This window comes from Rhinolophus sinicus, chromosome 5 (assembly GCF_057876585.1).
Source record: "Rhinolophus sinicus isolate RSI-liver-muscle chromosome 5, RSI-T2T, whole genome shotgun sequence".
In the NCBI taxonomy this organism is placed as follows: domain Eukaryota; kingdom Metazoa; phylum Chordata; class Mammalia; order Chiroptera; family Rhinolophidae; genus Rhinolophus; species Rhinolophus sinicus.
In genome coordinates this window covers 76,508,530-76,580,618 of record NC_142505.1, presented here as the reverse complement: position 1 = coordinate 76,580,618, position 72,089 = coordinate 76,508,530, and the positions used below count along the sequence as shown (strand labels likewise).

The 72,089-nt window shown below is 43.0% G+C and overlaps 1 protein-coding gene across 1 annotated transcript; it reads right to left on the bottom strand.

Moving 5' to 3' along the window:
* Positions 1 to 32,955: 32,955 nt before the first annotated feature.
* HSPA4 (heat shock protein family A (Hsp70) member 4) lies at positions 32,956 to 70,907 on the bottom strand. The gene is made up of 19 exons (XM_019756079.3): positions 69,892 to 70,907; positions 60,494 to 60,551; positions 58,497 to 58,637; positions 56,023 to 56,145; positions 52,741 to 52,840; positions 51,936 to 52,069; positions 49,676 to 49,920; positions 46,509 to 46,585; positions 45,134 to 45,285; positions 44,533 to 44,639; positions 44,003 to 44,136; positions 42,680 to 42,861; positions 41,183 to 41,272; positions 39,927 to 40,079; positions 39,257 to 39,382; positions 38,622 to 38,729; positions 36,530 to 36,649; positions 35,334 to 35,495; positions 32,956 to 35,126 (listed from the first exon to the last, which is right to left on the bottom strand). Exons 1-19 carry the CDS (start codon positions 69,996 to 69,998, stop codon positions 34,923 to 34,925), a joined length of 2,523 nt encoding a protein of 840 aa, XP_019611638.1. The 5' UTR covers positions 69,999 to 70,907; the 3' UTR covers positions 32,956 to 34,922.
* Positions 70,908 to 72,089: the final 1,182 nt, after the last annotated feature.

The following is a 72,089-nucleotide window of genomic DNA, read 5'->3' as shown; positions in this document are numbered from 1 at the left end:
CTTCAAAACTTTTTCTACTTCAGTTCATTTTGATTATCTTTCTTTTTCTCACTTATTTTAAGAAAACTAGCTACTGAGACTTTTGAGAGGAAACACTATTCCAGATGCACAATGGACGAAAGAAAAAGAATTCCATGACTAACCAGCAAATCAGTTTCAATTGTCCTGAGGAGGGGAAATATTTGTGGAAAATGATGGACATTCCAGCTGCAATTGCCAACCATCCTTCAGACTTCTCTAGAATCTACTGAAGATAAAACACCAGTGAGAGAGTGAGACCCCGGAAGGCAAAACATGAGGGGAGTTTAATAAACATTGCGTCTTATTTCCACCAACAATGTCCTAACCCCAGAAGAGCCAAACCTCTACGCCAGCTCTCGTACGGAATCTCACAGGATCTCTCTTTCACAGGATCTGTAACCCTGTGTCTGGATCTCCAAGTGCTTTCACCACACGCAGTTCAGAGCTGTGCAGTTCACCCATCCTCCTTCAGGAAGCCAGAACTGCTCCACAACCAGCGGGGCAGTGAGGGAACTTGCGATAGCACAGTGAGAGGCAGTAGCATGGGGATGAGACCAGGAAAGGAGTCAAGTGAGCAAACAAATGGCAGAGCCTAACTTCCAGGCCCAGCTCTTCCCCTCTATCTCTTCTCACCTGGGATTTTGCTTGTGTGCTATCAAAACCAGCAGGACTGAGACAGAGCGGAGGGGGAATGGTGCCAGCAGACACTTTAAAAAACAACTGCTGATGGATCCTTGGAGCTCAGAGAGCAACTTCAGACCTCACAGGGCTGCCATCCAGCCCATCCTCACACCACTATCTGAAGAAGCGTGTTCAACTGCTGCCAGATGACTATCTCCAGGCCTCTGGGTTATCTGCCGTTAAATCCAATTGCTAATAAAGAGGCTTTAATGTAGAGTATGAATCTTTGAGCAGTAACTGTTTACCTCAGGTTTTTGTACTAAGTACCCCAAAATGAATCTCTAAACAAAAGAACATCTGTCACAGCAGCAGTTTAGTCAACATTAGACAGCTGGGCCAATCCCAGGCCAATCCCAAGCATAGAGAAGACTTCTTGGAGAGAGAGAGACAGAGAGACAGAGAGACAGAGAGACAGAGAGACAGAGAGACAGAGAGACAGAGACAGAGAGAGACACATGCACGCACAGCACAAGCAACCTTCTCCTGCTGAGGAATCCACAAGCTGAATACTTGATCTGTGACCTTACAGCCTCACCAAGGACTTTCCCAAGATAGCTGGCATTCTCTTGGTGCTTTGCATGGATTTCCTTATGCAAGATCCAAGCCTAAAACACAGTGTTTATGTAATGATTCTCTTGACCACCATATGAAGCACATAACAAGGCAGAAATAGGATATCTGTTTCAAACTGAAACAACACAGGGTCACCCAGACTTGCCACAGGAAGGTCCCTTCTCACCTGCTCCAACCACATACAGAACCCTTAACCACACCAAACATTTCCTCTTTTTTTGTGGTCATACTGTCGAACACTTCCCCAGAGGAGGCATAGGGCTGGCTGGGATACCCTCCTAAAGTACTTTTACTGGAGAGCAGAGTAAATTACTCTCAGAATCAGAATCCTTGATGATTCTATTCTGGGAAGAAGGACTACAGAGACCAAAGTGTGAGAGACTGGCATCCAAATTCAGTACGTTAGGGATTCTAAATGATAACTGAACTAAGAGTGTACCTATTCTATATTTAACACTTGTGATATGCCGGGCCTCGTGGGAAGCCCTGGCTTTATCTCATTTCATTCTCACAACCACTCTAGGAGGCTGGGGTTGTCCCCTCCAATTTATACAGGAGAACGCTGAGGCCCAAAGAAGTAAATGACATGCTCAAGTTCACAGAGCTAGTAGGTGAATGAACCTGGATTCAAATCTAGCTCTGTCTTAATCACTAAGTCCCTTCTAACTATTAAAAATTATACATACCGTACATGCCTCTATGATGTTCTTTTGTGAGAGGACACATTAAACGAAAATAGATATGGGAGGCCATGACCTTCCTAAGTCAGATGTCATTCCTCTGTAATAACACTGGACACTGGTGGTCACGCTTCTTCCACATCAAGGCCCACAAGCTGAATACTTGACCTGTGACCTTCCAGCCTCACCAAGGACTTTCCCAAGATAGCTGGCATTCTCTTGGTGCTTTGCATGGATTTCCTTATGCAAGATCCAAGCCTAAAACACAGTGTTTATGTAATGATTCTCTTGACCACTATATGAAGCACATAACGAGGCAGAAATAGGATGTCTGTCTCAAACTGAAACAACACTTGTGGCTTTAGGAAAATTAAAATCCACTTTGCTTACAGTCTACTAATGACGGCAACAGGAAGGAAGCAGACGTGACACACACACAGCCCTCAAGTGTAGCCAGGAATTCCTGCTGAGGAGCAAAGCTCAGAACAAAACAAGGAAACTGAGTCCTGACCTTGACTTATTTGAATTTCAACAAACACCCATTTCCACACAACACATCTCCCCCTCAAGGGGTCAGGGTATGTTCTCTGAGCAGGGCACATTCACAGCTGGGCTGGGCTGGGCCTCTTGCTGTTCTAAGGTCCCAACTTTTGGTCACTTCTCCACACACCCTCCGTACAAGCCTATTTCCCAGGAGTCTGTGTATATGGGCAGCCCTTTGAGCATAGGAGCCAGAGGAAACACAAGGCCAGTGAAAGCAGGCAGCGAAGAGACTGCACACCGTAATTCTTTCCAGGTCTGGGAAGCTGTGGAGGGGATCAATACCACACTTCCCAAATATATATTACGGTGATGTTGGGGCTACAGCTGAGTGGGACCTGCCCTCACACAACCCACGAGTTAGTGGGGCAGATGGGCAAGCGAACAGACACTGACAGCCCTGTGTGATCCAAGCTGTGACACAAGACACGCAGAATCCTCTGAGAGGACAGGAGGTCATCAGACCCAGCAGAGGAGAGTCGTGGCAGAATAAGGGAAGGCTTCCTGGAGGAACTTCTAAATTGAGACTTGAAGAATTAGAAGTTAGCTTGGCAAAGCAGAGGAGACAGTGCCGGAGAAAGGTGGGGGGAGGCCCCTGAATGAAGGACCAGCATGTCTAAAGAAAAAGGAAGCTGCTCCAGCTGGCATGCAGCACGCGCTCCATCCAGAGCCCTGACAGGATGGGAGCAGGGTAGGGAGCTGGCACGGCCTTTGCAGGGGAAGCTGCCGAGATCCTGCCTTCTCTGAGCACACCCTCCTTGGGATAAGGGAGTCCAGAGGTGTCCTGGGCCAGCCTGTCTGGCTCTGCATCCCAAAAGGCGTCACCACCGTGAGAATAGCAGACCTGGTTATTTTGATCTCAGGGGTGAGATAGAGGTGACCTCAACCTTATCAAATTTGGCCAAGGCAAATTCATGGAGATAGAAAGTATTAGGTGGGTGCAAAAGTAATTGCCATTTTTGGAATGATTTTTAACCTTTTAAACAGCAATTACATTTGCACCAACTTAATAGAAAAGAGGTTATGAGGGGCTGGGGGGCAGGAGGCACAGAGAGTTAAGCTGCTCAGTGAGTACAGAGTTTCTGTGAGGGACGATGAAAAAAGGCTGGAAATAGATAATGGTGATAGGTGTACAACATTACAAATGTACTTAATGTCACAGACTTGTATATGTAAAAATGGTCTAAATGGGTCTAAAATTATGGTATGTAATTTTACCACAGTTTTTTTTTAATTAGCCAAAGCAGGGGATTGCCTAAACTGCTGGTCCTTCCTAGTCTTGGAGAATAATCAACAGTCTAGACATTAATCAGGTATATAAAGGTTCAAGTCCAGTATCTGGCACATAATGGATGCCTAATACATGATGGTTACCATTTTTACTATTATTATTGAATCTGCGTGGCTTTTCTTGCGATCCCCCAAGTTATGAATGAATGTACTTGGTAGTAATGCTCCTTAAGTACTGCGAGAGTTTCTATTACAATTAAGTATTAACTTAAGGATCACTGTGAAATCCCCATCGTAACTCCACATTATGGGTTTTCAAATTCAAGTTCAGCCTCTCTTCCCATTGCTTACTCCCATCTCCCACAATAAGTTTACCGTCTCAATTATTTCAGTTCCAACCACCGTGATCACTGTACTTAAAATTCAATCAGGCTTCTAATTTTAAGCATCTTCTTTGTGTATAGCGCCAACAATTGACAAGCGTCCTGAATTTAACATCTGTTCCCAGCAGTAAATGGTTTTAAATTTGAGAACTGAAAACACATATAAGGCAATTATGAGCAGCTCTTGCACTGTGATTCATGGCTGTGAGTCAGCAGCTTCCTCCACGACAGCGATGGTTCTGATAGATGGGGCCTGCAGCCTTCGCACAGCACAGCGGATGAGCAAACGGCTTGGACACCCTTCTGCCACCAGAATCCCTTTTGACTGGCATAAAAACAACCTACTGTGCACCAGCAAACCTGCAGGACTTTTTATAAGCGTACTGTCATGTAATCCTCAAGTAAGCGGAGTTTCCCCAGAACTCGGAGCAAAAATGGTGTCTCTGGGGAAATCTCACATGAACACAGACAGCCCTCTCTGGGTGTCTCGTTGATGTCCACAGCCAAGAAGCCATGGCAGGTGGCCCGTCAACCTTCCTTAGCTGTGAATGTCCTCTGAGACTGTTTTGATATCGGTGCCACAGCTCTGCTGCCCAGAGGATGGTGGGGCAGGGGGAATCCAGCCGGAAACTGCCCAGCTGGGCTCATGGACACAGGTGTGAGCTTATGGAAAGAGGGGATGCAATTAGAGCCACAAGTGATTTTCAGTCGGAGTTGGGAGATGACACCCCAGCTGAAACAATGGTGGAATCATTAAGTGTGTAGCTCGAGAGCAGCAATTTCTTTGGCCTCAGTCACATGCTAATTATACTGAAATTGGTAAACTGTGAAGGGAAGTAAGTATAAAATGCTAGAAATATACTATATTATTCAGGATGCTAACATTTTCAATCAGGAATTTTAGTACTTGTAGTTCTGTAGGACAGAGCTGTCTCAACACCGCAGCCTTCCACTGGCCTTCTAGAATGACAGCTCCATAATTTAATAACACTCCCATGTCATCAGCCTGTACACAGAAGCCTTCCTTCTCTAAACCCTGGCTGTCCATGGAGGAGGCCACTTATCCAGGCACTAGGGGATGTGAAGGAGAACTGTCCCTTTCCTCTCTACTGTCACATCAATACTTCCCCACCTCCAACAGCCCCCTCACTGTGTGTCCAACAATTACTAACCATTCATCTAAGACGTGGACACCTGGCACCCATCTTTCCCTCCACCCCAGTCCTTCTCCCGTCCTAGATGAGCAATGTCCACATGGATGACCCATCCTGCGCCCTGACCACCACTTCCTAGACCATCTCATTCCAGTGTCCTCCTCCTCCTCTCCATCTAAACCACCCAGAGTCACATCCTGGACCTTGTCATCTATTGATATTACTCCCCTGTCAACATCATTAATTCAAACACCCTCTGACCACACCCTTCTGTTTCCAGCTTGCTTGTTAGACTACTGCCTCTCTGAACATCCTTTGTGGGTCCAGGACCTCCAGTCCTTCATCCTTTCTTTTTCTGCCCAATCCGTCAGTGCAATGCAAGTGCATGGATAGAGAGATGAATTAAACAGATTTGTCTTTTTCCTCACATAAATTTGAATGCTTTTTATTATTTCATTAGTAGTGTAATGCTGGCTTTGACTTGGGATTTATGTACACATGATTTTTCTAAATTACCTTAAGAAATTATATGAATCTATCGGGGGTGATTGGGGAAGGCCTTTCCTATATTTGAGCACAAATCTAAAAGGGAGGAAGAGAGGGAGCCACATGGCTTTCTGGGAAGAACATTCCAAGCAGTATGAACAGGAAATCCAAAGGCTCTGAGGCATCAGTAGGCTTAGCAAGTTCAAAGAACAAGGAAGCCAGCACAGTAGGGGCAGACAAACAAGGAGGAGAGGGTGGGAGATGAAGGCAAAGAAATGGAGCAAGATGGCGAGTGGAGGAGGACCATAGAGAGCCCCCAAGGCCATGAGAGGGCTGCGGCTTTTACTGATGGGACGGTTTTGAGCAGAGAAGTGGCATGACTCAACTTGCATTTTGAAAGACACGCTCTGCCTGCTGTTCAGAATAGGCTCTAGGGCAGGGCAAGGGCAGAGGCAGGGATTGCAGGTAGGAGGCCATGATAGCACTTCGGATAAGAGATGGACAAAGAGATAGAAGTGGTGACAAGTGGTCAGTCTATTTTGAAGATTGTATTTTGAAGGTAGAACCAATTAGATAGATATAGATGATGATGATTGATGATAGATAGATAGATAGATAGATAGATAGATAGATAGATAACAGGAAGGAAGGAAGGAAAGAAGGAAGGAAGGAAGGAAGGAAGGAAGGAAGGAAGGAAGGAAGGAAGGAAGGAAACTGATGGATTGGTGACAGCTAGATTGCTGATAGAAGATAGACCACTGGAATGACATAGGTGCAGATACACATCTGAAAGCACACTTACAATTTATTGTTGAGTCAGAAGCATACCATAGAGTACATATGATCCTACTTACACTAAAAATATCACATATTTACACATAGAAAAAAGATATTTGGAATGATACACACTCAACCACTAACAGTGATTTCCTCTGAGGAATAGGATTAGAAGGGACATGGGGAACAATCATCTTTCAGGTTACATGCATTTTTGGTTTAAACAATGAGCGTATATACTCATTACTTGTGCTGAATGGGACAGGTCATTTGGTAGTGAGCACCCCTCCCTGAGATGTGTTGAACCCTGGGCTAGATGACCCAAAATGGTGAGGGTCTCCCTCAGAGGAAAAGGCAGAGCTGCTTCCCCCAGACACACTCTAGAGAAAGGCAAAGGGTAATGTAGAAATACCCCTAACTCTACTAGCAACCATGTATGGCTGGACTCCCTGAAATTCCAAGTCAAGGGCAAAAGTTCCTGGCAATTTCTGATTTTCTTCTCTTGGCTTGAGAAAAAGCCATGGGGAAAGAAAAAGAAAAGCTGAATACTATTTATCTAAAATCACTAATACTTTCTGAGAAGCTATAAAATGTGAGTGCTCTTGCCAAATGGATGTCGAAAGAGCTTTGATGTCCATTTTGGCCGGAAATGATCCGTTCCCATCCTAATTCAGATATATGATTTTCGTGCCTCAAATCTGCCCAGTCAGATGCACAGCACATTCTTAATTATTTTGAAATGATTAAAAATGGAGCCATAAATCTATGCTTTGACATGACATGGTGATTTGACCCCCCAGACATACCGTAATGGGTTATTAACAATGCTTCCCAAATCTATTGAAATTTTTTTCTGAAGCTATTCACTAATTAATAGCTGTTCACACAATGATCATTTTTGAGTAATTATGGAACTGTGCCACATTATTTTGTGATGAGAACATAATCGTGTCCATTAAAATTATTTGTATAGTTTTTAACCTTCTGCCAGAAATAAATGAGGCTAGTCTAAGGGTAACACAAACTTCATGACAATATCTAGAGGTTATCTTCTCCATGATACTTACTTCCCAAAGCTTGTTTGGTAGCCTGGAAACTTAGAATTCGCCCTTCAGCTTTCTCCGAGCCCCTGGAAGAAAATGTCACTGAGGAAGTGCCTGGGAAGGAGGGTCCTCATGGACTTACTGGCGTCACACCTCCCCTTCTGTGGCTCAGGCTGCTCCCTCTCAGCCTTTGGTCATCTCCTGTATGGCCCCTTCACCCACCTCATCCCTCCAGCTCATCCTCCTAGCTGAGTCCCTAACGCTCAGCCTGCCTGAACTCTGAATTCCTGAGCCCTGGCCGCACTTCCTTTGGCTGGAAGGCAAGTGCTTATCTCACCCATGAAGCCCATGAGACTAAACTTGCCTTGTCCAAAAGACCACTACCAAGTGAAGAAAGGTGTAGAGAGCTTGCTTAGTTCACAGTTGCCTTTGAGGAGCAAGACTGGGTGGGAGAGGAGGGGCCTTGTTTTTATCCATCTAAAGATATCACTTTGCTGGGAGTATCAGGGTGTGTTTGGGGTTAAGGGGAGGTATGTCTTATTGCCTTCCCCAGAAGTAGTCCCTACTAGATTCTAGGAGCCTCCTGCCTCAGAATTGGGTAAATCAAGAGGCCCCAAATCCATGAGATAAAGTTACACTAGAAAAGGTATTAGTTGTTTATCTGAAATTCTAATTTCACTAAGCATCCTGCATTTTGTCTGGCAACTCTAGACAGAGATGAGGTGGAGGTAGATGTCACCTGCAGGGCACCTCCGCCACCAGCCCAGATGGTCTCCCTCATTCCTAAGGCGTGGTCTGCTGCACAATCACCCCTACCCTCAGCAGCCACAGGTCAGATATTCTGGGCGGAAGCTCAGAACTCTGTAGGGCCAGAAATGAAACCTTACTTAGAGGTCTTTTTCATCAAAATAACAATGTCATCTTGCCTGAGTCCCTGCTGCTCTGTTCAGTTCCTCCATTCAGATGACTCTTCTCCTGCCTAGTGTTCACCTTCCCCACCTTCCAGGAACAGCCTTCTCTCCCCACCTTCACTCTTCTGTCAGCATCTCTAGCTGTGGCCACAGAGATGTCACCTCCTGAGGTCACGGGCCTGGAGCTCAAAAGGGGATGGCCCCTGACAATGGCTACCACACACTCCAAGAAAGAACTTCCTTTGTACTGTGCAGGGAACTGGTGGTGGGTGAGGGAGACAGGGAGAAGCAGAAGCTCACGGTCGCTGGTAGGCTTGTGACCTGTCTCCTCCCTCCTACCCATCCCCCAGGAAGTCTCCCTGGCAGAAGAGGCTTCTAGCAGCTTCCTAGTCATTCCCCAGATTCACTTTCCTCCATTGGCTAACAAATACGTACTGTACCCCTCCTATGTTCAAGGAACTGTTCTAGATGCTTGGGAGACATCAGAGAGAAACCAAACAGAGATCTCTGCTTTGTAGCACTTATTCACAGAACAATCCCAGAAATGCCAAACTCAGCAGCAAAACGTTTAGTTACAGATCAAAATGGAAGCCAAACTTTCACCAGTTGTGTAAAAAATAGGTGACACTGACTTGATTGAAAATGTTCGATTTTTTTTTTTTAAATAAAATAAAACAGAGGAACCAAATAATTCAAACATGGTAAAACAAGAACATTAATAAATACATTCAAGATTGTTCTTTGGAAAAAGCCAGACTTAAAATAGTCAAATCTTTGGCAAATAACAAAACATAATAAAGTAGATACATGGAAGAATTAAAAATTGTAAAGCACTTAGCTATTATTTTTTTGCTAATGAATTTGAAAATCTCAATATGGATAATTTTCTGAAGAAAATATAAATTGTCAAAATCAACCCTATAAGGATTTTTTAAGACCAATAACCAAGAAAAAAATTGAAAAAGTTACCAAATATTTAACTTCACGAAAGGCTCCAGGTCCACATGTTGAATTTAACTTTCAAGAAACTGCTAATTCTTGTCATGTGAATTGTTTCATCATATGAAAAAAAAAGTTGACTAGCAATCTATTTTATGAAACTATTCTAACTCTGACATCAAAATCTAACAGAAGTAAACAAACAAAACTATAGATTCTCCTTGCTTATGAAAATAGGTATAATAATCCTAACTAAAGTACCAGAAAATAGAATTCAGAATATTAAAAGAATAATTAATGCATGACAATAAAGTAGGATTGCAAAAATGATTTAGTGTTAGGAAATTAGTCCTGTCGTCTCTCAGATCAGAGCATCCATTTTTTAGTGAAAGCCTTATGCATAGACTCTTGTTACATTTAACATCTTTTCCTCACAAAAATGCTAAAACCTGGAACTAGAATGATACTTGCTGACCATAATAAAGTATATATTATAGAAAGAATGTATCTCCCAGGAGGACACCGGTTATATCAAACGATTGTATATTTAATTCTATGATGTTATCAGGGGGAAGAAAATATGGATATACTTCCCTGGGTAATTATTCTTAGGTGCATTTCTTTCACACTGTTGAAATAATACACTTCAAGAAATGTGTAAGGTTAATATTAATTCTTCCTCCTTCCCTTCCCACCAAGCTCTCATTAAGTTGGTGCATCTTAGAACCAATATTTTAAATCTGAAGAAATAAGACATCTGAAATGAATAACTCACATCATACCTACCAGCATAACACTCAAGTTTTGACATTAAAATCAGGAACAACACAGGGATACTCATTATCATCATTATTATCTAAGACTGTTCAGAAAGTCCTGATCAATACAATAAAAAACAGCATTTAAAAATATGACTATTAAAACTGAGACTATACTATCATTTTTTATGCATTTGTAAGATTGTATTCCTACAAAATTCAAGACAATTTAATCTAAAAAACTATCAGAACTAATAAGAGTTCAGCAGTATCATGATTAGTAAATATGCAAAACTCACTAGTTGGCAAGGGTGTGGTGAAACAGACATACTCACATGCTGTTCATAAAAATTTAAGTTGGTGCAACCCTTTTGGAAACAATCTGATGATATATATCAAAATCTTAAAATATTTATGTATGACTGGATTAAGAAACTGTGGTACATTTATACAATGGAGTATTACGCAGCCATAAAGAAGAAAGAAATCTTACCATTTGCAACAACATGGATGGACCTAGAGAACATTATGTTAAGTGAAATAAGTCAGACAGAGAAAGACAAATACCATATGATGTCACTTATATGCGGAATCTAAAGAAAAGAATAACTGAATGAACTAATCAGAGACAGTTTTGGAAACATGGAGGAAAAATTGAGGGTTGCTAGAGGGGCAGGGGGGTGGGGATAAGGGGAAGGTGAGAGGTTTTGAAAAATAGTCGGTAACCACAAGATGGTCATGGGGGTTTGAAAATTAATTTGGGGAACGTACAGAGGGATAGTGGATGGGGGGAGGGGGGTTCATACAGTGTGAGGGATATAAATGATAAACGTCTAAGTTTTGCTTTGTCTTGTGCACCTGAAACTAATAAAAAAAATAAATGAATAAAAAATAAAAATATATATATATATATATTTATGTAAAAATAAATAAAAGATAATAACGCTTCTGGCAGATACTATTGCTTTCCCAAAAGCTACCCCTGCTTCTTTCCTACTAACAGAACCTAAACTTTGGAGAGCAATGCCCTTGGCCCAGGTCTAAGGTAACCATGGTAGTCTGTTACCTTTGGTGAGTAATGGGTCTAGGAGTGGGCACTGGACTTAGGCTACAGAAAGGGAAGTTTGCTTGGAGACTTTAATGCCTGGAAAAAGAGAGCTCTTAAGGAGAAATCCCTTTTCCTTCCTCCCTGGGATTCTATCAAACAGTAGTGTAATGCTTGGAGCTATGGCAGCTATTTTGGGCCATGAAAGGATATATTGTGAATACACTGAAAAATAGGAAGCACCTGGCCTCTTGATGAAAACCCTAAGCCACTGCTCCAGCCTATATAATCTTTCCTTTAAATTTGAATCTGAACACATAGTGAGCATCCACCATTCATGGAAGCCTGAGATCTTTTTAATAACCCCATGATATTTTGGTAGTTTCACATGAGTCTTACCTTTCTGTCCTAGAGACTCAAAAATTCACTTATAAGACTTCCTTATTGCTAGACTGAGGACCTGTGTCCCAAATTCTGCCAATGTAACCCACACATATGAGACTTAATATTCAGAAGGAAGAGGTGAAATGACAGCCATGTACAAAGAGCTCAGTTTTCTGGTAATGTGCTGTTAGAGGCAACTGGTCATTCTAAAGAATCTGCAATAGAGCTTCTGGAGTCCAGAACCTGGGGTCATTAGAGCAAACCAACAAGTAGTGGCAGCAGTCATGTTTCACTAGAAAATTCCACAATGGGATAGAGCATTATTCCGGGCTATCATACCCAAATCTAGCTCTCTACATCACCACCTCAACCCTCAAAGCTATCTAACACCTTGTGTAATGATTCCTTTCTGTTTAAATATCTACAGTGAATTCTCTCATTTGCAAACAAGAACCCATTCCTATGATTCCACCTCTAGCAATCTATTCCAAAGAAAATTATCTAAAACCTAGAAATAGACTTGTATAAAAAGATGACTATTGCTGTATTATCTGTAATGGTGGAAAAATAGAAATAAAACAATTCAAATGTCCCACAATGAGAAAATTATTAAGTAATTTATAATAAAGCCATTTGAAGTCTATAAAATGTTTGTAATAACATGGAAAACGACTAGGACAATAATGCAATAATGCAAAATCATATGTAGTTTGATCATGGCCATATGCATAGCAATAAGAGTCCCATAAACATTTCCCCCACTTGGGTAAAGGACTCCTTTTATTTGTCCAACAAGTACCTCCTATGACAAACACCTTGGGGTGGGGGGGTGCATAGCGCCTGAGTCACCCCATCTTCCTTGAGAATTTGCCTTCCCACACCACACTGTGGGTCCTGGCAGTCCTGTTTGAGCCTCCTGGCCCCCGTCCCTGACCACAGTTGACTAGACCTGGGGAGACTACCTGACCCCAGTGGGTCAGTGAGAATCTTCTCCAGGTATTTGGACTCAGAATGTTAATTTCCTCGTGTGACTGGAACTGAGAACCAAATAAGAACTCCGGAGGTCGAGGTGGCCATCTTCCTCCTTATGTCCAAGGAAGGGGAAAAAACTGGACTTCAGAGAAAGAGGAGAGAAGGAGGGGGACAGGAGGAAAAAAGAGAGAGAGAAATAGAGGAAAGGAAGAGAAAGGGGGAGGGAGAGCGCTGACAACTTTCTAGGTTCTACTCAGCCTGCTCCTGGGTCCCAGCTTCCTCCCTGTCCTTGGGTTCTGAAAGCAATCCCTAGGTTCTTATAATAACTTTTTGCCACTAACTAGTTTCAGTAGGTTTCTGTTACTCGGAACCCAGGATGATTTTACTAGCACATTTCTAGAGGTGAAACCTCAGGATGCCTCGGGCTATCCGAGCACACTTCCACCCTCGGTGTCCCTGACTTCTTTTCTGTTCCCCTTCCCCTTCCCACAGGCGGAACCTGGTACCTCAGCCTGCACAGCCAACCTAAAATCACCCCAGGCAGGTTTGGCCAAACCAATTTAGTTATGACAGTGAGGTTCCTTGCTCCTGTCAATGGACTGGTGAGGGTGGGAATACGGAGAGAGCCCAAAGACATCTGCGTAAGAATGCACTTGTCTTTACTGGAAGGAAACAAAACTTGTAGAGCTGGGAGTTACTTAAAAGGTCTTGGCCAGAGGCAGAAGGAATCGTGGGGGATGAAATTTAGTCCTGAAGATGGGGCACTGTGAAGAGAAAGCAGACATCGTAGCACTTGCTAGAAGATTCGGTCTTCCAGGACATAAACGGGGAGAAGAGAACATTTAGGAAGTTAACTGTGTAACCTGCTTGGTGGCCCCATCAAGAAAACCTTCGGCAAAGCTGTCCCTTACCCTCGTCACGGCTTTTGGAGCCTTGTACATTTCTTGCAGATGCTTAATTGTACTGAGATTGTCTTCATGAAAGGAGAGCCTGTTGTCTTTTCTGATCTCACAGAGGGGGAAATCATTCATGCACTACTTAGAGCAAGGAGGACGGGATTTAGTGGTTGTAACACTAAAAATAAGAGGAATGGAAGCCACGGAAAGGTCTGCGCATTTTCTAAGGAAAAGCGCCGCTGTTGACTGCACATTCCAACAATGCCCCGGAGAGCAGGATGAGCTGTGCTGTGCAGCAAGGCCCCAGACCTCTTTCTGCACCATTTGCAAAGGAACCTCTCCAGGAATACTGCTTGCAATGTAATTCCACTAATGGTGAGGAGCTGACTGCTGGTCACAATGATTCAAGACTTTGCTGATGCAGAAAATCCAGAACCTTGAAAGGGTCAGACCTGGCATGTTTGCCCTCAATGTCCTGGACAGTGTTGCAGCCTTACCAGGATGGAAGAGTCTGTTCTCCCTCTTCACACCCTCAGGGCCCAGTCACTAGAGAGACAATAATGCTTCCCATCCCAGCACCCATTTCTGCCACCTCCGGAGTTGATTCAAATTCAGAGATGCAAGGCAGTCCTTTCTTCTCTCTGAGAATCCTTTTCCCCAAAGGAGACAGGGTTTCCCTCTGGTCTTCTGCTGAAAACGGAGGATGAGCATCAACAAAAGCACTTTATGGAAGGTCCACATCTGCGTTATGTGAGGGCAGTGATTACACTCCCACATGCATCAGGAATTGTGCCCTAAAAAGAAAGGCCTTTCTATCTTGTCGCTCTTAGTCCATTAACTCAGACACCGTCTCCTCCCACTTTTTCACAGTCACACTCTTAACTCCTTGATTACTTGGAAAGTCTTCTGTGAGGTTTGTATAGAAAGATGATTGACGTGTCATAAAGTATGCCCCACACACGGTCTAACAAACACGTCACCTGCACCCCCGTACACATGTCCCAGCCTGCCCCTTAAAAATGACAGAGGTGGCTCGCCAGGGAGCCGACAGTTCTAATTAAGGAGAGAGAATTGATTAGCTTAGACATAGCAATGAGAACTCTCTGGAGAACCCAGTGAAAGCCTGGAAACATGTCTGGGCAAAACACAAAGAGTTGGGAAGAGAAATGTGCATACTGTGCCCATACGAGGCGACGTCCTCAACAGGACTTGAGCCATGCTTGTGTTGGAATCAGCCCCCTTCATTCAACCTTTCTCCATCCTCATCCACCCACCATCCAATTATCCGTCCACCTAATCATCCACCTTCCTCTTACCCACCCCACCTGTGTATGCATTCATCCGTCCGCTCACCCATCCATCCATCCTCCTTTCATCTATCCATCCACAGAGTCACCATCCTCTATTTTCACCCACCTTTCATTCACCCACCTTTCCACTCAGACATCCATCTGTCCATCTCTCTGAACTCTATCCAGCCATCCATTCATCCAGCTGAAATGTTTTCAATCTCTAGGTTCATTTATGTCCTCAGAATACCATCCGGCCACAAATCCACTTATCTATCTATCCATCCAACCAGCCTATTGCATGCAGGATGTAAGTCCCCTTTGCCCCAGACTTCCCATGAATCTGTGGCATCTTTCCCTCCCTACGACATACTCAAAGTGACACCCCTCAGTTCTGGATGGGCGATACCAAAAGTCCCAGGTAATTTAGTTTGTTCATATTGGGAGATTATTTATCTGTGTTCACTAGAAAATGAAAACCATAGTAGATCTTGCTGATTATATTACCCTACTGAGAGGCAGAAATAATCCTGAAGGTGGCAAGTTAAATCACTACTTTGTGATTTGCTAAACTAAAACTAAGACCCAAAGAAATGTTTTCTCTGCCATTTTATAGCAATTTCACCATTAAACTGCCCTTGATTGCAACTTATAACAATGAATAAAGAAAAGGAAACAGGATATCTTCAGCCCAGCAAAGAAATGTGTTCTGCTCAACACTAATGCTTTTCCCCACAAGCAAAAACACTGGACATCACTCCCAGAGTAGCCACAGCCCACCTAAAATGATGAGAGGAAGTGGACCAGGGTCACAGCGCGTGAGCCAACTGCTTCATCCTCCCTCTCCCCCAGAGAAAGCCACCAGGTCCTCTTGCTGGGGCTGAGACCTGGATGGCTGCAGCTGGAACAGCCCAGATGAGTCAGCATGGCAGTGTTTCTTGTGAAGACTGCCAGAAACACCTGGACTCGGGGGGTCAAAGTCCAGAGGTCTTATGCTAAAGGGCTCCCGGCTGGGGTGCGGAGCCAGCTCCCAGGTAGAGATGGACTCTGGGAGAGTCTAGACTTCAAGCCACACAGAAGCTGGCCATGGTCACTGAGGGAGGACCACTGGCCTTCTTCAGCCACAACCACCACATTGAAGGAACTGACCTCCTGGTGCCCAGAAAACCCCCAGAGGCTGGTCCCTGTACGTCTGGGTTCCAGAACCCTACACAGCCTGGGATGGACAGACAGGAAGGAAGCTGGATACCAGGCAGGTTGCTCAGCTGGTTGGTCCCTCCTGACTTGGACACTCCCCTGAGGCCATACCTCTCACCCCTATGGCTTCTATTACCACATCACTCTCAGATATCTGTCTCTAGCCAGCTCTCTATTCCCAATGCCAGACTAAAATATCCAACTGGCACCTTGACATTTCCTCTCAGACATTTCAACATCATTGCAAAGTAATAGACATTTAAAACTCAACCATCCAAATCCAGCTAGTGATTGTCTCCACCAAACCTGACCTTCTCTACTTAAGGAAGTGGCACCTGCATCCCTCCAGCCACCCCACTGGGCCAGCAGACACCTGGGAGACACCCTCCACCTGTCCCCTTTCCTCATATGCGTGCCCAATCCCTCACTGAGTCCAGTGATCCCACCTCTCACCTCTCTCTCAAAGAAGCGCACTTTTCGGCATCTCCTCCCTCACCACCTGGCCCAAGCCACCACTGCCCCTCACCCGGACATTTGTAGTCCTTTCCTAACTGGTTTCCTTAATTCTGTTCTGGCTCCTGGGCAATCTAGTCTAACCAGGAGCCAGGGTAAGTCCTTCTGCTTAAAATCTTCAATATTATCCCATTGCTCTTAGGCTGAAGACCACATTTCCTCCCCTGGTCTTCACGGCTCTGCATGGGCTGGCTCCAGCCTACCTCAGCTGTTCTACCTCCCACCACTACCTCTTGCTCTCTGTACTGCAGCCACCAGCCCTCATTTGACCCCTCTTACCACAGGGTCTTTACACTCTATGCCCACCCCACCTTTCTTGCTTAGTTACTTCAGCGTTATCCTTCCGGCCTCAGCTTAAATGTGCCTTCCCATGGTAGGAAGTCTTCCCCACCGTGTACATTTCCTTACAACACTCAACACTGTTTACAATAATGCTTTTATGTGTGTGGTTATTAAATATCTGGCCCCACTAGAATCTAAGCTCCAGAAGGGCAAGGACCACAGAGACTATTTTGCTCATCACCACCCCTCCAGTAAATAATTAGTGCATAAATGAAGGATTAATAAGGACAAGATCAGGGTTCCAATGCCATGGGCCAATCACCTTGTCTCAAAGGAAGTGTATACTCCCCACACGACTCAGCCCAATGGCCCTACACTGACCCTTGACCCCTGGCCTTGATTTATTCTTCCCTTGAATGAAAGAGCAGGGATGCCTCAGGGCCACGTGTCCATATACTTGGGGTCATACACCCCCGTGCTCTCCCAGGCATACCCTTGTGTCCCTTCTGAGGAATACCAGGGACACCACAGGACAAGAATAGGCTTCTGTCTCAGAAATTTGGGGTCCACTAAACCAGAATCACCTACCTATCCATGGGCAGCTCCATCTTCCCATGTCTGTCTCCACCCCATATGCAGCCCTTATCTTGCAGGCCCCTCCGCATCCTTCAGAGAAAAACATCATCCCTAAACAACCCCCAGGAAAAACCACATATATGGGGAGATGTTTTGGGCTGAACCTGGCTGGGCTCATGACCAGCAAGCTTGACAACATGGTAGGATGAGCCCCTAGGTGTCCATCTGCTGAGACATTGAGGCATCTCCCAGGAGAGGTCTTGGACCAAGAGAGAAAAGGCCAAGCATGACAAACTTGACCTCGAGACCAAGCCTGGTGATGTGAGCAGCTCTGTCCCTGAAGATTCAACCTGGGTGCAAAATCCAACTCAACCAAAACCAGAGTGCCCTTCTTCTACAAACACTGAGTACCACAGTGCCCGCAACAGGAGATAACATTAGACGAGCCACCTTCTCTTCACTTCTGTGTGAGCTCAGGGCCCTGTGTGTGAACCTGAAATACCCAGAAAAGTGCCTCCTGAGAGAGATGACAGAGCCCTCAGAACCAGGAGGCACTAGCCAGAGTCAGCAGGGCCCGCGGGACCTACCAGGGCCCAGCAAATGGACCTGAAGCAAAAGAAGAGAACACAACTTCAGACGCCACCACAGTCCCTGACTCAACCTGTTCATGGACAGAAAGGGGATTCACAAAATACGTGGGGAGCCCATGCTGGGAACTGGTTCTTCATGAGCTTCGAGAGTCAAAGAAACATGTGAACACGGGCCAGCCAGGATAGAGTTTAAGTCCCCCAGTCACTTTACAAAATTTGTAAAATCAAAATGGTCCCCAGAGACTCCGACCTTCCAAGTCCAAGTCCAGAAAGACAGGTTTATGGATCGTTATTAAACTGCTGAGAAAAGTATAAACCAGGAGACTATTAGACATAAATCAGACAAATGAGGCTGTGGCTCCATCAGTAATGAGGAGACCTGGGCGCGGGCCAGCAGCACCTCGGTCTCATGGACACTCGGTTCAGAGTGGATGGGGGAAGGGAAGGGTAAAGCCCGAGCTTCAGTCCCCCCAACCCCAACCCTGAACCCTCTGCCACTGAACTTTAAGCAAAGGAAGGCAGCAAGGGAGTCTGGGTCATAGCAGGTGCTGAGTAAATGCTGTGGAGTGAAGGATGTGACATAATGGGCACTTCTTGCAATTACACGACGTGACAAAGGCACCTCAGCCAGGCCAGGGGAAAGAGAGGATTAAACCCCCAAAAGAGTAGTTCCGGGAGCAGGCAGGTGTCCTGGGGAAGAGGAATAAAGGAGGGTAGAAGGAATTTGTCTCTTTTGGAGTTTAGGCTGAGCCCCAAAGCCAGGACACCTCGTTGCAAGGCCCACAGATCCCAAAGAGAATAGCTTTGCTCACTCACAAGACATGGCAAGCAGGCCCTTCGCCTATCCACCCTGTCACCCCTCAGCCCACAGAAGGGATGCCAGGGATGCTCAAAAGAGGGACTCCCCAGACAGAGTAGAGAGATGTGGAGTACCCCTCCCAGAGCAGGAGAGAGGGTGCTCTGCCCCCAAGTCTGTACAGGAGTTTGGGGTGCCACTGGTGAGGGGCAGAGATGCCACCAGGAAAGAGGCTTCAGCTCACCCCCCTAGACGTTTCTTGAGCTGTGAAATCACAGAAGTGTGATGGGGAGAAAGGGAGGAAAAGACAAAATTCCTGTATCCATTTTACATGGGAGACTGAGGCTCTCAGAGGTGACATGAACTCTCCCAGATGAGGTGGCCAGGTGGGCTCAGCCACCTGTCTCATCTCCTGCCCAGATGGCAGATGCCAACATCTGCAAATGCTCCCTCTACCTGGACTGGGCACACCCTGAGGGCTTTTCCCCCTGGACATGGGACCACTCCCCAAAGCCCCATTCATCCTTGACCAAGTACCCACTCCCCCTCATCTTCCAGGTCCTGCGCATCAGGCTGAGCCTGAGTGGACACCACAGACCAGCCAGGACCTTCCTCAGACCCCCAGGAATCCCAGCTCCAGGGGGGTGAGGACCAGGCCGAGTGGCCTGACGGCCCCCAGCGCTCCCCACAGCAGCACCACTGTGGCTCTCGTTAGGACAGAGAACCCTGGTGATGAACGAAGGGAAGGAAAGCCTGCCTTCTGCTCCCGCCCCCATTTCACCTCCACCACGAGTGACCGAGCTGCTTACCTGCTACAGCATAGCGATGACGAGCTTGAGATGGCGAGGATGGTCACCTTTTATTTTACTTTGTAAATTACTTTCCTGAGAGAAGACATAAAACTGAGCCAAAATAGTGGAGTTAAAATAATTTGGAATGTTTTCACCTAGAAATGTCAGTGTGGAGTAAGGCCCGGCTCTGCCATCCACTGTGACGACCTTGGCTCTCAGTTTATCCAACGAGCATTTACTGACCACCCCTGACAGCCTGGCTGTGTCACAGGCACTGGAACACAGCAGCAAACAGGTGAGACACGCTTCCTGCTCTCCAGGAGCTTACAGTCTAGTGTGAACAAGGGAAACAGGTAACCAGACTGTGATAATAATCATAACAGCTTATATTTCCCAAGCACTGGGTCAGTGTCAGGCACTTTCTCAGTCTGTTACATATTTCACTCCTCTGACTCTATGAGGAGAGGCCTATTATTATCTCCACTTTACACATGAAGCGCAGAAGGGTTACATAACCCATCCAAGGTCACACAGCCAGTAAAAGGGGATCAACAACAAAAAGCAGGGTGTGTCTGCTTCTAATCCCTCTCTCTCAACCCCCTCACTCTGCACCTGTTGTGATAAGACCTGTGAAGGAAACAAATGGGGTGATGGACCAGAGCGATGGGCTGAAGCCTTTTTCACATAGGGAAACCAGGGGCGACCTCTCTAGGGAGAGACAGAGACCTGAAGGAAGTGAGAGAGGGAGCACCTGAGAAGCAGCAGAAACTGCAACACAAAGCCCAGATGTAACACCAGGCTGGAGTGTGAGCAAGGGATTAAAGGAGGCTGGTGCGGCTGGGCGGCCGGCAGGCAGGAGGAAGGCAGTGAGAGGGATGGGGCTGGAGCGGGAGCCACACCCAGATCTCCTTGGCAAAGAGGGAGGGCTTGATTCAAGTTACACAAAAAGCCCCGGTGACCATGCCCGGAGCCAGGGGACCACCACGCTGATTCATTCTGGTGGAAGGTGGGTGGGGCAGGACCTCAGACACTGGTTCTCCATTTCCTCGTCTGCCATTGGACCCCAGTACCCTCCAGGGCCTGTAAGGAGATCACATAACATAAAGCCTTAGTGTTCAAGGCAAACGGAGGTCTCATGTGCTGCCCTGGGGTGCCAAACGTCCAGGGGGCGGCATGAGGCCCACCCCAGGGTGAGGATGGAAACTGTGCTCATTTCTGAGTGAGACCAGAGTCCCAGCTGCCAGAGGGCACCTCTGAATCCAGTTGGCAGACAATTTGGCACAAGTTCTCTGCCAAGCTGGCCTTTCCTGCCACTACTTTCCCATTTGGTACAAAAATTGTCTTTTCCCTCCCACACCTGCCAGTCCCTAAAAGCTAATTGTACCACAGTTTTGTGCCACCAAAGCCAAGGGGGTGTTTTGTGTCCGTTTAAATGTAAAGTGAGGAAAATGCTGACCACAGGGAATGAGGGATGAATTTGTGGCTATCTGCTCATCCTCACTGCCTGCGCCCCACCCTGACAGGACTGTCCCCTAACTTGTCCCTCCATATACTGGCACACTGGGCCAGGAGGTGTGAGGGTGGAGAAGCAGGTTCAGGAAATACTTGTTCCCTTGAATTGTCACATTACTATAACAATATTAATGTTAGTAACAATAAAACTTACTTTCTTTGAGCCAGACACTTACTGAACGTGTTTCAGTTAATCCTTACAACCCTACGAGGTAGGTGAGATTCTGATGCCCATTTTGTGGATGAGAAAATCAAGCCCCAGGGAGGGTAAGTAAGGTTTCCAAGGTCACCCAGGTGGTGGAGACAGGATTTGAACTGAGTGGGCCCTGTCTGACTCCAGTCTATTAGTTATGCCTCCCCAAGAGGATCTTTCTACAACAGACACGCAGGGTGGGTATGTCCCACACTGAATGCCAATATGCCTGTTTCACCTGAATGAACAAGAAGAGTTAACATTTACTTAGAGATGCCAGTGCAGTGCTAGGCACCTGACACACACTCTTTTGTTTAACACTCACAGGGAGATTCTAACATTACCCCCATTTCACAAATCAGGAAGCTGAGTTCAGAGAAGCAAACTACAGGCTTCGGGCCTGGGTCACAGGGTCACGCCTTTGAGCTCAGGGCTGTCTGAGTCCATGACCAGTCATGTGTTTCTTGCTGGGACCCCATTATCCTGGGGTGCTCTGAGGCAGACTACAGTCAGAGGTTCCTCATCACCTCCCCCACCCCCAGACTGGAGCTTTCGGTCCTGATGAGGAAAGCTGAGCCCCTGTCTGGCCCAGGCTAGGAGCTGTTGTCCTGGGATATGTACTCCCCAGAGGAACTGCTCTGGCTTCAGCTCTTCCAGGCAGGGCAGGCAGAAAGCTGTGCCCAGGCCAATGAAACCAAAAGAAAGGCCCCAAGCCAGGTAACCCCTCTCCTGCAAAGCACCTCAGGCCCTGGAGTGCAGACCTGCAGACCTGTTGGGTCCTCAGTGTCCCATTGTCCCGGGAATGCCCCACCATATGAACCCCACCTCCAGACAAAGGACATTAAGGACCACCCCACCCCCATGGGTCCCCTACAACCAACCCACACTGTGCCTCACCTCGCTCAGCACCTTTGCTGGTGGAGGAAGGGTCTGGCCATAGAACTAGGGGTGCAACATCACAGCTCAAGGGCTAGAGTGGAGGCCCAGACGCCAGGAGGGACCATGCAATACAGGGACGCTGCCTATTCTCCCCGCCCAGACGGCAGCGTGAAATCAGCACCCTCTCCCGCTCCTGTGGGCAGGCCCACCCCTGCCCTAAGGAAGGAAGCCGTATGGAACCATGGATGAAGCAGCTCTTTCTACCCCCCGAAGCCAGTGCCCTGGAACGCTCCTGTGCACAGCCACCTCCTCCCTAGCTGTTAGGTTCAGCCCTCTCCCTTCACTTCCCTGGTACTCATATCCCACTGTGGGGCCTCTGTGTGCCCAGAATGGTGCTGGGCCCTCACACACATTCTGGTTAATCTTCACAGTCACCCCAGCAGATAGGACTATTATGATCACCTCCATTTTACAGATGAAGAAACTGAGGCACAGAAAACTCAGATGCCTTGCCTGCCCACAGTTACCCAGCTCACGTGTGGTGGAGCTGGGACTGAGGCCAGGCCTGTCCAATTCCAGAACCTTCCACCTCTCCCTCAGCTTCCAAGCTCCACTGGACATCTCTGCACCCCAATCTCCTGAGCAGCAGACCCCAGGGTGCATCAGGTGGTGGGAGCTGCCCCTCACTGTCTCCTTCCCAGGGAGCTGCACTTTCTAGCTTCTCTCCCCCGCCTCCTGCCCCAGGGGCTCCTTGTGAAGGACCGGCTGCCCGGATTACGAGCTCTGAGGCTACCAGCCCAAGTTCAGGTACTTTCTTTCCGCTGCCTGGCTGCACTGTGGCAGCTCTGGGCTCCCCAAATGTTGTTTACTAATAAATCCTTGAGAATTTATAATAAAGTTGATGGGGCCTAACTGATGAGCCCAGGACAAAAGGGAGCCAATTACCCGACATTCTCTGCTATGATCTTAAAACAGATGTTTGAGCATGTAAAATTATGGCTTGTGGTTGGGAACGGCTACAGTTCCAACCTTCCCTTTTACTGCCACTCATAAATGTTAAACGCGGCGAAATCTACATCTGAAATTCAGTTGTTGCCATTTTGTCCCACGCTTCTGAAGCCAAGGCTGCATTTAGAGTTGGTGTCCCGGTAATTACCCTGCAACTCCAGGAACAGTGTGCAGAAAAGAACTGGCACAAAGTACAGTAGAGGACCCTCCCAGGACCAGCCGGTCCTGCGGTACAGGTGACAGGAGTCGCCAGCCTCTGCCCTCTGTGGTTCATACCTCAGGTGACTCACATCTAGACAGGAGTCTGGGCCCTTCCCACTCTTCCAGAACCTAAGTCGGCCTGACTCTTGTCACACTTACCTGGGCCAAGTAGGAAGATGGGTTCTTGTACATTTGGGGCTATCCCTGGTTCTCTGGAATTTCCCCAGGGGCCCCCACAGCAGGGACTCTGGGAAGCCGAGGGTGGGGGTACAACCAGCTCTGCTCACCTGCCTCCTCACACAACTGCCCACAGAGGACGTGGGAGGTGTGGACTAGGAGGAACGAAGCAAAGGACAGCTAGGTAAGTGGGGGTCTGCAGGATTCTCAACAAAGTTTGACATCTTTGCTCAAACCAGAGGCCCTTCCCGACAGGCCAGTCCCCGGAGCCTGCTCACAGGGCAACCCCAAAAACCTTCAGCCCACCCCGTCCCATCTCTGAGCACGTGTGCCCTGGAGGTCCCTGAGATACCCACACATAAAAAGGCATGTTATGGGTTGAGTCTTGTCCCCTGAAAAGAGACATGTTGAAGTCCTAACCCCCAGTACTTCTGAATGATATCTTATATGGAAACAAGGTCTTTCCAGAGTGAATCAAGGTAAAATGAGCTCATTAAGGTGGGTCCTACTCCATTATAACTGGTGTCCTTATAAAAGGGGGAAATGTGGACAAAGACAGACCCACACAGAGGGAAGACAGTGTGAAGACACAGGGACAATGCCATCTACAGCTAAGGAGCACCTGAAGTGGCTACCCGAAGCCCAGAGAGAGGCATGGAGCAGATTCGCCCTCGCAGCCCAGAAGGAACAAATCCTGCCAACCGGACACCTGGGTTTCAGACTTCTGGCCGCCAGAACTGTGAGACAATAAATTCTGTTGTGCCAGCCCCCCAGTGTGTGGTACTTTGTTACAGCAGCCACAGGAACTGAATACACCCACTGTCATGGGGACACCGAGTTAGACAGTAACAACGAAGCCAAGAACAAGCCATTGGGCATTTTTAGGGGCACAGCTTTGCCCTTGGCCTCTGAAAGGTCCAGGGCAGAGGTCGCTCCAGGGCATGAGCTTCCTCCCGGCCCCAGAGAGGGCCCAAGCGAGGTGTTCAGGCAGTCCCTTGTTTTTGGTAAAGTTGTAAACTGGACCATTTTAATCCAAATAGGGCTGAAAAGAAAGTGTAATCACCACCAACTCAGACTATGAAATAAGAAGAAAAAGGCCCCAAAGAGCATGCGAGTGGAATCACCAGAGCCTCCTCACAAGCTCCTGAATACACTGCCCAGCTCATCCCCCAAGAGCACAGGGTGAGAGGGAGGTAGGGACATCCATCCCTATTTTCACCAAGAAGAGAAAACTGCCATTGATAGCAAGTGTCGGTCCACTGGAAACCACGAGATGGCCAAGCAGAAGAGACATGAAGGGCTGGCCAGGAAAGACTGTCTGAGTGTCCTCTGACTGGGCAGGCAGCCCTATGATCCAGACACCCCCACGCTGGACTCCTCAGTGACTCAGGACAAGTGTATTCCTTTTTCCAACTTGCTTTAGAGAAGCGATGAGGTCATTTGTCAGGAAACCAGTGAATGACCTTGATCCATGCAGTTATGAGTGGGGGCCACCTCCCCCAAAGAAACCTCCGCCAAAGCCACTGTATAGCTGGATGCTGGACACTAGGGCATCTGGCTGAACAAGGACAACAAACGGTCATGTCCGGGACTGCGTGCTGCCTGCCTGGCCCCGTTGTCACATCAAACCACCGCCATCTTCAGGAAGACATCTCCTCCAGCAAAGCCCCAGCACCTTCAAATCCCCCTGCAATGAAGGCCAGGAGCTGGAGGAGGTGGGGGCTATGGAGAGAAGCCACTTCCCAAATGGATGATTTTGCCCCCTCCAGACATATGCCATGTCTTAACATGTGAAACTGCTCTTCCTGCAAACCAGATTCTCTCTGAGTCTATTCGGCACATGAGCCCCCACTTACCCCCAGAACCAGGCTCGTTCTCCATAGTGAACCACCCAGCCCTAGAAGCACCGTCATCCGGAACTCAGGCCCTCTGCTCCCACCCCACAGCCAAGCATCCATCAGCCTCACGCCTGCCAGGCTCCTCCGCAGCTCTCTGCCTACCTGGTCCTCCTCTGCCCTCCCCACAAACAGCGGATCACTCTACAATGCAAATCAGAGCACATGCTGCGTCCCCTTAAAAATTTACCAGGGCTTACCCACACCCTCAGCCAAGGTCCCTTTGTCTCCTTCCGGAAGATACAAGGGTTCCAAGCCCCAGGAATGCCTACCCAAGAACTATGTCCCCACCCCCCACCCCCAGAAAGTTGCTCATATGGGTGAGCTACCTGCCTGTCCTCAGAGGAGAGCCTCAGCACAGGCCCTGCGGCCAGGCTTGCAGCCATACGCAGCCCCCAGACCTGGAACACCTACTGAGCTATCTGACCTTTTGTCCTGCCTGCTCGAGGAAGCCACATCAGGCAGCAGCGCCCCCTAGCAAAATGTCTGGTACATGGGAATTGCAACTTGGGGGCAGCTCTTCGCATGCACCCAGGTGCCCTCAAGCGGCAGGGGACAGGGTGAGGACACGTTCCTTCTCCCTCCCACATCCCCAGGCCAGATTCCTCCTTGCTTGATACACCCTCTCAGGGGTCACTGTGGCCTTTCCCATAATCCGACCTTACCCACCATCACCCCCATCTCTGATGATGTTTCTCATCTTCAATTTCAAAAGGCCCCCAAGCCCTATATGAAATAATGGCTGCAAAAAGAGGGGTCAGGAGGTGCATGTATGTGGCTCTACCCACTGACCCCTGGCCGTGTACCTCTGGCCACTCTCTGCCTCACGCTTCCCACGTCAAGCTGTTTGTCAGTCCCTGCACACCTTTGGTGTCCCCTCCGGCTTGAGCACCTTCACCAAACCCTCCCTGTCCTTGCTTACGGTGCCACCTCCCACTCGTCCTTTACTTCTCGGCTTCTGACTCACCCCCTCAGGCTTCTCCATAGCTCTTTGTTTCTCTCCATCACTAGCCGGTAGTGATCGCTAATTATCTGCTTATTTGTCGGCCCCGCTAAACTAAAAGCTACATGAAGACAGCTGTGGGCCCTTGGATACTTGCATCCCAAAGCCAGGGCAGGGTCCGGTGGCTGCTCAGAGAATGTCTGTGGAAGGGACCAACAAGCCAACAGATGAAGGCCGGACTCCCCATTTGTTGCAGCCACACAGTTCCCCTCAGAAAGCTGCCAAGAGAAGTCCTCCAGTAGCCATTTCCGGCAGCCCAGTCCTGGGAGGTGGGCACCCTCACAGCAAGGCCAGATTGTCAGGAGCCATGTATTTCGTACACTCAAATTCATGGGAAGCAATTTCATTAACAGATAGTGCTGCTTGCTGAGTCCATTCCAATTCAGGGCTTCTTTTGAAAGTGTCCTTAAAAGCTGTATGAAGCCGGCTGAAGAGCTGAGTCTGATTTAATGGAACTTGTGTGACACTATATCTCACCTGGGGACAGCGAGGCCTTTCCCTTGAACTGTGGGGACCCCTCTGAGCCTCAGAGCTCTCCTCCAGCTTGAGGTAAACAGAGCTGTGCATACTGGAAGCTGGGCTCTGAAGGCTGTGGGTCCAGTTAGAGAAGGGAAGCCAACTTAGCAAATGCTTCTCCATCCTGGTGAAGCGTTCAGCCTGGCCAGGAGAAAGACGTGCAGAGAGAAAAGTCGCAGACTTACCTACCCTGTGAGGGCTTGGGAAGTGAGACACACCATGGAGATGAGCCAAAAGCCGGTCGCCCGTCGCCCGGAGAACAGAAGCTCCACACAGTAGTGATCATAAGTCAGGGCAAAATTCAGGGAGCCCAAGTCGCTCCCAGGGCCCGTGTCACCTGGGTGTAGGCACGGAGATGCTCAGCCCTGCCATCAGAAGTAGTTCTTAAGAAACTCCTAGCTCAACTTGTCATGTCTTAAGGAACACTGCATTTTCCTCTTCTTACTGGCCGCAACTATACTCCACTCTCCTTTTCTACCTCTCGCCCACAACCACCTTCACCTCAGCTGTTTATCATGTCAATCAAGAGCCTCGTCTATTTCCCCTTGCCCAGATTCTCCATCCCCAGAACAAAGCATCAGCATCACCTGGGAACTTGTTAGAAATGCAAGTCTTGCACCTCATTGCAGACCTCCTGCATCAAAACCTCTGAGGATGGGGCGGGTCAATTGACTCAGTTGGTTAGAGCGCACTGCTCATGACACCAAGGTCGCCGGTTCGAGTCCCACATGGGCCAGTGAGCTGCATCTTCCACAACTAGATTGAAAACAATGACTTGACTTGGAGCTGATGGGTCCTGGAAAAACACACTGTTCCCCAATTAAAAGAAATAATAATTAAAAAAAATAAAAAATGAAAAACCCTCTGAGGGTGGAGCCCGGCCACCTGTGTTTTAACAAGCCCCCCCCCCCCAAGGATTCAGAGGCACAGTTGAGCCACTGCTTTACCTCACAGGTGAGCCGACGAGGTGACCCACAGCAAGGGTCCTCCCCACCCCTCTCTCTGCCCTGCTGTTTCAATTCAGTCTCTTGTACCCATTCTCCTGATTTGGCATTACAGAAATCTGGAAAACAAGCTGGCCAAGACAGCACTCACAGAAGATGCACAAGAGAGGAGACAGCCCTCTTTACAGGGATGGAGGCGGAAGAGAAGGCCTGTGGACTCTCATACACCAGGGAAACTTGTATCTTTCATACCACTCGGAACGGGGATCTCTACCGTGAGGTAAGGAGAGGAGACTAAACTGTGTCCAGAGGCAGTCATTCCGAAGCTGGTCTGAATCCTCTGCAGCAGACGCCCGGGATTCAGTCACAGGGTGGCCGGTTAGCTCAGTTGGTTAGAGTGTGGTGCTAATGACACCAAGGTTGCCGTTTCGATCCTCACATGGGCCACTGTGAGCTGCACCCTCCTTAAAAAAAAAAAATCTGGTATTCAGAGTCACACAGCCACTTCCTGGGAATCTCTATCCAGAGCTGGACACCCCCACCCTCTACAGAGATCAGGGTCAGACCCCTGCTGGGGCTACTAGTGGAACCACACTAAGTCAAGAGGAAAGGTTCAACATAACAGGAACGGTGGGACATCTGGCATTAGGTAAGATGGATTCCTGTGTCAGTCCAGGGGCAGGAAGTAATACTCCCCCCAGCCCCCACCCAGGGGCTAGTGGCCATGCCCCCCCAGGAGGAGGTCAGTGCCTCTATGCCCCTTAGGCTGCCCGTCAACATTGTTCTTCAGGAGCCTGGGCTCCTGGCAGGGTAAGGACAAGAAAGAAGCTTCCTCCCCAGCCCTGGGATTGCTTATGCCTGGGCCAGCTGCTCCTTGCACGGCTAGTGGGGCTTTCAAAGGCAACTTACAAGTCCCGTGCTCACAATACTTTTATCCTCTTGTTTGTCTTGAATGTATTCCACGTCCATCATCTCATGTGATGGACAGGACTGGTGTGATCCCAGTTTTACAGATGAAGAGACCGAGGCTCCTAGAGGTTGTCTTTCCAAGTCAAAATGCAGCCCACGATTACCTAGGAGCTTGTTAGAATTGTGGACACGCGAGCCCCACTCTGACCTGCTGAATCAGAATCTGCCTTTTTAGCAAGACCCCCAGCTGAGCATGAGCAGCACTGGGCTACATACTTACCCAAGAGCTGGGGTAGCGCCAGTAGTCTTTTATGACAGGTGATGTCACACTTAGAGTGAGAAGGACCTAAGGGGTTACTAGCAAAAGCCCATAATAGAACCTCTGCTCTCTAGCTTGAGGCTTCTGTGAAACCACGCCGATTTTGCTTTTCACTACCCCAAAGGAGAAGAGATGGCCGGCTGTTGTCTCCAAACCCTGGGACTCGTCTTAGAGTGAAGTCTTCACTGAGTCTGACCCAAGACAAAGAAGGGCGATGCCGCCCTCACCTGGCAGCTTTGACACTGCAGCTCACACAAGGCCGAAGGAGAACGGGCTGGAAGGGGGCCTTCAGACTGAGGGAGCCAGTGCTACCCCAAGCAGTGCTCTACTGGGGCAAATCTGAGGGAGGGCGAAAGCCCAAAACCTAGCCACGCAACTTTCCGGAAGATAACCTTCTTCAAAACAGCTGGAGTCGGGATTGCCGGCTGCCATCCACGTGCTCTGTGAGCTCTGCTTTGGCCCTTGCTTCGTCCAGAAAGTGGAGTCAGATCTGATCTCAAGTATAGTTCTAATGTTCTGGGGTTGTTTCTTCATTGATACGACTGCACTAGTGTTTCAAGTATTCACTGAGCACCTCCTACTCTCCGCGCTTCTCACAGGCTGCGGGCGGCGAAAGGCCGTTGTGAACCAGGCAGTCTGTCCTTCAGTCTTACGGTGTAGAATGGACAAGGGCAGGACCAGTCACCCAGCCTGGGCCCTCTCAATCTTCTGTCCTATCCCAGGCAGCTCTCCTGGTCCTCATGGCAACGTCCTGAGTCCCAGAAGCCTCCACACTGGCACTGCTGAAAGATACCCTGTCACTTTAGCTGCCCTTTTCTGGAACATCTACTAATTCCTCAGAAATGCTCTGCTGGGGTTTACGTCCTGGAAGCTGAGCCATGAAGATGGTTTTCCAAGTGTTTCCAGCTTTCTCTTCCCCAAGCATTATCCAAGTCTTAACTGAACGGCAGACCAGTCAGTATATTTTAAATTTTAAAGTGCGTGTAGAAAAAACAATGTATGTGGTGGGGAAGGGCCTGCTAATTTGTGATAAGAAAAGTATTTTAAGTGTTCTCGCTCCCTTCATTGATCCAGGACTCCAAATCTAACAGCCCACCTGGTTTTTGAAGGATGTAAACCCACGACAACTAATGAGAAAGGCCCCAAACACAACTATCTATATGTGTTTTTCTGCTTATTGTGCTTGAACCTGGCAAATCCCACTAAGGCATTAAAAGTGAATATTCCCCCTACCCTGAATATCCTCCCTGCCCTTAAAGCTTGTGCCAAACCTGCGCTGATAAGGTCAGGATTAGCCTGGCCCTTTCCCTTGGAAATTGGACAAACATGGAAAGCATTCTGTATTTTTTGCACATCCTCTGAGGTCTTCCCTACCCTGATCCCCCCGAAATGTGCTGCCTCCTTTAGCCTCCTGGAAGTTTTGCTCTTACCTCAACGTGACCGTTTTTCCATCCTGCCTCCTAGTCTGCTGCTTCAGAGGACACCTTCATTTTAACACTTACGGCACCTGCTCCAAGTAGCAGCACCCAGCTCACAGGGGGCAAGGGCATTGAGGGTCATGTCCCAGAGTTGCCCCAGCCAGAGGCAAAGGAGAACCTCTTGGGAAAGGGATATACTGGCAACTCCAAGACTGCCATGGTCTCCAGGTAGCTGGTGAGCACTACCTTTGTCTGCACACAGGACACTAGGCCCAACCTTTCTCCCCCAGCTTTTCCCTGCCTGCGGCCTCATAGCATGCCCCTGAAGCCCTGCTCCCACCCTCCTAAAGTGCTCCCACAGGATGTAACCCTGCTCGCCACGGCCATCTCCCGCTTCCCAGGCTCCCCTCGTCCCTGACAAGCTTCATGCAGCATCATTCCCCTCTAGTTCATTTCCTTCAGTTTCCACTTCCTCTTCCTGATACACCCAAACACCACCCTTCATTCACTAAACCAAAAAGGCACCCCAACCCCCGAAGCTTCCTTCCACACCCACATGTAGCTTCAGGATCTCTCAGATCCATCCATCTTGTAGGACTCCCTAATCCTACCCAGACTCCCACCAACACCTCACAGTGAGTTGAACATCTAGACTTGAAGCTCCACATGTCTAGTCCGTCTTTTATTCCAGGTTTAAAACCCTGGAGCCATTCTTTTTAAAATGCACTTCTCAAATATATGGTGATGGAAGAACTGACTCTGGGTGGTGAACACACAATGGGATTTATAGATGATGTAATACAGAATTGTCCACCTGAAATCTATGTAATTTTACTAACAATTGTCACCCCAATAAATTTAAAAAATAAATTTAAAAAAATGCACTTCTAGTTTTTTTAAGCATTCTAAAATTCCAAAATGCTCATTACAGACATCTTGGAAAATACAAACAAGCAAAAAATTTTACAAACATAAATTACCCACAATCCCACCTTGGAAGGAAACCATCTCATTTTGAAACATCCATCCAGTTTGGTTTTCATAAATTTATTTCATGGTCTTTCCAAACATGGTAAGCTGTGCATACTGTTTTATAAGCTACATTTCTCATGTAAAAAAAAAAATCTGTTAAAGTTGAAGAAAAAGTGGTGAAATGGGTCAAGTGTAGCAAAGTGTATTATCAAAAGCAATAAACAAAACATCAGGCTCCTGAAGACGGCCTCGTGTTGCCTTGTAATTACCCCACAGAGGTCAATTGTTTATCCAACTTCTAACAGCATAGTTTTGCCTTCAAGTCAATTCTAAATCTTCCCTCTCCCTCCTGGTACCAAGACTTACGTGCCGCTGCCCCCTTAATTTGGCTCATCCCCTCAAACGTGAAGTCCCACTCCCTCCAACTCCCCCAGGCTCGACTCCTTCTGTACACATCACATCCCTAAACCATTCTGACACTCAGGCTAGAAGATCTAAGTACCCCAGTGCCCCACACCAGAACCCCAATCTCTCCGCCCCACCACCTCCGATAGGTCCCCTACAAAAACTTGAGATGCTTTAAGTCTCAAAACCCATTGGTGGGAATGCCTCTGGGAGAATCCTCACCAACCCCATGGGAGCTCTGAAAGGCAGTTCACATTGAGCTGAAGCTGCCCCATTGCAAAACCTTCACACCAGCTCTGGCTTTGCCTCCAACACCCTCCCCCAGGGATATGCAGGGGACACTGGTACATCTTCTGGGTAAACAGGGCTGTTCCTCTTTCTTGGTGACCCCAACAACCCTGTAAAATGATTATACTTTGGTCTCAGGCTTCCCACTCACCTTACCGGATACCCAGTCCTCTCCCATGGACGGAGGCCCAGGAGAAAACTGACCTTACATTTCTTGAAGGTGGCTAGCACAGGCCCTGTAGGCAGACCCTGGCCGGTAAGCTCCTCCTAGCACAACCAGAGCCCTGGGACTGTTAGGTGGCAGGACTCCAGAGGAACGCTCCAGCCCCCTCCCCACCTAGGCCCCTTGCCTTGTACTGTTGAGATCTCTGATGGCTTCACCCCTTTCAAAACTCATCTCCAACACACACACGCACACACTACAAACCCACTGGTGGCAACTGTTAACTAGCACATTCTGGATCAGGCATCTGTCCTGCACCGGCCTTCATGGGGCCATAACCCACCCTCTACTATTGTCAAAGCCTCAAAGGCAGGCCCATCTCAGGAACAAGGGAAGGATTCCTACATCGGGAATGAGCCAAGACTCAACACAGATGAACAGAAAAGAGCAGCTTCTTCCCACCCAGTGAGCTGTGACCCAACGGTTCAGACTGGACGTCTCTGACAAGTTAACAACTGAAATTTAGCTAAGAGGGCTCTGACTTCTGGAGAAAGTTTTCATTGAAAACACACACACACACACACACACACACACACACACACACAGATACACACACTCTTCATTATGAAATTAAGGAAACCAATCCTTTGAGTGTCAGACAGGTTTCTTTTATTCATTTTTCCTAAACTTGCCTCATGTTTACTGAACGTTTTTCTTAGTGTAAGAACGTGACCTGGGGCTTTAACAAACCAATTTGGACAACACAACCTGGATAAACGCTTGTGTGCACATAAGTCATCAATTATCACACCCTCGGGCCTGGCCTCCACGTAAATCCAACTGGTCTTAAAGCCTGTCTAAACAGAGAGCAAGCAGACCACATCACCTTAGTTCTAGTTTCAACTTTAAACTTCAAATTCACCCCATCCCAACACCCACACCCTCCCCCACACAAAAAAAATTTTTAGAAATGGCCATTAAGGACTGAGTCAGTTGCGTAAGAATTGGCTTAATCCTGTAGCCAGAACTCCAAAATAGCTATTGGCCTCAGAGCAGGCCAGTTGGAACTCTTGAAGCAACACGGGTACAGAATGGATAAAGGACGCTGTAAGAAGAGGGCCAATTCCTGGTGCCACAAGCCTTCCATGCTTCCACACCAACATAAATACACTTCCACCCTCCTTCTCTAAGCAAATGTTTCTCCATAGCACTTGAGAGCTTGTAACACCCTAAACTGTTTCAGTGCAGATGGACAGAAACTTATTCTAAATATGCACAGTATAATCATATTTCTAACAGGCCAAAATTAACAGAAGGGCACTGTTATACAGAATAACAATTATTACAGAGATCCAAAATGTAACCAAGAAAGCTTGTAACAGTTTCTAAGGCAGGTACCAGCGCTGGCCTCTAATACAGGCTTCCCTTGGAGTTTCCAAATGTCTCACCCCACCGACACTGCCCAGGGGGCAGTCCGCGGCGATGCTGGGGTGCTCCTGACATCGGCTGCGCAGGAAGAACGAGGTGTTGCTGAAGTCCGGCACCACCCTCCTTTAACACTAATTTCAGACTCGTCCAGTATAACCCAGTGTATGTTTGCTTTTCCGATGATCTGTCAGCTGTTTCATACATACAAATTGGCAGATTCATGACAGATAGTAACACTTAACACACAAGTGACTGTGAATGAGCTAAGAACTTTTAACTCTTGTCCTAGGACTTCAAGCTAGATCTCAAATTTACACAGAACATCTCTCACCTGAATAAGCAGGCCAGGATACAAATCTTTACACCGTAAGAATCAATTCCTGTTAAATTCCTCATGCCTATATCCAACAATACACTACCCAATTCTAACCTTCCGAAGAAAAAATTAATTAGGCTTTGACGCTTGGGGTATTAGTGAAACATACTTTCAGGAACAGACTTTCTCAGGAAGAGCCTCCAGGTCTAAATTCCTCCGTTAACAATTTGCTCCAGGTGAGGGGCTCTCTTTCCCATGAGCAGCACATGGCATCTGTAATGGGGGCTCCTTTACGGGGCGTGGACATGGAGGGCTGGGAGTGCAAGTGCAGCAGAAGTGAAATGTGGGGCAGCTCAGAGCACACCTTTGTTGTTCTCTGTTAATCCATGCCATGCCATGCTCTAGGTCTCAGGAACAGAGGGAGACCCCACCCCCATCCCCACACCAGGCGGGGAGACTTTGTGGCAATCTCCACAACAGGTTTTTGAAGCACAATTAGGGTTCCTGCCATATGTCATAATGAAAAGTTTGCTTCATAGCTAGAGTTTTCGCTATAGCTCAACTTTCCAAAACAAACTTATCTTCGTATAAGCATGATTTAAACATAAAAGGAGTGAAGCATAAGCTCAGTAACGCTAACTGGGCTTCTAAATAGTACCATTATGAAAAAGATACAATGCACTTAATTTCTGTATCTAACTATTTAGAAGTCAAAATGCTCCATACAGAACCTATATCCCCTCCCCCCAAAACCCCCTAAAAACTGACTAAGAAATGTCCAGTATTTGATTGCTCTAGTTGATATTTAGAACAAAGTTGACAACTTAAAGCTTTATAATAGTCTGTTTTAATATAAACAATTGTTGGAATCAATCAATGTCCATTTCTGGAAGCTTCTTGTCTGAATCCGAAGGCACAGCCGTGTCTGTACCCTGCTCGGCAGCCTGAGGGCCTGGGCTGTCTCCTTGTCCGTCCACTGGTCCATTCTGCTCTGCATTTTTTTGCTCTTCTTTTGGAGGTTCCACTTTGGGTTTGGGCTTTGAAATTATAGGGTTACAGATACCAGTCAGCTCCTAGAATGGCACAAGAGAAAATTACGGTTTCTTACAAAATAACAAATTTTACGTGACACACGAAACCCAAGTCCACCCTCTCCCACCCAATCCCCAAGCCAGAAGCTAAGATGCAATGAAGTTCCCTCCTAAATATCCCTTTTAAGGGCTATTAATAGTACGTAACAAGGCTAACAATACTATTTAATACTTAAAGCCATAAAATACCTTAATTTTAGCTTCAACCTCTTTTGCCTTGACAACCGGATCCATGGTCGGACTCTGCTTATTTTGCAGATTCAGTTTTTTATTCATCCACTCCATGGCCTCGTTGGTGCTTTTTTCTACCTTTGCCACATCAGCAGCGTCCAAATGGTCATACTGGTCCTCCTGCAACAACCGTCAACCAGACATTGTCAAAGGATGACATTCCCTACCCAAGTATCGTCTAGTACCTCACAGTCTTTCAAGAAGTCACAATCTTTCCAAAACTGGAGCCCATTTAACCTCACAATCTAAACAAACATTTAATTCCTTTAAAATTCAAAAAAGGAAAAGTAACCCCAATTTTTAAAACACTCAGCAAATAGATTTAAAGGTCAAAAATATACATAAGGTAGCAATAAAAAGGCTTCAACGGTATACACAGCACATGGTTTACACAACACCTTATAAAGATTAATTTCACAACGCAAAAAGTTACATGTCATCAGCCATGAGAGCTGAGGTTTAGGTGTGCTCATTAGGAACCAAATAATGAATACAATTTTTTAAAGGCCTTTCAGAGGCCCCCAAAAAAACACGCTCAATTTGTCTCTCTTAAAGTTCCTTAATGGACAATACATTGATAACCTGGAGTATACTGGGGTGTGTTTAAGAACCCGAATCTAGAGTCAGACCTCAGGCCAAGTCCCAGCTTCCCGAACATTAACCCTGGGTGTTGCTTAAGGACAGTAAGGTTTAAAGAAGTTAGAAGTTGCCTATAAATGCTGCTAGTACTGCCTGCTTCATAAGGGTACTATGAGGATTTAATGAGACAATGTAATAGTATTTATGAAATATGTATCATATAGTGCTCAAAAATTGACAAGCAGCAGTTTACTGTTGAGACAGTGCTACATCTGCATAACAAGCCCAATTATATGCCTAGTACGTCCTCAGACCGGCCATGATGCAGGAGGTTAAGTCACTGATGAAGCATTCACATCAAGAAAAGAAAATTGAACATTACTCAATTCGAGTCCACTGATTAGAGAGAAGCAGGGATTCTCAGAGTTCTTAACAAGATTCAACAAAACATTATACATTAACATGCAAAAAGAAAATATTACTAAGTAACAGTTAAAGAGAACAAGAGAAAAACTATGTAAATGTCTCAAAATTTTACCAAAACAACAGTAGGGAAGAAGGGGAAAAAAAGATACCTTGTTTTTGAAAGAGCTGATTACTTTCATATACTGTTGGATTTGTTTCCCTAGTTCTTCAAATAATTTTGGTCTTTCTTCAGATTCCTGGAATCTTGTCTTAATAGGTTGACCTAGATTCTTAACAGAAGAGAGAATACACAAATTCTTCACAGAGCAGTTTGAACTACCTTAGTATTGTTTCTACTGAGTACAGACTAAAGTACATTTAATCTCCATGTACTATATATAAATTAAATATTTTCCCCAGCCCACTAAATACATACCAGGCTAGATGTGAGAATACACCTCAATACTGCTCCCTGTGCCACTTCATCTTACCACCTGAGCCCTAATTCTCAAAACACAGTGGGGAGACAACCAACTACTCGGTGCCCCTGATAATGATACACAACACTAAATATGAAGTACTGTTGCCAAAAAAAAAAAAAAAAGTTTAACCTGAATCTGATGAAGCCTCTGGATCTAAACCAGCAATTTGCTAGATATTATTAAACACCACAGAGATGAAAATCAGCAAAATCCAGACAGTGGGCAAATCCTACAGGATGCATGATCTGTTTTTTTCCTCAACTAAATAAGGGGGGAGACATGATAGAGAACTATACAGATTTAAGAGACTTACCAACAAAATGTATGTGGATCCTGAGTCAAACAAACTAAAAAGTAATTTATGAAACAACTGGAACTTGAAAACTGAATATATGGTGATATTAATGGTGGTATTAAGGAATTTTTTAGGTGTGACAATGGTAGAGCTTAAGGTGACATTTTCTTTTAAATACATATTGAATATTTTTGGATAAAATAACATGCAGGACGTTCTTCAAATAACGGGGAGAGGAAGCAGAAATGAAACAAAACCAGCCATAAGTTGACAACAGTTGAAGCTCTTCTCTCCACAGTGGGACCTCGGTTTTCGAACGTCTCCATTGACATTTCGGTTTACGAACACCATAAATTTTATGGATCTATGGTATCATTAGATAGTAAAATTCATGCTAAATTTGCAGTTTTAGGGATTGATTTTGAAGGCCTGGAATGGATTAATCCATTACTTTCTATGGGGAAACTGCCTCGGTTTTCAAACGTTTCCGAACCTGAAAACGTTTTTGAAACGGATTACGTTCGAAAACCGAGGTACCACTGGAATTGCATGTGTTAGACATCTCCCATAACAAGTAAAACAAACACTCAACGGGAAGGATCTCACAGGAGGCTCTTGCTATTCCTGCCAGGATGACAGGGAAGTGCCGGCTCTGACGGGAGCAATGCCATCCCAGGTTAGTCACATGGCCCAGCCTGACGAGAAACTAAGTAACCCAGAGAAATGTGAGAAGTCCCTGTGCATTTGCATCCTCTCCCCAAAGGAAGCACTCAACTTCAGTTCTTTGTCCTTTTAACCGTAAGGTTTAAGGATCAGATTCTCTAAATACAAAACCAAATGCTCTGCCTCACTGAGCATCAAAGCCAGGTACACAGCCCTGGCCCAAATGTAGACAGGTACCTTCAGGACGGGATATCTTGCTAGTCTCTGTATCTCTTAATAAGAACATTCAGTGAACATTTTAAGTCTAAACTCAGTTTTCAGAAAAATTCTTTTGTTACTATGAGATTCTAAAAGTGAGAAAGAGAGTGAACCAGAGTGATAAAGCATATAGTTCTTCATTACTTGCCATGAGAATGCCTCCCTTTCTGAGATGTTCTCCTTAGAAACTACAGCACGGGTTCAGAACACCTCTGGCTTTTCAGAGTCACTTATTGGTTTTTGTTTTGTCTTTTTCTTTTTTTTAGTTTCAGGTGTGCAAAACAAGAAAATGATTAGACATTTACACCCCTCACAAAGTGATAACCCCACCAAGTCTACTACCACTCTGACATAGTACAAGGCTATTACAATACCACTGACTATTGTCCCTATGCTGTACTTTACATCCCATGACTATATTTGATATTCAATATAATTTTATATTAGTTTCAGGTGTACAGCGCAGTGGTTAGGCATTTATATTATCTATGAAGTGATTTCCACCCTCCCCCACCCAGCTTAGTCCAGTACCCATCTGACACCCTACATCGAAGAGTCACTTACTTTTAACTCAGCCAATTTATCAATATAAACTTGCTTTGGCTGGTCTTCTCCATCCTCATACAACCAATTTTCGGTATCTTCTAGTTTCAAGGTAAAACTGTTACGATCCTGAAGATGAAGAAAATATTGTAATTAGGTCAATCAAAAATCAGTTGATTCACCAGTAGAGTCACAGGCACAGACTTCGATTTATCTGGATTTGCTTTAAAATACAGGGGAAGAGGGAGATAGGGAGGATAGAAAACAAGACTAGTAGAATGTTATCTTGCTCGATAGGTACAGGGGGTTTTAATATATTATTCTCTCTGCTGTAGGAGATGTTTGGGTATGTTTTTAAATTTCAGAATTAAAAACTGCATTTAAAAATCAGTATATTAAAATAAACATCACGGAAAAGTGAGCTGATTTAAAGGAAAATATTAGGTAAATAATGGTATGCAAGTGTATCAAAAAGTGATGCAAAGACTAACCTTAGGAAATACTGCACTAATAAAGAAATACAAAACGATAGCCCCCAAAAAGTACATTTTAACCATTTCACTGTGTACCTACAGGCACACACTTCCCTTCTAACATACTTAAGGCTACTCCCAGAAGACACATTAGTAGGTAAGCACATTGTGGCATATACTTACATCTTCACTCACAAACTTCTCATATTCACCACTCAGCTTGTCTCTCATTTCATACACATATTCTTCTACTGCGTTCTTAGCATCATTTCTCTCCTTTTCCAGCTTATCCTGCATAATCATCTTACCCTGAAAACAGTATAAATCAGTTAGATATTTGGACAACTGAGACAACTTCTTTTTAAATATTAGAAGATGTGATGAGAAACCTGACAGACAACAAGTAATTCAATAAGTGTGCTCTAAGGTCCCAAAACTTGCATCATTCACCGTAACAAGAGTTACATACTGACTAGCAACAGGGGAAGGAATAAACAAAACAGTGCTACAATGAATGTTATGTGATTTCTCCTACCATCAACTTCCAGGACCAACAACCTTAAACATCCCAATCTCTAGTGAACATACTCACACACCCAAACGTGAACACCACCTCCCCTAAACCAAAACCACAATGTCAAAATCTCGTAACAGAGCTTCTAGCAATAGACGTAGTATCACTATGAAAGAATTTGGCATTATAAGGGATCTATTAAATTTGTCCTTGCAGGATCCGAAAATCTGAAATTACTTTTTCTCAAACAGAAAACAACCAAAAATGTCTAGACATAGCTTGAACACAATGTCACATTAATCTGTTAGCGTGTTGTTCTATGAGACTTGAGATAACCACCTCATTTTCAATGTACAAGTTGAGCATCTCTCTGTCTATCTGCCATAATAGCTGATTCTCAATTGGCAGGTCCACCGTACTGGTCTTCACTTTTGCCTTCTTGGCTTGAGGTGGCTGATCCATCTTTTTGTCTTTTGATCCAGCTTGAGAGGTCTAAAATAAAAGAAAGCTTTAAGAACAAAGACATAAACAGACTATCTTAAACTTCTGAATGGGTCACATTTCAAAAGCCATTTTTGCTTATTTGTTTTCTGATGATCTAAATAACGTAGGACTATTTCTTATAATACCTGGAAAGTTAAAAACATAAATATTACAAAAGTAGTCAAATCCACAGTGGTTGCCAGGGGCCACGAGGAAGAGGGATGAGGAAATAGGGGGTTGTTGTTTAAAAGGGACGGTTTCGATCTGGCAAGATGAAAAACTTCTCGAGATTAGTTGGTTGCACCACAATGTGAATAACAACACTTACCACTACTGAACTGGAGGGAGGGAGGGAGGGAGGGAGGGAGGGAGGGAGGGAGGGAGGGAGGGATGATTTCTTCTGTCAACTACTGTCTTTTTTACAATTATTTATGCAGCTAAAGGAAAGTAATTAAAATTTGTTAACTGATGTGAAAATGATTAAGACTTAAGTCACCTTAAGGCTCTGCCAAACTTTTTTAAATGCCACAATCAGAAATACCTAAGGTGAGATCACATATTGCAATGTCATAAATAGCTTGAAAAGAAAGGTGTTTTCAATGCTGACAACAAATTTAAATATGAAAACTCAAAAGTTAGAATTAAAGACTGGGAACCTTATGTATTCATTTAAATAAATGCTTGAGTAAATATATTACTTACATTATTTACAAGATGTACTTAAATATGTTATTTTAAAAATATCTTTTGACAAAAAGACCAATTTCAGAGAGCTAACAAAATCTGAAAGAATGATCTCATTGTTTATTGGTAAAGAACGTGTAGAATGGCTATTGGTAACAGCCATTCAGAAACCAGCATGAACTAATCTCTAGTCTAATAAAACTAAGGCTTCTGCAAGCTTTCTTCTCATGCATTGACCAGGATAGAGCTCAAAGATCACCTTACCAAACATACTTTCCTAACATACAAAATTTTGCTTACAGACTATTCAAATACATGAAAGAACCCCTAATATAACTACCTTCTAAGACAGAGTATAAACACAGCCCAAACCATGTTATGTAATGGGGCTGTAATTCATCCTTCTCTCAAATATAACTTAGACATACCTCCATTTCTTCAGACTCTGCCTTATTTTCTGCTGGTGTCTGCTGCTGTTGCTCTTCAACATGAGGTTCTTCTTGGTCCACTTGCATCTTCTGAAAAACAGGTCACATCAAATCCTGAAACTAGTTAATACTAGTGAAAGACTGAACAACCTTCACGACACGACAAAATATGGTATCTAATTCTTGTTGAATTACCAGCCATCAGAAGACCAAGAGTCCAGCAGTGATACAAATGTTAATCTAGAACACAGAAGTTTTTCTCTCTGGATCTAAGTTACTATACTTGTACACTGGAGATAACACCTGCCCTGCTCTACCCATATCGAAACAAGAGTAGCTGTTGAATTGCTTTATAAACCATAAAGTACTCATAATACACAGTGTGGCATTATTTAACACAATATCATCTGAAGAGAGCATGAGTTTCTCCAAGCTTCCTCATGAGTAAATTTCTCTAACCTTAACTTCAAGCAGTTTTTAGATCAGCCTTCTTTTTCCTCCCCTTTCTTCCGCCTCATCCCCCACTCCAGTTCAAGCTGTTGTTTCTCAGTCTAGTTGTGTAGGACACAGCTACCTGGCCCATGCTGGTGTTATGAGCCTTGCGCTACCCCTGGCTGAGGCAGTCAGTCGCCAGTCATCAGTTGGCCGCTCACAGCAGCTCACAGCAGCTCACGGCAGTTCACGGCAGCTGCCGGCCGCTCACGCCAACCTCCAGATGCTCACGGCAGCCCAGCTCCAGGGAGAGCCATTGTTCACAATCTTAGCTTTAGAGGGCGCAGCTCACTGGCCCATGTGGGAATCAAACCCGCAACCTCGGCATTAGGAGCATGGCGCTCCAACCACCTGAGCCACCGGGCCAGCCCTAGATCAGCCTTTTCATCCTCAAAAGTACAACCACTGCATGCACTGGGGGAGGTGAACACCTTGAGAATTCTGTTAAAAGGCCAAAGCCTGGCCAATAATGAAAAAGAATGGAGAAGTTTGTGGAGATCCTGAATCAGTGGTTTTCAATGCCTGCAGCACAACAGAATGACCTCAAAGGCTTTTAAAATTACTGATCCCTGAGCCCTAGCTCAGGCCAACCCAAATTTCTGGGGATGAGGCTCAGACATTTGTAGTTTTATAAAGCCTTAATTGTGATGCACAATAAGGACAACTCTGTGCATGATTCCAACAAACTGAGTGTACAGTCTATTACACTATTTGTGAAAATAATCAACTGAGACTCCTAACATCCCTCAGTAATCAAAAAGAAACAAGAAGAACTCACATTGAGAAGTACATGGTCTAAAGGAAGGAGCCAACTATGTTCCATTTCTACAACAATTCTGCGTAAAGACTGTCTGCTAGTTCACCCATGCTGAGGAAAGAGGACGAATACAAACCCACACTCAACAGCTGTCACAATGTTCCTCTCTTTCACCCAGTCTTATTTGCTAGAATTTCTAGACAAGTCACCTCTGGGCCATCATAAATGGTATAAAATGTCCAGGTTACCTCTTCTTCTTTTGCATTCTGATCTGTTTCCATTGGTTCCTCATTTTCCTCGAACTTCTGCACTTCCACTAGAGATGCACTGGACACACTGAAAATGCCATGGATATTTACTCGGACCTTGACTTTCACTTTTGAACTGGAGCCATCAGACTGAGGAGTGACTTTCTGAACTGAAAACTGAGCTAGGGACATACGAAAGACAAAAAAGAACAAATAATCTGAGAGGAGGAATTCAAACATGAATGTAGGCCCAAATGGCCAGGTTATGTCCACAGCTCAATGACAAGTCAGTAACACGACACCCCACATAAGCAAAGTGGGTACTTAGAATCTTACTAAATCATCAGATTTCTCCTTTCTCTTTTACTTATAGTCAAACTCTTATCTTCTCCCAATTAAGGACTCAAATATCTCCTAACCCTGCAAACATTTCTTTCCCACCAGTCCCTTATTCATCTTTATATGTTACTGCCAGGTAAATACCTAAAACAATTTGTCACATTCTCCTCTACTGGAAAAAAACCCCAATGATTCCATAGTGCTTTTCTGTGTTGTCAAGAAATTGCCATTTCTAGATTCAGTTACTAAACCAACGTTTTACTTATGTTTTTTAATTCACAAAACTCTGCGAAGCATGAATTATCATCTTTATTCCTGTTTTACAAGTGAGGAAAAGACTAGATAAGCTTTCCACACCTAGTACCATTCAGGATATCCCTAATACTTTACCCATGTATTCAAGGTCTATAATTATCCTAGACCTAGGTTCTCTCTCCTCAACTGACACTATTTCCAGATTGTAAGTTTCTCAGAGTCTTCAAAGATTCTAGACAACATGGCTTCATAACTTATTGATATCACAATTTACTAATCATTTTCTGTGTACATGTTACAACTCTACGTTAGGGTCAAAACTGAATTTATCCTTTTAGTACCTCGCTCCACATGATGCACAAGGTATGTCCACAGTGTGCATGACCTAAGGAATACGGCCCCTACAGAGGAGTAGCCAATTAAACAATGATCATCCTGCTGTTTCTGAACCTGGTAACAAGTCTAGAAGATGGTGTTTTGTTGATCTAAAATACCCAAATTACTTATTCTGCTTATCCCAGTTCTCCCAAATATATATATATATATATATATATATATATATATATATAATATGTATATATGTATATATGTATATATGTATATATGTATATATGTATATATGTATATATGTATATATTTATATTTATATTTATATTTATATTTATATATATATATATACACACACACACACATATATATTTTATTTTTAATTCCCAACTCTTCACTTACCTATTGCAGGATCTGGATAGGGCAAATCCTGAGGAGACCTATAATAGGCCTCAAGAGTGAAAGGTTCCTTTCTATAAAATGTGAGTACTTTAGAGAAAGGAGCAGCATGATTTTTTGGAAAGACTTCACAGTCACTGAATGGAGAAAAAAGACAAACACACACACATTTAGGGTATGTCTAACATTTTGCACATGTGTTCTAGGTTTGTAATTATTGGACAACTTTAGTTATTCTTCTCAACTGGCATCATTTCCAGATTATACGAGTTTCTAAAAACAAAATACACCATTTTAAAAAATATATATATATTTCAATCAGCGCAAAAAGGCACCACTTAAGCAGGATCAAGTATAAGAAACTAAATAAGGACACAAATTTATTCTGTTGACTAAAATAACTCATCATTTTGCTTCATGCACTGTAACAAAATGTTACAGATTTGTATTAAGTTGAAATGGAAGTCAATATTTTACTCAAACTTAACTCTGGATTAACTTTAAGTATAAAAATGATTAATAAATACTATTACCTTGACCCTTCTTCAGCTGGAGAATTCCATCTCAGAGATATTGGATATGGTACTGCATCAGTGATAGAAAATTCTCTGACTTTGAAAGCAGGCGATAAGATTGCACACTAGAATAATAATTTTTAAAAATTCCATTTGACAAATATAAACATTATGAACTGACATCACAAGATCTATAAAAAATGACTTCCTAAGGACATCATCAATAGTTTTCAAGTATTTACATCAATAATTTACTGGTGTCTGAATAAGCAGCTTTACAAACATCTATCATTTGTCAAGTTACTTATATAATCCAAATGTTACTTAACTTTTTTCCATTTACCCCAACCTTTACTTAATTGATACACAATGCTACTTCATATATAGACAATAGGTAATATGCCAAATTCTAGCAGTACTTCGGGCTTACCTATTTCTAGTCAATTCATATTATTACATGTTATAGCATACAATTCCATTTACGAACGCCACCTCTGAAATTCATTTAAAAACAAAAGCTTCAGAATCTTAACCTCAGGTTATTAGCTGGAGACATAAAACCACAGCCATTTGTCACAATGACCTGTAAGTGGCTACCTGTGGAAGAAAGAAAACGCACCTGCAATGCACAGCCACGAGTGACAGCTTCATCGGCATTTAGTGTGGTACTGAGTTCTTTACCAAAAAACTTGCTGATCTTCTCTTTTACTGCAGGGATTCGTGTTGCACCACCAACTATCTCCACTGCATAAATGTCTTCTTTCTTTAACTCTATTTTAAAGTGATTACACATTTAAAGAATTTTTAAATTAGCATTTTGCAGTGAAATAAAAGAGCAATGCAACATCTTATCACAGCAAAACACCTCACAAATGTGTAACACACCACACCACTCCTCCCCCCATCCACCACAGCATGCAGGCAAACAGGCGCGCTCACACGCATGGATGTAGGGCATCTGGAAACAGGTATGTTTTGATGCTCAAAATAATGGGGGCAAGATAGCACAGTGATACTGGGATTTAGGAGGTGAGAGTCAGGAATACTCAATGCCCTACAATCTCTCAGAGTCCCACACAAAGAGTTGTTAGAACATGAATAGTTAAGCTAGCCGTAAGGAAGGCAGCAGGGCCTTGAGATACTGGATCACCTCGACACACGGCACGAAAGGAAAGAGGTTTTCAGATGCGCATCTCGCCACTCCATCCAGAGCATAAGCATAGTCCAGGTTATAACACATGTATAATCTCCTCACAGCAGAAGGAAAGACGGTACACACCAAGTCTCTGCTGTCACTCATAAAATAACTCTTCATACCACTAGTCTCCTGGTCACATTTTATGTAATAATCACTGACAACTTGTTGAGAAGGGCTATTTAAAGAAACGGGCTGTCCCAGTGTGGAAAGAACAGGCCCGTTTGCCATAATCACTGTGATTTAAGAGCTGAGCCTCTGTCAAGCTGACAGTACTTCCCAGTACTTCTCTACAGTCTGAAATAGTTAGCAACCAACACAACAGTGGACTCAAGGTAAACGTTCGTCAGGGGTTTAGGGAAAATCAGTAATATATTCCTAAATCGAACTACTACCTTTTAGCCTGAGATTTAAAAAGTATCCTGTTAAAGTAAGAATGTGGTTATCATGTCCGTCCCTTTGTTCTATTTGCCATTCAGCAAACAAAAGATTCACTGACAGAAAAGCCTACAAGACCAACTACAGCAGCACAGCAAAAAAAATTTACCACAATGACATAACTGAAAAGTTTATATCCATCTTTGATTCTGAATTAGGTTTCTTGGGAAAACTCTTAGATTTCCTTGGACACAATTATCAAAGATTACTTGTGGGGGTGGGGGGCCACTCCAAAAGGAAGATATAAAGAAGCTTAATATAGCACTCAAGTAGTTCATAATGAAAATTTGTGTAACTGGGGAAAAAAAGTAATAAACATTTCCAAAAGACACACAAACAGTTCAATCACATAAATACTTACTGGTTTGTTCCAAAACACTACGAAGTGGTGGCTCCACTCTAGCTAAGAGGTCATCACACATCTCCAGAAATTTGCCTCTGTGAAAAAAACAACAAAAGGTTAAATCACATTCCAGTTTTACATGGAATGGATGGCTATAAACAAACCAACAAGTAATCAAAAAAAAAAAAGACAGATAATAACAAGTATTAGCAAGGATATAGAAAAACTAGATCCCATATATTCCTGGTGAGACTATAAAATGGTGTAGCCACTTTGGAAAAGAGTTTGGCAATTTCTCAAAATTTAAACTTAGTTACCATATGACCCAGCAATTCTACTCTAGGTATATATCAAAAAGAATTAAAAACATATGACCACATCAAAACTTGCATATGAATGTTCACAGTAGCATTATTCATTCATAAACAGCCGAAAACAGGAAAGAAAAAAAAAACCCTTAAGTCCATCAACTGTATTCAGCAACAGAAAGGAATGAATACAATAAAAGGGACTGATACACATTCAAACACAGATAAACTTTCGAAACATTAGGCTAGGTAAAAGAAGCCAATCAAAAAAAAACACATATGACTCCATTTATATGAAATGTTCAGAATAGGTAAATCCAGAGAGACAGAGAAGATTAATGGCCGCCTAGGGCTGGGGGAGGAAGGAGAGATAGGGAAAAACAGCTAACAGGTACAGTTTCTTTTTCTTTAATTAATACATTTTATTTTTTAGATCAGTTTTAGGTTTATAGAGAAATAAACAGTAAAGTACAAAGAATTCCTCTATGCCCCTCAACCCCTGCCTCCAATTCCCCTATTGACGTCATGCATTAGTGTGATACATTCTAACAACTAATGAGCCAATACTGATACATGGATAATATGTATTAGGGTTCAACAAGTTTTGACAATGTATAAGTATACACCATTACAGTATCACAGGGATACTGTATTTTGCCGTGTATAACATGTTCCCGTGTATAATGAACACTTGTGTTTTTGGCCCAAACTTTCAGGGATATGGAAGTAGTATTACCATGTATAATGCACATCCTTATTTTTCCCTCACAAATTTGGGCAAAAAAGCACACATTATACACGGCAAAACACGGTAGTTTCACTGCCCTAAAAACCCTCTTATTCATCCCTCCCTCCGCGTACCATTGCCAACCACTGATCTTTTTACTGTCTCTCTAGCTTTGCTTTTCCAGAAAATCATATAGTTGCAATCATACAGTATGTAGCCTTTTCAAACTGGCTTCTTTTACTTAGAAATATGCATATATGGTTCCTCCATGTCTTTCCACAGCTTGACAGCTCATTTAGGGGCTCTTTATGAGGTGATGAAAATATTTTAAAAATTGGATTGTGGTGATAGCCGCACCATTCTGTGAACATACTAAAAACCACTAAAGCATAAACACTTTAAAAGGGTCACTTTTATGAGTTACATCTCAATAAAAAGAAAAATTAGAGGTGTAGAACATACCTACCAGAATGGCAAAAATTCAAGACTACTAATACCAATACTGGTGAGGATGAGTAGCAACCAAAACTCTTACATATTACCAGGGGTGTGAAATGACAGTTTTATTCCTAATAGCAAGCAATTCCTCAAATCTAAACACAGAATTACCATAGGGCCTAGCAATTCCACTCCTAGGTCTATATATACCCACATGAACTGAAAACAAGAGACTCAAATACTTGTTCATGAATGTTCACAGCAGCATTACTCACAATAGCTAAAAGGTAGAAACAGCCCAAATGTCCATCAACCGATGAATGGATAAGTGAAAATATGGTATATCCATACAAATGGAATATTATTTGCCATAAAAAGCAATTAAGTAACTAATACATGCTACAATGTGGATGAACCTAGAAAATATTATGTTAAGCAAAAAAAGCTAGACAAAAAAGAAGCCAAGCACATATTGTATGATTCCATTTATATGAAATATCCAGAATAGGTAAATCCAAAGATAAAAATAGATTAGTGGTTGCCAGGGGGCAGAGGTAAGAGGAAATGGCAAGTAACTGCTTGATGGGTCTGTTTTGGGGTGATGAAAATGCTTTGTCACTAGACAGAGGTGGTCATGGCACAACTGAATGTACTAAATGCCTCTGAACTGTTCACTTTAAAATGGTATAAGAATTTTACCTCAATTTTTTTTAAAAGGTAATTAGACAAAATGCTATTCAGAAATAAAGCATCTAGTTTCATTAGCTTAAAAAAAAAAAAAAAAGACTGCTAATGAGCATTAAAGACTAAATGAAGGCTACAAAACAGAGTAATACCATGTGCCCTGACAATGTAGATACAATTGTTTTATAAAAAAGCAGCACACAGCTAATTAGTTACTTTCCGTTTTTTAAAAATATAACAAGTATCTATTTGTCTTTCATTATCATGTAATATTCCACTAACAATTTCTGAAACACATACTGGTAAGCCTCTACACCCTAACCCCCCTAACACATAACACACACAAAACTGCTACTTAATAAAAATGAAAACCGTCACTTTCAAGCAGGGTGAAAGGTTACTACGAATTTGGTTACTAGGCACAAGCAACTCAAATTCTGCTTCAATTTTTTTGAAGCTAGGTCAGGCCTCGCTTCCCTAAACAAGCCATGTCTTGCCTGAATTCTACCAATATAGTTCACATCCTAAAGGACATCTCACTCTCACCATCCAAACAACCCAACCAGACAACAGTAACATTCTGGGCGTTTCTAAGGACAGCCCTGAAACCTCAATTACCCAGAATTCTTGTAGCACTGTACAAAAAGAGCTGTCTTCAAGTGACCGTGAACTACCCAAAAACACCATTTTATGCATCAATGACTAAATCAAATTCAACATAATTCTGCATTAAAGCACTTTGGCCTGATTTTATGAAAACTGGTAATCACATATAATTCATGCACATGTAAAGCACTACCCATTTCCTAGAATATTCAATTAATCAAAATAAAAACGTAAGTCTACATTATTAGAATAACCAAACCCAACCTTCACATACAAAGCAGGTTCCTGAATGGTCTCTAATTTTTACATGTAGAACTTAAGTTATAACAACCGTGATGATTTCAATAATTGGCTAATTAAGGCTAATACCAAGTGGAGAAAAATCACAGTTCAGTTTAACATCAAAATATTATTATAGTTACCTATTCATAGTTCCAGATACATCAACATCATTCATAAAACATTCAATGCTCAAAGGGAGGTCTGAAGCATTTGCACTCATCAATTTCTTGAGTTTCTCACACTCTTGAGACAGTCGTAATAAAGCACGGATTTTGGACTTTATGTCTAGCTTGTATTTCTTTCCAAATTCTTCACAGAAGTGATTTACTAATACCTCATCAAATTTTCTGCCTCCCAGTGTTGTGTCAAATGCAGTGGCCAGAACCTTAGGAAAAAAAGATAATTCAAAAATAAACCAATCAATTTAAAATATTATCACGTGATATATTTAACTGGTAAGTGTAGTAAAAAAGGGGGGGATATTAAGGTTGAAATAGGGCCATGTGCATGTGTCATTTAATCATTGTTACAACCACTGTGAAAAGAGATATTGTAACTCCCATTAACCGATGATGCCACAAGCCCAGACAGATCAGACAATCTGAGCCCAGACAGATCAGACAATCGGCAGGTCACAAAGCTAGTAAGCAGTAGAAGTGGAATTAAAAACCCAGTCTCCTCAAAACGCCACGCCCTCTCCACCAATCTGATTCCAAATAGCCATTATATACCCAAGGCCAAATATACCAACATGTCAGGCACACCGTTCCAGTCTTATCACTATGAATAATACCAAAGGCCTAGCTAACTCTATGCAGTTTACTACCAGGAAGGATGCTAAAAAAGTCTTTACTCCCAGCAATTTGTTTCTACTTAACAGAGAAGTCTAATTAGCTTGGGTTATCCATTTTCCACATCAAATAGCAGATCACATCTAATCAGATCCAATAATAGTAGATTAAATCAGTGATGACATCCTTATGAAGGAATAAAATCAATAAAAACAATCTCTTCTAAAAATGCTAAATGTGATAAGGAAATAATCTGAATATGTTAACTGAAGAAAAAGAAAAACAGGACACAGAACTAAATATGGTGTGATTCCAGTTTTGTTTTCTTAAAAGACTAGAATGAAACACACCAAACTACTAATAGTTAAGATTATGAATATTATTTTTTTACACATAAATGGCTTCCAAGTTTGGGGATGTTTTTATAATGAGTATTTTTATAATTAAATTTTAATTACATTGGGAAAACTGACATGTGACAGCTGACAGTGAAGGATAATTTACAAAAAAAAAAAGCAGATTACCACTAAGCCAAGACTAAATTATGACCTGGATCTTCTGTTTAAAAGGTAATAGAATTTCAGAAATTGTATTAGTAATCAAAGTAAAGTTTAAACACTGAGAATTACAATTCATCCAGCATTTATATCCGTTAAAAATCTAAACCTTATTTCCCAACCATCCCAAAGATTTGCTTTCTTTGTTATTTCAAGAAACCCTACAAACAATATAAGCCAGAATATAAAGTAGAACCAAGCTGAGTTTTCAGAGAAACAAGACTATGACTAATTGTCTCAAAATGTCCTCCAAACCTAAAAAATACTTATTTGGGGATAAATAGTCCCCTAGCCACCAATCCCCAAATTGAGGGGAAAAGCCACTTTAGACCTCGGCACCAAGAACACTGATACATCACCCTAATAATTAAACTCTCCAACAATATCCTTGGTTCGTAAGCAAATTCTAGACAGGATCACCACGCTAGAGAGCTGCTTCTATCTCCCACTATGGAACTAGCATATACCAGAAAGTTCAAACGTGACGGTGATCCCCCTCTGGCCCCTTCTCGCCTTTAACCCTTCTAGTCTTCTCTGTGGACAAAACTGCTTTCTCCAGAGGTCTAAGCTTTCCAGAAATCTAGATTATCATTCCTAGTCTGGTTTCTTTAGGCCATCCAAGTCTAGTCCCCCCACCCTTTTTCCAGGACACTCAAAACCCTAAGATTAAGAAGAGAATACATTTATCATAATCTCCTCAATCTTCAGTTTAAAACATCAAGGCACCATATGGTAAAGAATCTGTTAATAAGCTTGCAGGTAAGCATTATTTCCCCCACATTATAGATTAAGAAAAATAAGGCTCAGGAATCTTAAGAGCTTTTTCCTCAAGGCCTATGCTCTTTGCTTCACACCATGCCAACGCTTAATAAATTATTTTGGGCTTACAACTTCCACCCCACCCCTACATACCTGGTTTCTAGTTAAGATGGCTCACAGCCAAGTTTCCGTTAATGAAACAAAATCCTTTAACCAATTATTTAAATTGTCCCTTCCGAATTACTAATTACCATACATTTCTAATACAGTCTTCCAGAAAAAAATATACTTACTTTAACTTTTCCTTTATTAAATGCACATACAGAAACTTGATAAGAAGAATGCCCCATGTCTATGAAAACAACATTTCTTGGTTTCTCTTCTAAGGCAGGAAGATCTTGCTTATAGATTCCATATGCAAGAGCAACTACATAAGAAAAAATTAAATTCAACATAACATTATCATTTAAGTAGTAAACTTACATTCATTTAAGTACGAAAAAACAGATTTTGAATATGGTGAATGGAGCTGTAACATACCCTATGTTTCACAAGGAATCAATTCTTTATAAGCTCTGCACTTATTTATTAATGAAGATCATTAACTTCAAAAAGTTAAATGCTGACATTCACTTAGGGTTGGGTTCCTTAACATTTCTAATTCCTATGATTTTCACAATTGTTCGCAAACCACTTCCCCCATTTTCCCAAACATATTTTCCCAGATTTCCATCTCAATATTCCCACATATCCTATCCCTGAGATGTTGCTTTACACCCCATTCCTCTGATTCTACTAGTCCATGAGTGGTAAAAAGGCCAATTTTTAAACCAAAGCACTGCTCCAAACACACAAAAATATGATTTTTTTCTCTCCCAAACAACCATGTGATTAAATACCAACATTGAGTGCTATGAAGGTACAGAAAATGTACTGATCAGATGAATTCTTCAAATGTAACAGTGTTACCAAAAATACTAGGACACATAGGGGTAAGCACTCCAATCAAAATGAAGAACAAGAAACCCTAGGGTTTTAAGATTTCACAACCTTCAAGATTAATAAGCAAGTCAAAAATTGTAGTTAATAGCCCCTTACCTGCAGTAGTTTCATTCATTAGTCGCAGGCAATTGAGACCAGCAATCTGTGTTGCATCCATCACTGACCGTCTTTCTGCATCAGTATAGAAACAAGGAACCTACAAAAAAATTTGAAAGTTTACAGTATTATGAAGATTCCTCATTTAAGATGCACCTGCCAAAAAAACAGTCAAATCCAGAAATACCTACAGCTATTTTTTTCTATATATAATCAAGAAGGTATTTCAAACCAGTAGGGAAAAGTTAGAAAATTCAGTAAGTAATGTTAGCACATATGGATAGCCAGCCATACAGAAAAAGTAAAGTTTCATCCCAACTGCACACTTTATACCAAAATACCCTTCAAATGAAAAGATTTAAATGTTAAAAAAAAAAAAAGCAAAAACAACCAAGAGTACCAGAATGAAAGGAAATTTTACCATCAGAATAGGAAAGGATTTTCTAAATATAACACAAAACCCAGAAGAAAAACGGTGGGAGAGGATTAATACACTTGACTTATAAAAAAATTCTAATGACCAAATGGGGAAATATATTTGCAACTCATATCATAAAAATGCAAAGAGCTAGTCTAATGTATGAAGAACTACAAATCAAAATGAAAATTATAAACTCAAAATAAAAAGAGCAAAAAATAACATTTCACAAAAAGGGAAATACAAAATGGCTCTTAATTTTATAATGTTCATCTTCACCTAAAGAGTAAAATATTAAAATCACACATACTTTGATACCATTATTCTCCTATTAGAAATGAGCTAATACACCAATAAGCTGTGCTCGTGTGGCTATGGTCAAATAAGCCCTCTCATACATCGCTGGTGGAAGTGTAAATTAGGACGAATTCGTTAAAGGGCAATTAAACAATAGCTGTTAAAATTACAAATACAGTATTCCTCCTTTATCCACTGGGGGGAGGGGGTTATGTTCCAAGACCCCAGTGAATGCCTAAAACTACAGATAGTTCCGAACCCTACATATACTGTTTTTTCCTATGCATACATACCTATGATCAAGTTTAATTTACAAATTAGGTGCAGTAAGAGACAATAATAAATAGAACAATTACAATACACTGTAATAAAAGTTATGTGAATGTGGTGTCTCAAAGTATCTTATTGTACCGCACATACAGCGTGGACATACTGGAGGACAAAGGGATGATTCACAGTCGGGCAGGACAGAGGACTCAGAATGGCATGCAATTTGTAACTTATGAATTGTTTATTCCTGGAATTTTCCATTTAACATATTCGGACTGTGGTTCACTGCGTGTAACTGAAACCAGGGAAAGGGAAACCACAAACAAGGAGGCACTATTGTACACATATCCTTTGTCCCAGCAACTGCACTTCTAGGAATTTAACTTATAAATCCTACAAACTTGTAAGAACAAAATGGTATTTGTTCAAGTTGACTATCGCAGCATTCTTTACAATAAAAAAAATAAATTTAGAAAAAAAACAAACTGGGATGTCCAAAAACAGAGACTTGTTAAATTAGTACGCACATAACCTGGAGTACCTTGCAGCCACTGAAAGAAATGATGTACTCTTCTACTGTTACGCAACAAGAAAGAACTACTCACTAGGTAGCAGAGGATGCAGAAGCTTCCTATCCACCCTCCTTTTTACACATTCATTTTTGAACACTGGGGCTATTATTACCTTCCTAAAAAATGTAAGTTTATGTTTTAACAATAATCCATTTATAAATAAAGCAAAACACACCCAGGCGCTATTTACACAGCCATCAGATATACCACTGGTACCAAGGGCTAGAGGAATGACTGCACAAAAGTTCACAAAGAGGCCAGAGACTGCTGCCCTTGGAAAGGGCAAGGCTGGCCCTTTCCTAGCAACAGTTCCCTAAGTTGACAGAAAAATTTCTCTAAATGTTAAGTCTGACTCACTGTGTCTAAACTGTTTGTACAACTGAGTTTATGCTGAATACCTCCTTTCCTTGTGGGAGCCTGGAATTTTGGTACATGCCAGGCAGAGGGTACCTACATGACTTACTCCCAATAGAAATCCTGAACTCCTAGGCTACGGGCAGAACTTCCCTGGTGTGTGACATTTCACAATGTTGTCACAACTTGTTGCTGGAAAAATCAAGTGCAGCCAGCCTGATTCCGTTAACGGGGGATTCTTGGAAACTTGTACCTGGTTTCCTCCAGACACTGTCCATGTGCCTTTTCCCTTTGTTGTTTTGCTTTGTATCCTTTCCCTGTAATAAATCGTAGCTGATAGGACAGCTTACATGCTGAGTCCTGTGAATTCTCCTAGCAAGTCACTCAAAGTTGGTGGAGCCTTGAGGACTCCCAACACATGACTTAACACATCACCTTTTAACTTGATCCCAAAAGCTGAAAAAGCCACTCAGGCATTCCACCATTTTACAGAAATTTTACTTCTACACCGAGTGTAAGTCAGGATCCACGTTAAAGTCACTAGATGTGGAAATAAGGACAAATCTGACAGATCAATGAAGCATTGAGGAAAGGCAGAAAGCATCTAAGAAAACAGTGTCTGTATTCAATCTTTAAGAGAAGTAACATTTTCACTCTTTGCACCCGCAGAATGTGGACAACAGTCATAATTCTATTCTTCCCGACAAATGTTCAGTTCTGCTTACTAGATAGCCATGAGCTAAGGAATCCACCAGACAAAAAGACTGTGGGATGAAAAAGCCACCCAACAGTCCTTGCTTTGTCAGTCAATGCACCAACATTAAAACAAAAGAGGCCACAGAGGTAAAATACCAGATAACTGCAGAATGAGGAGATTCAGTGGCAAAGCCTATACAGCCTCCCAAATGTCAACAGTAGCTAAGGACTGTACCATTCTACAAGCACAAAGCTACTGACAGCCAGGCTTCCATCTAGAGGGAGATCTGCAGGAGACAAGATGAAGCCTACCGCTGCCTTGCCTTTAGTGCTACTACAGCAACAGCAAAGATACAGAGATAGGAATGGAGAACAAGACTTTCTCATTGAGTGTACTCGACCAATTTAACAAATGAATGGCTATCAGACACTGTGCCAGGTGCTTGAAGAAATGCAGGAAGATGTGGGCTTTCAGATAAGCCTTTACATAGGCAGAATAACAGGAGGCCTGAGCAAAAACTAGAGGGCAGAAAAGAATATTCAAGAAAATGAAGACTAGTTTGATAAATTCTTAAAATAAGAATACAACCTAAGGCAAAAAAAATAACTATTTGCAGTCAAAATGCAAATGCTTCTTCATGCAAGCGCCCCATAACATGTAGGGAGCAAACTCACCGAAACAACACAGTCCACAACAGGCTTTTTAAGAACACTTTCCGCTGTCTCCTTCAGTTTGGACAAAAGCATGGCAGTCACTTGCTCGGTGGTAAAACTTCGTTCTTCCTCCATGTATTTCACCTGCAATAAAACAACAAAAAGATCTAGGACCTATTGCATTTCTTCATGTCCTAAGAGCCTAACATGAGCAATATCTCACATCACCAACAGAACATTATCTCAAGAGGGAATTGAAGAAAACTAGGTTTGAAAGCAAAAATAACTGGAAGGTCCCTTCTACCTTTGTAACACGCTTATGAAACATGCCACGTGGAGGTGAGAAGCACTATGTAAACAACATGCTGTTGACAATTTACCTGTGCAGAAGCAAACTGGGGTGGCTCACTGTGAGCCACACTGCCCTTCCATAAAGGGCTCTGGTGATGAAAGTTCACCACCTGACATGCTACGTGTGTTACTTGGTTTACTGTGTTGACTTAATTATCGTCTACCATTTAGGACCCAATCTAACCTGAGGACATGGTTTTAGTCAGACTTACTGCTGTAGCCTCAGCACCTGACAGACCTGACACAATAAATACTTGGTGAATTAAAGAATAAAAGATGAACAAAACTTCGAAATATCCTGCCTTGGGTAAGTCTTCAGCTTTGATGAGAGTTGCAAACTTTAAATGTTGAAAGACTGGCTAGGATAAGACCCCTCCCACACGTACCCATGCTCCTCAACTACAGTCAGGACCAGAAAATGTCACTCTCTTCCTTTAAGCTGTTGCTCCAACTCAGCTTGAAAGCCACCATCTCCTCGCCTCCTCGCTCCTCAGCCAGCCACAATTTATCTGGGTTTACAATCTAACAGCTTCTCTATCGCCTGATAAAGATGCAAAAATACCCCTTCCGGAGAGTCTCGTTTTAAGCTACCTCTTCTTCCTGCGATTTGCCTAATCTTAGTGGACTCCTCCACCCTTGTATGTGGATCTACTTGCTCCTGTGGTTTCTCCCTAGTCTCTTTCTGTCTCCTGCAATGCTTATAACAAAAATCTGACAATACCCGTCCTGTTTCCTACCAATAAGTATCCCATTTCCTCACTTCCCTTTTTTATCCTTTTTCCCTCCTCTGTACTCCAGCTTTATCCTTCCCTAGGCCATTCAAACTGTTCTGAGATTATTGCCACAGATACCCTAATATAAACCCAGTGACCATTCTTCAGTTATCAGAATTCTTCACTTCTAAAGTCAACTGAATTCTCGGCTATCATGGCATAATTGACTACCTTTTTTCTCAGAATTCTCATCATCTCTTGAATTTTGAGCCTGTTCCCATGATTCTTATTTCTCCAATTGGGATGTCTCAAATACCAAATCTCCTCTCTCTAAGCTCACTTGCCTGGAAAGTTCAACCACCCCCCTGGATTGTTTCCACCTCTGAGTGCTAGAGAGGCAATGTGTCCACCTTACCTATCCCCCAGCCTCTCACCTCTTTTGTATGATCAGTTCACTGTATGTTTCACAAAAAGACTCTTCTAGATGTCCCAGAGATATCAAAGACAAACCCCTTTTCCCCAAAAGAACACATTTCCAACCTATTTCCTACTGTCAGGAGTACGACCAGATATCTGTCTAGTGACTTTAAAGTGTTGATTTCTTTGCCTGCTTTTCCAGAAGCCATTCCCTAAAAATCATACCAGAACGGCCACTGCATCAATAAACAAGACAAACATCAATGGTAACATTAACTTCAAAACATCACTACCCGGGGCCGGCCCAGCGCCGGCCCGGCGGCTCAGGCGGTTGGAGCTCCATGCTCCTAACTCCAAAGGCTGCCGGTTCGATTCCCACATGGGCCAGTGGGCTCTCAGCCACAAGGTTCCTGCTTCAACTCCTCGAGTCCTGCAAGGGTTGGTGGGCAGCGCCCCCTGCAACTAAGATTGAACACGGCACCTTGAGCTGAGCTGCCGCTGAGCTCCCGGATGGCTCAGTTGGTTGGAATGCGTCCTCTCAACCACAAGGTTGCCGGTTCGACTCCCGCAAGGGATGTTGGGCTGCACCCCCTACAACTAGCAACAGCAACTGGACCTGGAGCTGAGCTGCGCCCTCCACAACTAAGACTGAAAGGACAACAACTTGAAGCTGAACGGCACCCTCCACAACTGACATTGAAAGGACAACAACTTGACTTGGAAAAAAGTCCTGGAAGTACACACTGTTCCCCAATAAAGTCCTGTTCCCCTTCCCCAATAAAATCTTTAAAAAAAAAAAAAAAAAAATCACTACCCATCCATCCAACCCATATGAACAATCAAAATCCAAATTGTTCAAAAAATGCCAAATGGTCTTTACTAGCGAAAGCTTTTCCTAAGCATTTGTAAGCATTTTCATTACAACATGAAATCAGAATGGTACTGATATATATATTGGCCTGATAAAATAAAATGCTGCATTTTAATCATAAGGCACTACCTTGAGAACCTTACCTTAATACCTGTTAACCCAGTGGGCAATTGCACAATATCATATGCAAGGTTTGATTTTTCTGCCTCCACAAACGGATCAGAGAATGCTCGGCCATGGAATCTTTTAAATCCCTGGACTGTGTTCTTTGCATTGGAAATGATCTAAGAGAAAGAATATCAAAGTCACAGAGTAGAAAGACTAACAGCAATTAAATTAGGGAAAAAGACATTCAACAGCTTCAGACTGAACTAGCATCATTTTAACTCCAAAGTTTCCTTCGGAGTTCCAGTTTTCTTCAGCTCTAAACCTTTCTGAATGATGCCTGCTGGCATGTGAAGTGAGGCTTGAGGGGTGAGGAGCTTGTACAGGTAACAGACCACAGCCTGGCTTGTCCTGCTTCTCCATAAAGACAGGTCATTACACTTAGAAAAGTATTTTCTGTCTTAAAATTCTAATAAACATTTACATAACAAAATTATTTCTAGCCTTAGAAATTACCCAGTTTGTGATTCAAACTGTCCATACTTGTTTCTATGAATATGGAGTCAATTTGGAATTATGTTATCGATTCAGAAATTCCAATGAAAAAAACTTATCATAAGGGGGGAAAAAAGACAACACTAAGTACACAATGATGAATGCAAAGAGATATTGACAGAATGTATTTATAATCCCAGCAGACCGGAAATAGCCTAAGTGGGTATGGGTCAGTACATGATGGTATAGCCACAGTGTGTAAGATCATTATAGGAGGCGGGAAGGTAAGTATCTACAGAGGATGACTTCACTTTCTGAGGAGGGAAAAACATGTTCATATGCTTAGAAAGATTACAAAAGGTTCCACATTAAGATACTAACAGTGCTTTTTAGATAATGGTAGTCTGGGTAACTTCCAAATTCCTTATACTATTATATTTTCTAATTTCTCTAGCATTAACTATTATAATTTATGGGCATGGACATTCAAAAAATTCAAGAATGAATTTGTGCTTAAGATTTACAGGCTCCTCTTCCCAATGCAAGAGTTAAGCAGTGTAACGATCCACAAGGAAAAGCTGCAGAGCAACTCTGCATCGGGTATGTCAAAAGGCACACACAGAAGTCCTTTTGTAAAACAGTGAGGTCTCCCAAACCAGGTCCTGCTTCAGTAAGCTGCCAAGCAGAAACTCAGTATCACAATAAGTATGTCAACCTAGAAATAGGCAGCCAGGTTAGTACAATAACTTGTATTCTCAATAATGAAAGCAAACTTAAAAACAGGAAGAATTCACTGGAATTTTAGAAGGAAAGACATTTCAATAACGCTGTGTACTTGGTATCTACTGCCTCCTAAACTATCTTGAGCTTTTTGAAAATGAGATTATAAAACACCCAGTTAAATTAATAATCAACTGGCCAAGCACCATTTTCTTAGGCTTATAAATGTTAGGCCCTGCCCAGTCCAGAGAGACAGTTATTCAGCTATATTTTGTTCCAGATTGAACAATAAAAAAGGTCACACATGCAACTCCTTAATTTTACAGCAACCTCTGACACTCAGGATAATAGAGCTCGCAATTCTGCTGCTCTGGTTACTCAGAAACCAGCAAATATGTCAGGTTCCTGGTTTACAAAGTAAACGAATGGTAGGTAAGCTGATGTGCTTCTACAAGTATGATTTCCTTCCTTGAGAACCATGATTAACGAGATCAAATCTAGAGACAACGCTGACCCTCATATGATGAGAAAGATGAAAGGCCCAACAAGACAGACTTTAAGAAGCCTTTAAAAAGTCCAGGAACAAGTCTTGCTTAAATAAGATCTGAGCAAAACACATCCTAGCAGTGTGCATGAAACAGGTGGTACTGTCCGAGCTCATCACTCGAGCACACACAGAGGGATCAGGTCTGTCTCTCTCACCTGTACGCCTAGGCTTACCAGTGCGAGGCACACACCGGGCACTCGAATCGTTGCTGGCTGGAAGGATGGACAACCCAGAGAAATCAGCCAGTTTAGGAAAAAACAAAGCTCTACCTACCTGGCTTTTAGCTGCTGCTCCAATTGAACGATTCTTAGGACCAAAAGAAATGCAAGCCCTAGAAGATAAAATAAACATTTAAGCATATAACTTAATTGCAACATTACATCCAAAACCACAGCAGGCTGGACTTCTGAATCTTCGCTAAAAAGCCACGTATTTTAACTCACCCAGTAAGTCTAAGTTTTAACCTTCATGGAATGGGCTGCCTCTTAGAATAATGGGAATCTGGTCATTTGGATGTTGAAGCACAAGTTTTATGTGATGACCATCTGTCTACAATACTACAGAGGTGAACTAGCCAATCTCCACTCTCCTCTAATTCTGCAAGTCTGATGTTCAAAATCCCAAGCAAGATAAAATAATGGACCCTCATATCAATTCATCAAATAATGTTCTTTGTTTTTTAAAACATCTTATAACTGTACCAAGAGAACAGTCTATAAACCCTGAAAACAACTCTTATCCTATTGTCTATAAGTAAAAAGTAGTTTTTCTAGAACTATCTTCCAAGGACAGAGAATTTCTGACAAAAAACTTTATTCCTATTTCTAAATACATTCCTCCAAATCAATTCATATACTGCTTGCTGGTTTGGTCTATTTGCTGCTTATTTTAGAAATCAAAACTGAAACCTGCTAAAAGGTACTACTTTAAAACACTGTGCTTAAGCTTAAAAAGTCAGTTATATTAGAGTTGATGCTTTTACCATCATGGCCCCTGTGCGTCACCCTGTTTTTCATTCTAATTAATCCCTCTGGAACCTTGCCCTGTGTTCCCTTTACTCTCACGTATCTGTCACCTCCCTTTCCAGTAGCTGCTTTTCTCAAGTATAGTAACATCAAACTCACACACCACCAAAAACTACAAAAAGACAAAGCTCTTCCCAGAGTCCATTTCCCCCACAAGCTAGTAAAGCCTTCTTTTCCTTCTACTTTAATTATAATGACTGCACAGATTACTTGTGTGTACTATCTCATTTAATCCTCATAAGTAACCCACCTTATCCCCATTTTATAGAAAAGAAAACTGAGTCCATAAACGTATTAAATTTACTCAGGATCATGCAATCTGAAAGTAATGGCACCGGGTCTCCATTACTTTCATTTCTCCATACTTTACATTCTGGCTTTGACCCTCTCTATCCTCCTGGACCTCTAGTCCTTTCAATTCAGCAGAGTGAGTAAGAAATAGGGCTCTGGAGCCATACTACCTTGGTCCAAATCTGACATATTAGATGACCTATTAATTGATTGAGAATTGTTTTACTTAAATAAACTTATTAGCTCTATGCAAACTGACAGAAAGCTGGGCCTCTGTACCTTAGTGATCCTTTCCAACCAATGAGGTAAGAACGCCTGTGAACCAATCTCTCAGAGCAGTTGCAGGCAGCTGTGCCCTGTATAAATATGGTTTAGCCTGGGACCTCATCAGATTTCCTCCAAACCCTAAGCTCTGTGGGCCTAGAACATGCTGGGCATACCCCTCAAGCTCCACCCTCCCCTCCCATAAATACAACAATCATTAAGTTTTTTCTTTTTTAATTTCCTGAGAACCACCTAAATATCTCTAACACAGCCCAGACTTCCCTTTAGGAAACTGCCCAAGGCAATCTTACCCATTCCATTCACTGCAGTCTAAAAAGGCCCTCTAGCCTAAGCCTATCCCTTGGTAAAACTACGTCTTTCTAAAAACCCCCCAATTTGATTTTCTAAGATGTATCCCCCACCAATACCTCAATCCTAACATAACTGAAAAGCAATGTTATTTATATCTTCCATTGTTTCCTATAGCCCTTTTCTTAAACGTCCATCTCAAAACAATTACTAGTTCTAAGAATAAAAATCATTAATGCTCCCAACTTTCCTGTATGCCCTGTGGTAGGGTTAATTTCCTATTCTACCTTAGTAACTCTAGAAAAGAGCTTCTAATTACCTTCCAAAGAAAACCAGTTACCAACAAACAAAGCCCCGATTCCTTAATGTAGAACCTAAATTAATGTAGAACCTAAAAGTCTCCACCATTCCAACTGCATCCCCATTTTCCAGCTGCATCTCATGTACATAGTAACCCAAGTTAAACAGTCTTCCAATCTTCCTGCTCTCCTAATGGAACTTCTGCTACCTGAAATGCTCTGGTCCTTCTGAATCAGTCATTCTCCAGATACTGTGTTTCCCGGAAAATAAGACCTACCCAGACAATCAGGTCTAATGTGTCTTTTGGAGCAAAAACTAATATAAGACCCAGTGTTATATTGTATTATATTATATTAGACCCAGTCTTATATTCTAATAAAATAAGGCCAGGTATATTATATATATCATATTATGTTTAATTATGAAACCCAGTCTTATATTCTAGCAAAATAAGACCGGATCTTATATCAATTTTTGCTCCAAAGGACACATTAGAGTTGATTGTCTGGCTAGGTCTTATTTTCGGGGGGAAATGGTGTATCACCCACTTTGTCTGTGAAGCCTTCCCAATCCCACTCAAGTAAAAATTAATCATTTCCACTTCTTAGTAGACTTGACTTTTGGATTTGGGGTAAAGCAGATACAGAACATTTCCATCATCACAGAATGTTCTATCATGCAGAGCTGCTCTAAGTAATAATTTCCTTGAAGTCAGTTCTAGCATTTTTTCTTTTAAAGTCTACCTCTGCCTTCTTAACAGTTATAGGAAGTGTTTCATACATCTTGAAAAGCTAAAGAAAAGTGTGTCTCAGTTCAAATTATTCATCCTTTTTTTGGTCTATGCATACACACACTACAAATAGTTCCCACCTTCTTACAAAGCAGTCACATGTCACTAATGGAACCTCAACCTGCACATAATACAGCGGTAACACCTTACACAAGATGTAACTCTTGTAAAGTATGGGGAAAGTCCACACTTTTCTTACCATATCATAGAAAACTGTTAATCTCATATCACTACGTAATTCACACATTCTTTAAAAAGTTCTATAACAATAAACTATTGCACTAAAGAAACCCTTAGCTTTTCCACTTTGCCATCAACTTGATTGATTTGAACACATATGCAGTAAAAAGAGCTCAGGCTCTAGAATCAGTCAGGGATCTGTCTAAATCCCTTCTCTGCCTGTCTAGCTGTGCGTTCTGTTGCTTTACCTCTCTGAAATTCAATTGCTCATCTCTAAAATAGGGAAATTACAGCACCTACCTCAAATGGTTGCTCAGAAGATTAAATTTTGTTGATCCATTTATAAAGCACTTATATCAGACACTGGGATATAACAAATAACAAAATATTAGCTATTACTATAGTGCCAATGAAGTCCTGGTCTGAGTTTCATACAAAAATAAACCAACTAGTTTGCTATGAAAGATCTGCTTCACCTCAAACTGCCACTAAAATCCAGTCAGCCACCTTAAAATCATCTACCCATGAGAAACAGTCATACCACTTCCAATAAAAAAGGGCAATTTAATGGTCAATATGTCAAACAGCACAAATTAAAGCGTTTTTCAAACTAAAAGCTTACACAAAGAAACCAAATATATAAATGTGGAGAAAGCCCAAAAAGATTAACCTGAGTATTAGTGCCAGCACTAGACCTAGTTCAGTGCTTTCTAGTACAAGCTCATTGTAGAAAATTAGAAAACAAGGTATGAATAAAGATTATCTGTAATTCCACAACTGTCACCCGCCCACCATAGACGGCCACCACTAGCATTTAAGTACTTGTATGTGCAATCCTAATACAGGCATACCTCCTTTTATTTTATTGTACTCTGCTTTACTGCGCTTCACAAATGTCGTGTTTTATACAAACTGCAGGCAAGACCCTCCACTAGCAAAAAGACTGACTCGCTTTAGAGCGGGTGGTCTTGAATTGAACCCACAATATATCTGAGGTATGCCTGTAAATATGTCCTAAAAAGATAAAAAATTCCATTCAGTTTGCTTCTCCTCAACATATCCTCTGAAAAGTATTCAATAGCTGGATTATTCCGTCAGAATTTTGACATGGAACAAGCTTAACAAGGTATCTAAAGGCAACATATCTACTACTGCCCATTCACCAGGAACTTCCCAAATCTGCACACCGCCCACATCCAATCCCTTTCATTTACAGCTTTCACTATGCATACACCAGGCAGTGTGATACGCGTTCTACACTCGATCCTCCCAAATACTGAGAAACAACTATTATTGATCCAGTTTTATAACTTGATTCAAGTCGAATGAATGTGCCCAGAAACATAATTAGTAAAGTCCAAGATTCAAACTCAGGACTCCAAATCCCATACATACATATTTTAATACTGCAAACCAAGCCGTTTAGATTTATTCCAACTTCTACACCTCCCCTAGGACTGTCCCAAATCCTTTCCTCCATGTACTCTAATCCTATTTGCTCAAGTCTCACTGCTGCCTTTTCTCATCACTCCATGCCCCACTGATGTAACCTCTCCTCTGAACTCGGTATTTTAAGTCTGTACTTAGATAACCTTTCACTGTTGCTTTATGTCGTCCATATTTCCAACTAGAATGATTACATTTCTTCCTCTATACTACACACAAAGCCAAGTTAATGCTGCTAAAAAAAAAACCTAAGTACGCAGACACTTGCTGTTTAACTGCCATTACTTTTCCTCCATTCCAAATTATTGGTTGACATTATTATAAATTAATTCAAATCAAGTTCAAGACTGTTCTAATCTTTAAGTCCTAGAAACAATCTTTTTAAGCCAGAGAATAGCACTGCTTTCCCTGTCCTGGCTAAGAAATACTACTGACCAAATATTTATGCACATTCTGATAGGATATTAGAAACAGCTGCTATCGGCACAGATCCTTAAAAGGTAGTTTCATGTTTGTGTGTGAACTGCTCTCAGGATATTAGGACAACTGTTGCTCTTAATTCACTTTCTTGAACAACATAAGAAAATTACCTTTCAGAGAACTGACAACAGTATTTAGACTATCAAATAAGAGACGTAAGCAAAACTGGCATGGAAATGGTTATTATATTAATCAAAGTGTCCTCTGGTTACTGCGTTAGCCCCAAACTATAAAGTACCCAAAAAAGTTGATATCAAACAGACCAAATAACTCATTCTTATGAGATATTGTTCCTGAAGTACAGCAAATTCCTGAGTCAATATCTGCACATTAAAAGCCACATATTTGATGAACCCTAAAGGCAAACTTCTATAGATTTCATTTTACTGTCCCAATATATAATCCATTGGTAAAGAGGATTAATAAAACTACAAAAAGGTAATAACAGCAATATTAGCAAATACTTCGGCAGCATTTACTGTATGTAAGACATTATTCTAAACATTTTAACTCATTATAATCCTCACAACCCCCAGTGAGGTAGAGAAATCACTTATGTTCCTGGTTAAATTAATCCCTTGAATTTTTGTCAAGTATTCTGGCAATATTTACTGAAACTCTAAGCACATATATCTTTTGCCCTAGCAATTTCACATTTGGAAATCTATCCAACAAAAATAAAAGTATTAACATGTAAACATAAATATAAAAGACTATTTGTTGAAGAACTATAGGTAATAGCAAAATATTAGAAATAACCTGAATGAAGAAAACATGTTACAATCATATAATGGACAAATTAAGAGACAGCCATAATATGGAATATACATATTTAAGAAGGTAGATTTGTATTTACTGACTCTGAAAGATGTCTAAAATACAACAACAAAAAGTTACAAAATATAGTATGATCATATTTGTTTAAACACACACACACCCTACATATATTTGTAGAAATAAAGATAAACAAGGATACATAGCAAGTAATTAGAGGGAGCGTTAACTTAATTTTACTTCAGCACTTTATAGTGTTTTTATTGTTACAAGAAACAAGTATTTTGTAAGAAAAAAGTGTTTTAAGAAACAATTTAGAACCTAATGACAAAGTTCGTGTACATTATACCAATTTTGTAGATAAGGTTGTATTTCAGTTCTTAAACGATTCTAAGAAACTACTTTCATAACCTTTGCAATTAGAAACATGAAGCTTTTGTTAACAAATCAACTTTCCTTTTCTTTGAATCTAAAAGATCTAAGTCATCCTGTTTCGCCTAGATCTACACATGTAAAGACATTCACTACACAGAAGAATAATTTTCGTGTACAAATAAAGTATCAGATGTTAATCTGCTGTTAACCAGAAACTATACATACTTTCAGCTTTTGCCTTCTCAAGGGCAGTTATTAATAGTCATCTCCTCAAATTCCTATTATTAGGAACTAAGTCCATGAAAATGATAATCAATTCACACACAGATTTTCGTAAGTAACTCATTTCTACCCCATAAGTTGCTCATTTTGGAAAGTATGGCTCAATTAACTTCTCTAATGTCTGGCAGCCCAATAACGTTTTTATTGCAAGAGAAGCTTTATGTTTGTACCCTTTCTACTGTAACAATTCAACTAAATATAAAAATAGGCTCCCACCCTATTCCAAAGCCTACAGTCAAAAAACATCAACATGGACAATCCTTATTTAGAAGGCCAAAGTTTATCTCAAAGTTGCCCACCCTTCTCCCCCATGCTACCACCCTGGTGGAGAGCAATGTCAACTCCCTCGTGGACTAAACATTGCAATAGCCTACTAAGTTATCACCTTGCTTCTTGCCCTTCTCAAATCCATTTGCCATAAAAAGTTAATCACATTTTAAAAATACAAGTTGGATCACCTCACTGCACCTAGATAAAAATCCTTAACAAGATTTACAAAGCTTTGCCATAATCTGGTCTGCCTAACTCCTCTCCAGATTTCTCACACATTCTCTCAAGTGGCTCAAGAGTGAATATGATCCTGTAAGTATGCCAAGTGTGCCAAGCTCTTCTTGCCTCAGGTCTTCCTCACTTGCTGCTCTTTCTGCCTGTAACAGCTCTTCCTCAGACCCACCATAACCTCCATGGTAAATTCCTACTCATCCGCCAGGTACCAACTTAAATGGCACTTCTTTAATGGCACCTTCCACCTCCACCCCGTTATCAAATCTAAATTATGTCCCCATCATCGTAACCTGTACTTTCCCATCTGGACATTTACCAGTCAGTAATTATGTATATATTTGTTTAGCATCTGACTTTTTCCACTAGCCATGTCCATGATGGCACAATCTTGTTTATTTGTTCATCAGAGCACCTCCAGGGGTTAGCACAATGACTGGCATTTTGGAGACACTCAGTATTTGCTAAAATGAAGGAAACCTAAATTTGATGGAAAAGCAAGGGTCTCTTCTAAGACTTAGCTGGCTCCTCAAAAACTGAACCCAAATCCTGTTACCCCAATTTGAAAGGAGGTACACTTCCATCATCACTAGCCTTTTGCAATCTGCATCTCATTTCCACTCTCACACTAAAACAAACCTACATCAGTCTATGGACCTCTGAGGTATAAAACCATTTTCCCAGAACCACTGCAAAGATCAACCTTTCTGTTCCCATGTTCCACTTAACCAGAGACTCCAAAATCTAAGCTAACCAAAATCAGTTCAAAAATTACTTGGGTGTATGGCATCCCTGTACATTCCTGGGAAACATAAAGGAAAATATAGCACATCCAAGGAAAACTATTTGAAGTATTTAAAGGGATTTCCTTATCACAATTACCTGGTGTATTTGGTCACCCATCATTTAGTCTTTGAGGCAAATTTAACTGCAATCTGGGAAGATTAAATTCTTTTCTTCTAAAATAACTCAGTTTTAAATAATGGAATTTATGGTAAAACTGTTATAACTGCTATTTGTCTAAAAAGCATTAGAGTGTAAGATAACAGTCTAAAAGAAAGGACAGGGTTCCAATATATGGGATTCTCTTCCTTACGGAGCAAAAGGATGGGTTCAATTTTAGGCAATAAAGGACCAAGATGTTACATGCCTAACTCAGCACTCTAGCCTTTTTAATTCCTTGGAGACTATCTTTACAGATGAAATCCAGAGAGAAAGACAATTATCAAATAGGAAATTAATGTTTAAATACTTAAAAACAAACTTTAATGCTTTAAAAAACTTCAGTATACAATACTTCCCTGTAAATACAAATTAGGACATAATACCCATTGTTAAAAGCTATAAAAATAGGAGAGAGTGGGGCATAGGTTTTCTTTTTGGGGGGTGATGAAAATGTTTTTAAAATTGTGCTAATTGTTGCACAATTTTGTGACTACACAAAAACAATCGAACTGTACATTTTAAGTTGTATCTTAAAGTTGTTAAAAATTATAAACAAAATGCAGAAAGGGACATCAAACTTCAGTTTGCCATGAGTTTTCAGGGGAAGCACCTGGGTTAGGTCTAAAATAAAGGGCAGAAATTTGACAAGTGGAAGGGAAATGTGTGCCACCTGGGCAGCAAACCTCAGGCTAGTAGACCGGCCAATCTTCTTAAGAAGCGTGGTAAGTTAATGTGAAAAACGTGCCTTATAAGAGACGCACGTGAACCGCCACACTAATAACCTAACAAATACGAAGCTTCTTAAAAGATTTTGTCCAAGAGGAAGGCAATGGACTGAAAGATATCTCTACGTACTCAAAAAGTAGACTCTTTAACCAAGGAAAGACCTGGGTGAGTCGTGATTTTCTAGAGTTATGTCTATCTATTGTGGTGCCAAAACTTATAGATTCTATAAGTCGAAGTGAACCCGAGTCACTCATTAACAATTGGTTGGAACGTACTACTGTGAAAGTGAAAGCGCACAGAATGGCAGAAAATGAACCCAATATAGTTCAATATACTGAAACGATGTGAAAAAACAAAGTGAATGCAAAGGTATCAAAAAGGCATCGATTTTATTAAGTCCTTTTCTGACATTTGTCAGTCCCATCTCAATCCCGAGATCCCTGGTTCACAGGAGCCTGACCCTCCGGTTCTGGGGCTTCCTCTCTTCCGGGCGCCGCCCCGCCCCCACTCACGTGGGACTGCGGCCGCTCGACTGTCTTGCTGCCGGCAGACGCCAGAACTTGTTCAACTTTTATTAAGCACCTGCTGTATGCAAAGCTCTGAACTCTGTGTAGGGCTGAAGAAACGTCAGTACCCCCTGGGCCTGCCCGCTGAAAGGACCACTGTCCATCCTACATCCCAGGCCTGCCTTCCCTCCACCTCCTACTCATACCTTCCCGTGGTCCGAGTACCCACTAAGTCTTTGCTCAGTCGGCGGGCCACTGGGAAAAGGCCTCGCCCCTGGCGCAGATCCACACGGAGGGTCGCGGCCACTAGTAACCTAGCACCCAGCAAGGGTCCCGTACCCACCAGGTATTCGGCTCGGAACGGAGAACACTCAACAAGCGTTTCCCAGCCGCGAGGGTCGCAAACCCCAGCAACTGCTACCTCCCCACTTCCACCCCCCAACACCCGTGCACGAGGTCGGCCTGGCCCACACTCACGGCGTGCAGCGGTCGCTGTACTCATTAGCTATGGTCTCGATGCCGCCGGCGCGTGCCACAGCAACGTAGCAGCTCTGGAAGCCCAGGTCTATGCCCACCACCGACATGGCGCCAGATACAGCTCGGGCTCGAACCCGGGTCCAGCCGGCGAGACAGAAACACGGACCCCGGCGGGGCTGGCGCGCTGAAAGGGGGCCGCGTGGGCCGGGGAACCGGCTACTGGGGAACGGGCGGGTGCCCACGCGAGCACCTAGGTCCTCGCAAATGGGGCCGCAGCGGAGCGCGCTGCTCAGGCCGGCTCCGGCTCAGCGGCCGCAGAGAGAACGCCGGTAGCGGGGGCGGAGAAGATCTCGAAAGATCTCGTTGCGACGAGAGTAAAACTGCAGAGCGAGAACTGCGAAGGAAAGGAACGTTCTCGCGAGATCTGGGCTCAGGCGCTTTTCCTTTTGAGGTCCCGCCTCCAATTACGTACAAGCGTACGTCACGTCCTGGCTCGAGAACCTGGGAAGGGACAGGGCGGTGGAAAGATGGTTCGGAGGCGGAGCTGGCACGCTGAGCCTGCGCACAGAGTCCGCCGCAGCGGCTTTCCACCGCAGCAAAGAGCAGTGGAGCACCTCCCCTTCCAAAAGAAAGGAGAGCTGGCTGGAGGCAAAAGACTGAGGAAGCGCCATTGGTCTACTTCCGCTGTTTTTCTTTATCTCCAAAGAAACTTCCGGTGGGGCAATGTCGTGCGCCCAACCTTGCGTTGGGCCCCCAACAGGGGAGCGCGAGCTAATCTTCAAAGTCCAGAAGGCCCTCAGCTGTACTCTCCTGGGAGTCGGTTGGCCGGTAGAGTAGAAGGCCGCCGTTGGAGGCCGGCCCCGAGTAGGACCTTCAGTCGAGCTGTGTCATAGCCAAAGACGGCGCCCTCTCCGGCGGAGGGAAGGAATCCACTCACAGTCCCACCGCCTTGGTTTTTTTTTCACTTTAGCCTTGTCGCACTGTTCTCTAAACCACTCGTGTCTTTAGATCAGACTGAGGGCCTTACAGGATTTAAGCTTTTTAATCTCCAGTATATTCCAAGCACCTGTCCTGACACCTGACCTGCAAGGGACACAGATGATATGCTACCCAGGTTTGTTAAGACCAGCCAGTAAGTGGTAGGATTTCATGAAGCTGATGAATCTTAATTTAAGGGCCTCTCACTTGCACGGGTACCTGGGACAGCTGGGGCTTATTGAGAGTCACAAAGTGTTCCAGGAGCTGAGGAAGCAATTCCATGTAATAAGCCTTTCTGATAAATTGCTTAATGAGATTCCAGGAGAAGGGGAATCCAAATCTACAACTCTCCAGTAATTTGCTGTGATTTCTTGTTCTACATATTTTGTGATTCTATTTTTTAAGGGCCTCCAGGACAAAAAGTTAAAAAAAAAGTTGACCTTGACCTTACTTCATCTCCTGTTTTTCTCCTACGTAGGGAGATACTGGTAACACCAAGGACAGTATTTGCCTCAATTATGATAGTCCTGTCTCCAACTGTCTGCTCTGGGTTATTAAGCACTGGGCAAACAGGCCAGGCTGCCCTGGTCTAATCCTCCTAAAAGATCATTATGTCTGGGCTACAGGCTCTGTCTCTGCCTTCGTTCTTGTGGGAGGTTTCCCCAGCCTTTAGCTAAACTGGCAAAAAGCACACCCATATCTCCTTATGTTCCAATTTCATATCTACTTGCCTTATTTGCCTTGGCACTGCTTTCAGTTTAAAATACCATCAACCCTATCAATCTTTTTAAGGATTTGTCCTTCTCAAAATAAAACATAACTAACATCAGTCACAGAGAGTACTCATCTGCTATAAATAGTTTCCTGGATCATCAAACTTATAGCTCAAGAGGCTATTCTGGGATATTTAAATAAATGAAGTCAGAAAAAGTTATTTAAGAATTCTGAAGAATCTTAATGACAAGTTTCCAAGAATCACAATTGTGAAGCAATGAAGTTGCCAGAATAATGTTGCAAGCACCATGGTTGTAGCACAAGTTCTTTTCATTTGGCAAAGTATCTTGAGTATTTTAGAAGAAGGAAATGGTCAAATGCCTTTCTCTGGTACAATGATTAATTTAGCTCCAAGCAATCAGGAAGGTGTGTGTGTGTCTGTGTCTGTATCCTTGTGTGTGTTTGTTTGTTTTAAAGATATAGTATTCATAGGCTGCCCGCCATGA

Excerpts from the sequence above, each read along its gene's own strand:
- HSPA4 (XM_019756079.3), bottom strand. The coding sequence starts at position 69,998 with ATGTCGGTGGTGGGCATAGACCTGGGCTTCCAGAGCTGCTACGTTGCT. Across the intron at positions 52,070-52,740 it reads AATGAATGAAACTACTGCAG|TTGCTCTTGCATATGGAATC; the intron begins GTAAGGGGCTAT and ends TTTCTTATGTAG. Across the intron at positions 38,730-39,256 it reads AGAAGTTTGTGAGTGAAGAT|GATCGTAACAGTTTTACCTT; the intron begins GTAAGTATATGC and ends CTTCATCTTCAG.